At 37.9% G+C, this 60,948-nt stretch overlaps 4 protein-coding genes across 7 annotated transcripts; all 4 read right to left on the minus strand.

The window, feature by feature from the left end:
• Nucleotides 1–2,922: 2,922 nt before the first annotated feature.
• On the minus strand, nt 2,923–5,256 carry LOC137015275 (uncharacterized). The gene is made up of 3 exons (XM_067380125.1): nt 5,038–5,256; nt 4,866–4,952; nt 2,923–4,515 (listed from the first exon to the last, which is right to left on the minus strand). The coding sequence occupies exons 2-3, from the start codon at nt 4,942–4,944 to the stop codon at nt 3,122–3,124; spliced, it is 1,473 nt and encodes a 490-aa protein (XP_067236226.1). The 5' UTR covers nt 4,945–4,952; nt 5,038–5,256; the 3' UTR covers nt 2,923–3,121.
• Nucleotides 5,257–7,576: 2,320 nt separating this feature from the next.
• LOC137015081 (GTPase IMAP family member 9-like) lies at nt 7,577–12,562 on the minus strand. Of its 4 annotated transcripts, none has more exons than XM_067379761.1 (3): nt 9,452–9,576; nt 9,283–9,369; nt 7,577–9,063 (listed from the first exon to the last, which is right to left on the minus strand). In XM_067379761.1, the coding sequence occupies exons 2-3, from the start codon at nt 9,359–9,361 to the stop codon at nt 7,577–7,579; spliced, it is 1,566 nt and encodes a 521-aa protein (XP_067235862.1). In that variant the 5' UTR covers nt 9,362–9,369; nt 9,452–9,576. The 4 variants fall into 4 exon arrangements, with proteins under 4 accessions (XP_067235862.1, XP_067235864.1, XP_067235865.1 ...); XM_067379764.1 differs by lacking the exons at nt 9,283–9,369; nt 9,452–9,576 and adding exons at nt 11,413–12,038; nt 12,414–12,562 and having other exon boundaries at nt 8,960–9,063; XM_067379763.1 differs by lacking the exon at nt 9,283–9,369 and having other exon boundaries at nt 9,452–9,556.
• Nucleotides 12,563–32,949: 20,387 nt separating this feature from the next.
• LOC137015191 (uncharacterized) lies at nt 32,950–35,468 on the minus strand. Its single transcript, XM_067379975.1, has 3 exons — nt 34,818–35,468; nt 34,649–34,735; nt 32,950–34,429 (listed from the first exon to the last, which is right to left on the minus strand). The coding sequence occupies exons 2-3, from the start codon at nt 34,725–34,727 to the stop codon at nt 33,123–33,125; spliced, it is 1,386 nt and encodes a 461-aa protein (XP_067236076.1). The 5' UTR covers nt 34,728–34,735; nt 34,818–35,468; the 3' UTR covers nt 32,950–33,122.
• A 1,240-nt stretch (nt 35,469–36,708) lies between these two features.
• On the minus strand, nt 36,709–37,927 carry LOC137015192 (GTPase IMAP family member 9-like). The gene is made up of 2 exons (XM_067379976.1): nt 37,779–37,927; nt 36,709–37,403 (listed from the first exon to the last, which is right to left on the minus strand). The coding sequence occupies exons 1-2, from the start codon at nt 37,849–37,851 to the stop codon at nt 36,850–36,852; spliced, it is 627 nt and encodes a 208-aa protein (XP_067236077.1). The 5' UTR covers nt 37,852–37,927; the 3' UTR covers nt 36,709–36,849.
• Between the last annotated feature and the right edge of the window lie 23,021 nt (nt 37,928–60,948).

Below are 60,948 nucleotides of genomic sequence, written 5' to 3' on the forward strand. Positions count from 1 at the left end.
TGTTCCTTAACAAAAGAATTTCCAACTTCTAGGCAACTCATGAAAAAGAACTTTTCCATAAGTATATCAGGGCATCGAATCACGTTCAGTTTCTTGTGCGTTATGAGTGTGAGCATGAGCAATAAGTTTCTGGCTGCAGTTCACTTAACGGCCACCGGTGTCGCTCACAACAAGGTTTTCTCAATTCTACATATAGCCGTTTTAAGGTTCGTATAACCAAGAAATTTAATTTTTTTTAAACTGGACATGCACAGAAATACCATTTTCATAACTTGACAGGAGCAAAATGTTCTTAAGAAAAGTTATCATTTCATAAAATATACCTTAAAATTCACTGTATTTGTATTCCATATACAATAATAATAATAAGAACAAGAACATGAAAGGAGATATTTGTTTTAACAACTTTATGTACTTAGCTTTATAACTCCAATCTGTTTTGCTGCACTGTTGCTCTGGGCTCCGAATGTTACTTTAATGAGTCATTATAAACATCTCTAATATCTTAAATCTCCAATATTAAAAACGCCTGAAGCACTCGAGACAAAGGAAGAGATATTCTCAATGTTCTCGGATCACAGGGTGAAAATACTTTGCAGCTCACCTCTGAACATTGATTTTTGCACCGTCTCTACTTCCTCGATAATATTGTGGTTTGACAGTTTTTGCTTTCTTTCAAAGCGACCTCTCGACCTCAGCGTCTCTACAGGAAACGGCCCCTGTATGTGAGAAGAAGTGGGGAGGCCAGTTGTCTGTTTTACGTGTCTCTCGGGAGCTGCTGTGAATGAGTGTTTTATAAAAGCCATCAATCTTATATGTCCTCCGTAAATCACAGCTTATATTTAGCGTTCAGCTCAGAGATCTGTGTCAAAACACAAGCACGTGTACAAAGCAAACAGGTCGTAAAAGATGATTGTGCAACAGTTTCCAACTTCCTATTTGGACAAGGTTAATTGAGCTCTTGAGAAAAACAGATTAAACCAGACTAAAGTGCTTTGCTGGTCTGAAGTGCTAAACCTCTCTAAAACAACAAAACAGACTCGCTTAATCAGAATTACCAGGCAGGGAGACCAGCTAAACACTTTAGACTTTTTCTCTTTTTTTACCACAAAAGATCACTATGTGTTCATAAACAAGACTTTCTTCTACTTCAACTATGAAATTTTCCCTTAAAAAAAAAACTATGGTTTTAACTATAGCTCTGCTGTTTAAATGTTTGGGGTTGGTAATATTTATTTCTACTCACCAAGGCTGCATTTATTTGATCAGAAATACAGTAAAAATAGTAAAGATTTTGAAATATTATTGCAATTTAAAATAGCTGATTTCTATGTGAATATATAGTATAGTGTAATTTATATCCAGTGATCAAAGCTGAATTTTCAGCATCATTACTCCAGTCTTCAGTGTCACATGATCCTTCAGAAATCATTCTATAATTTGATGATATTTTTGTGAAAACCAAAAATTTATTTTTCTGTATTCTTTGATGGATAAAAAGTTCAAAAGAACTTTTAATCAATTTAATGTGGTCTTGCTGAATAAAAATATTTTTAAAAAAACATACTGACAGTGCAGTAAAGATGTCAAGCACCATAAAATCCCCTCTATAACCATCAAACACAACAACTAACCAGAGAGAAAAGGAGGTTATTAAAGTGACAAAGAAAATTGCCAAATGTAATGTATATTCATGAAATATAGTAAAATACTAAATATTAAAGTAATAGTTATGATTTCACTTTTGTAACTTTAGTTAGCATGTGTAACATCTGAAAAGTTACGACGCTCAAAGTTCAATGCGAAGGGAAATATTTTCTTTTAAAGAATTCTCTGTTTAAAAGGATAGTTCAACCAAAAATGAAATTTCTGTAATTAATTACTCACCCTCATGTCGTTCCAAACCCGCAAGACCTTTGTTCATCTGTCAGTCTCGTACACAGTTGGTGCAGTGAGCCGGCGTAAAACACGGGACACTGCGTTCACTGCGCCAACTGTAAATATCTTAATTTGTGTTCTGAAGATGAATGGAGGTATTACGGGTTTGGAACGACATAAGGGTGAGTAATAAATGACAGAAATTTCATTTTTTGGGTGAACTAACACTTTAATGATTAAAACGAGCTTCTTCCTTGGTTTGTGACATCACTAACCCTTAAATTTACATAAACCCCGCCCCCGAGAACACGCAACAAAGGGGGCGGGGCCATGTTGGGCTGTTTTAGAGAAGAGGAAGAGTTGTTGTAATAGAGTGTTGGTCATTTTACACCGGACTGCTTCACAAACGAGGGTCAATTCAACACAAAAGATGAACATGACGGCACATGCTAGTGGATGAGTTGAATCAACTCCACAGCAACTACATCAATTTATCCACTAACCATTCAGAAACGTCTAAAAGTTGTAACTTCTTCCTGAGTCTCTCCATCCAGCCTGGTCTCATTGTTAATAGTTATTAACTTTAAAACAGTCGGTGTTATGTTGAGATCTGCGTGTTTTCCGGAAGTCTCTTAAACAAATGAGATTTACATAAGAAAGAGAAAGCAATGGAGTTTGAAACTCAATGTATGTCTTTTCCATGTACTGAACTCTTATTATTCAACTATGCCAAGATAAATTCAAATTTTGAATCTAGGGCACCTTTAAGGTTGTATTTGTCAGTCGCTGCATAGCAGAAAATCGCACAGCAAACAAACTAAATATTACAAAATGGTTAAACAATATAGAAATTTTATTCATTTTAAGGTTTCAAAGTGTAGTCTCGTTTAACATTTTGTAATCCCCGAAACGAGTTTGCAGCACGAACAGAAATGTCACTTCATATTAAGTAGATGAGCAAACTGCTTTCAATAAATTTAACTAAAACTAAATATATTGATAAGACAATTGAATACAACAGATTTAAATCATTAAAGCCACGATTTTAATAGTAATACATGGGAATTCATATACATTCACACTTTACGTCAGATGATTTACATTTTTTTTTTTTTTTGCTGTTAATATGTAAGTATTTATACATTTGAGTGCTATAAATACGTCAATTTTGTGTGTATGAAAACGTAAGTAAATGTACGTGTGGTAGAACCACACTTAACGTAAAAATACACGCATATTCTCATCAGATCACGTTGGGATTTCCCATCAGCATTAAAGTGCCCAACAGTAATGCTGGATAAAACAAGTATGAACCCAGCAGGTATTCTATACATACTATAAGAAAACTCAACAACATCTCTAACAACAGAACAGATGAACCAATAAACACACAACCACATGGGAAAAACAATAAGGCTGAAAGTAACTCAATGACATTCTGCTTTCTTCTATCTAAACTGGAAAATGCAATTACACTCATGATTATTATCAAAATTATAGTGAGCGTCACTCCAAACAGAGCGGTGATCAAAATCACACACAACATGGTGAGTTCGGCACCAACTGCACAGAACATGAATAACAGGAATAACTCTCTGATGTTCATTTTTTTCAGATCAAATGATAACTTTAAATATGCAAAAGCACCGATTTTAACTCCTAAAGCAGCAAAGCATGCTACGAAAACATCAGAGAAAGTTCTTATGCTAGCGATTGATCCAAGGGTCACTCCTAAACCCACTGTAAATAAAAACTCTGTTATGATTTTATGGTTTTTTAACTTGCGCATTGGTAGATCCTTAATAAAGACAGCTGCGACTGTGGAGCTCAGAGCCAAATTTAGCACTAAAGCAACATGTGGACCCAAAGCATTTCTAATGGATGCCATAAACGTCACAAGTGCAGCTAAAGTTGCCTGAAAAATTAACATTTTGACCTTCCTTTCAGTAGCCAGAACAACTGCAATCAGTGAAATTATCAAACTCCATCCAACCACACCTAAAGTGTTAGATGAAACCTGATTTTCTTCAAATTTTCCACCTAATTCTTTTAGTCTTTTCAAAAGCTCCAGCTTTTCAGCTTCTAACTGTTGTTTCTCATTCACTGTGTGAAATTTTGCTCCATTGAGCCAAATCAACTTGTCTATTTCTGCTACAAGAGCTGCTGTTTGAGCAAGTTTGGATTCAGAGTCTCTTATCATGTGAAATCTGCCTCCACATGCGTCGATCATTTCTCCAGCGATCCCTCTGGACGCTCCTGTGAAACGTTCCTGGTGCAGAAGAACAATGCAGTACTGCAGAACTTCTGCTCCCAGCAGCTCCTGGGCTCGTTTCACAACATCACACTGTTCTGATTCTTCATCTTCCAGATTCAGGACCATTAAAACGGCGTGAGGTCCAGGAGACGAGAGGAACAGCGCTGTTGTGAAGCTCTGTCTCGCTGTGTCCTCCTCACAGAGGTTTGGTCCAGTGACCAGCATCATTCTACGACCCTCGTCTGTAATTACTGGAGTCTTTACAATCTCTCTGTCCTCCTGTCCACCGTCTGTCCTTCCTGACAGAATATCTGCAGCGCTGAATCTGGAGTCACCTCGGATTCCCACAATCAGGATTCTCACATCATCATCACCATGAGAAGCTGAAGAGGAAAGTAAATTATGAAAATATCAGAAAACATTAAAAGTGAACTGTTTCTAATATAATTGCTCATATAAAACCCTCTGATGCGTGGTAATTTATTACAATATGTTTATTTTTAAAAGGACATATTTGCTTACCTACAAATATCCATCATCACATTACAACCCTAAATGCGTGGTGTCCACTACAGTGGTCAGATTTATTTTTTAGAAAGTACAATAACAACAAATATGATTTTAAAAACATGCACAAGACTAATTACATTGTTGTTTTAAGTAAAAAGAGAGTATTGCATACATCAGAACAGTATAGAGAGCAGATACACATTTGCATGACATTATACATTACCTTCAACCTGTACAGATGTGATGTGAAATGCAAGAATCAGTGTGAAGAGCCATTTTGGTTCTGTCCAGTTTAGTTTCATTTTTCAAACTGGAGAGTAAAGCCACCGTGAATATCTGTTAATTTAAAATATCATCTTACGATATAACCAAAACTATGAAGCATATTTACTTACAGTACGATCGTTACAGTGAATTATCTTTCTTTGCTTTCACTTTGTAAAGTGAAAGTTTCACTTTTGATTCTGCTCGTGTGATTCTCCAGCTACAGCCATATTTATCAGGGATCGTGTGTCCACTCATAATGAATAATGAATGTAACTCAAAGGTCGAACAGCTTGAGAAAGCTTAAGTTTGAGCCAGCACTTTTCAGTCAGTTTAATATGCAACACATACCTGAACTAAAGGCACGGGCGGAATATACAAGTTTTCAATACTCAAAAACCAATCAGAACTTTCATTTCAGCCGCATTTCCTAACCAATCATATCTTCTGTTTAAGCTCAAGGGGCGGGACTTGAGTGTCGTTGTCAATCACTGGTTCAACTGAACTCTTGACGTTTGAGCGCCTCAGGAAAATACTGCTGTACCCTGGTAAAATATTTCGGAAATACCCTTGTTTGCCTATAAATATTATAGTATACGGATTGAGAAACACTGTCACTGACAACATTTTTAGCAGTCTTGTCGTGTGTCTCATATTTTTGACGCATGTTTATCATCAGAACTAGCGATAAAGATTAATGAATGAATCAATCTGAATCGGTTCTTGTTGAATAGCATAACGATTCAGTAATCGTTCGGATAGCTCACTCAGTCACGAACCGAATCGTTTGTAAGTTTCACATTCTGGACATCGCCACCTTAAAGAGAGTAAAAAACACATTTATTGTTTGTATTTCATGAAAGAATTTGTAAGCAGTGACTTCTTTTATATTAAAAGTAACAAAGCACAAAGATTGTGATTATGGTAGATAGATGAGCTACAAATTGCCAGAGATGGGCAGTAGTTTAATTAAATGTATTTAAAATACGTATTTAATTACTTTTGAGTATTTTGTAATATGTATTTTCCTTAACAAAGAAAAAAATCAAATGTAATTTGTAATTAAATACTTTGAGAGACAGTATTTTGTATTTAAAATACTTAAAATACATTAAAATATGTTATTTTATTGTCACATACAGTAACTTTCATCACCAAGCTTAAAGATAGGGTAGGTCATTTTCGGAGAGGCTAGCAATAGTGAGCTAGCTTTGAAAGCATACAATCCTACCCTCCATTCAGAATGTGTCCAAAACCATGCTTTCTCAAAAACACTTGAACAAACAGCAGGGAGCAAAAGCGCCACGAGAGACAACATTAAACTATCTCATATCTCAAAGCACATAAAACTACAATAATAATGAAAATAAACATCTTAAAGGTCACTGACCTGTACCACCTGACTGCTGCAGATTAATTTCGACATTGATAGTGTTGATAGCCATCTGATTGGCTGACGCTTGCGTTATAATAAACCTGCTGCTATTCCTAATAAACCTGCTGCTGTCTGTCATTAATGTTAATCAACAAAAGAAAAAGACAAAATCACTCAGTGCTCCTGACTGAATAACTTTAGTATCTTTTAAGGATCTTTAATCTTTATTTAATTCACACAGTGAGGACTGTGCAGTGTTTATACATTTGATTATTCATTTTCTGTATTATTTCCTACTTGAATGCTACTGTTAAATAGTTGTTAGTGCTTTTTGAATGCTTTGGCTATACATAGCAACTGAGAGCAACCCTTTATTACGTGAATCTAACTCCACTGTTACTCTCACACTTAATAATTGTGTGTAAATTTTGTTTGTATTTTTGTATTTTCAAATTACAAATTACTAGTATTTTAATTAAATACATTTTTTTAACAGCAGTATTTTGTATTTTATTTAAATACATTTGATAAGTATTTGTAATTTGTAACTAAATACTTTTTGATGTATTTGTGCCCATCTCTGCAAATTGCTAATGTTTAACTCTTTCCCTGCCCACATTTTTTTTTTTAGGAAAAAAAAAAAAAACGTTGCCAGCCACTGCTAGCGTTTTTGATAATTTTCGCAAAAATTGAACGGCTCCCAGATATTTTGTTGAATGAATATCTGAACATGCATCAATATATCAAAAGAAAGAACAGGACCTCTGCTTTTAAATTAAAACTCCATTTTATTGTAGATTCATGCTTTCTTTTTTTCTAAATACTTCGGTAAGATTCATAAAAAAGCAACATTTTTAACACTTAGCTGAGAAATAAGGCATTTTTTACTAAGACTACAACATGCATACGCAATGCTTTTATCACTTTTTTCGGCTCCTTTTTTGCCTGTTTTGATCCAGAGATTCAGTACTCATTCAAGAGATGCGTAATAGCGCCCCCTACCATGTAACAGTGAAACCGCAAAAGACAAAAAATTCCATCAATGGCGGAGAAAGAGTTAATGTTCATGCATCAACAGAAAACAGCATAGACTAATGCTACCTTGCTCTCTGAATTATCGTAAATACAAGTTTCCTATGTAAAAATTGCACATGGAACGCCTTCCCATTTCGAAACAATTAGCTCGTAATCACGACTTCAGAAGTGGGAATTATCAAATATCCGATAACACGTGAAGGTAGCATAAAATTTTGTGATTTAAAAAACCATCAATATTGATTCAAATTGCAGAAGCTCTATTTAAACTTCACTGTTTTGGTCGATGATTTTGGCCCTCCAAAACCATTTCGGCCCAAACCGAAAATTGCTGTTACGGCCAAAATTGTTTGGTTTCTGAAAATTTGGTGCATTACTGCTATTAACAGTAATCCTACATAAAATAAGTAAGAACTGACCAAGCTTTGTATTAGTACTTTGAGAAAACTCATCATCAGCCCAAAGATAAGAAAGACTGAACCAATGAGCACACAGCCACATGACAAAAACAGTGTAAGAACAGTTGAACTGATCACATCCTTTAGAGTTTCACTCTTTAAATGCCAACATACCATTGTAAATCCAAACATTAGCAGAATTATTGTCATCTTCACATCAAGCAGAGCAAACACAGTCACAAACCCCATTGAGAGTGTCGCCCCAATGGTACAACACAGAAATGACCCGAGCACAAAGACTGGAGAATCATGTCTAATAGTTTTTTTGGAAAATGAGAGTTTCAAAGCCCCATATGTGACTCCAGGAGCAGCGTGACACGCTATGAGCACATCTGACCATGACCTGACACTGATAATTGTCCCAAAGACCAGAGATGAACCCACCAGAAATGGGAAACAGATTGATTTGGGGTCTGTTGTAAGTACTGTTGCTAGTGATGTTATCAAAGCCAAATTCATCGGTACAGCAACATTTGGACTCAGAGCGTATCTTAAATAGACCACAAGCAATACAAGTACTGCAAATTTTGCCCCAAAATTCAAAGATTTGTTATTTCCTTCAGTGTAAATAACAAGAGCGGTAAGTGAAATGAGGAAAATCCATCCTACAAATCCAACTGCTCCTCCTAGAGTGTCATATATACATAAGAACAGATTTTCATAATTTACATTTTGATTGGCTTTTTCTTTAAGGATTTTTTCTATTTTTTGTAGTTTTTTCAAAAGGTCCAGCTTTTCTGACTGTAACTGTTGTTTCTCAATCAATGCTGAGTGACGTTTTGCTCCATTGAGCCAAACTAGCTTGTCTATTTCCTCTACGAGAGCTGCTGTTTTAGGTTTAGAGTCTCTTATCATGTGAAATCTGCCTCCACATGCGTCGATCATTTCTCCAGCGATCCCTCTGGACGCTCCTGTGAAACGTTCCTGGTGCAGAAGAACAATGCAGTACTGCAGAACTTCTGCTCCCAGCAGCTCCTGGGCTCGTTTCACAACATCACACTGTTCTGATTCTTCATCTTCCAGATTCAGGACCATTAAAACGGCGTGAGGTCCAGGAGACGAGAGGAACAGCGCTGTTGTGAAGCTCTGTCTCGCTGTGTCCTCCTCACAGAGGTTTGGTCCAGTGACCAGCATCATTCTACGACCCTCGTCTGTAATTACTGGAGTCTTTACAATCTCTCTGTCCTCCTGTCCACCGTCTGTCCTTCCTGACAGAATATCTGCAGCGCTGAATCTGGAGTCACCTCGGATTCCCACAATCAGGATTCTCACGTCATCACCATGAGAAGCTGGAGGAGAAAGTAAATTATGAAAATATCAGAAACATTTTTTGAATTAAATCTGTTAACTATACAGTGTTTTGATATAATTTCTAAAGTAAAACATTTTTGGTTTAACCTTCTGATGCATGGTAATTTATGACACTCGTCACCAAAAGTATAATAACACAAATATAATAATAATTTAAAAGTATAGAGAGCAGATATTTGCATGACATTATACATTACCTTCAACCTGTACAGATGTGATGTGAAATGCAAGAATCAGTGTGAAGAGCCATTTTGGTTCTGTCCTGGTTAGTTTCATTTTTCAAACTGGACAATAAAGCCACCGTTAATCTGTGAACTTACAATGTAATCTTACAATATAACCAAAACTATAAACATATTTACTTACAGTACGATCGTTTCATTTAACGGCACTGACGTGAATCCGCTTTCTTTGCTTTCACTTTGTAAAGTGAAAGTTTCACTTTTGATTCTGCTCGTGTGATTCTCCAGCTACAGCCATATTTAGCAGGGATCGTGTGTCCACTCATAATGAATAATGAATGTAGGCTAACTCAAAGGTCAAACAACTTGAGAGAGCTGAAGTTTGAGCCAACACTTTTCAGTCAGTTTAATATGCAGCACATACCAGAACTAAAGGCACGGGGCGGAATAGACAAGTTTAAATCCTCAAAAACCAATCAGAACTTTCATTTCAGCCGCATTACCTAACCAATCATATCTTCTGTTTCAGCTCAAGGGGCGGGGCTTGAAAGTGTAGCTGTCAGTCACTGGCGGCCGTCCTACTGAACTTTGGACCGTTGAGCGCCTCAGGAGAATACTGCTGTATCCCGGTAAAATATTACGGTAATATCCTTGTTTGACAATACCGTATACTGAATGAGAAACACTGTAACTTACAATATTTCACCAGGGTGTATTGCGTATTTTCTGACGTACGTGTATAATCAGAACCACAAACGAATCGCTATTTTGAATCGGTTCTTTTTGAATAGCAAAATGGTCTGATTCGGTTGGCGATTCAGTCTGAATCATTCGGATAGCAGCTCACTCACGAACTGAATCGTTTGTAAAAGGTTCACACTCGGTACATTAACTGGCTACTCTAGGACACAAATATCCCTGGATGAAGTGGAATATTTACTCAGAATCCATTACAATCAATGCCAGTGAAGAAGGTTTTTATTAAGTTCAACATCTGCATGTGTCTATGAATCCTGCAGGTAAAGACATTTTCAAACCAAATGGTTTCAGTACACGAAACAAGCATTTAAAATACCATGATATTACCATGTTTTGGACATGAACATACCATGCAACTGGATTCTGGTGATCAATTACCTAGATAGACCACAGTATTGTCACCTCTGTATGTAGACAGTATAGTAGTCACATCATCACTATTAGCCATTTTGTGGTCAATTGCTTTTTTACTGTTAAATTTATACAAATGTAAAATATATATGTATTTGTGTGTATATTATATAAACAGACACACACAGACTATATATGGTGTCATCTGGTGTTGTTGCCATTTCCTCTCCAAATTACTATTAATGATCCTAAAAATAGTGCTACATAAAATAAGTAAGAACTGACCAAGTTTTGTATAATTACTTTGAGAAAACTCATCACCAACCCTAAAATAAGAAAGACTGAACCAATGAGAACACAATCACATGGAAAAACCAGTGTAGTAACAATTAGGATCTTTACAGCCTGTAGCGTTTCGTTTTTTAAATAGAAATATGCCATTGTAAATCCTAATGTTAGCAGAATTATTGTCATCTTCACATCAAGCAGAGCAAACACAGTCACAAACCCCATTGAGAGTGTCGCCCCAATGATACAACACAGAAATGACCCGAGTGTAATGACTGGAGATTCATGATCAATATTCTTATTGCAAAATGAAGAGAACACAAAAGCCCCGACTGTGACTCCAGGAGCCACGTGACACGCTATGAGCACATCTGACCACGACCTGACGCTGATAATTGTCCCAAAGACCAGAGATGAACCCTGAAGAAATGGTAGACACATAATTGTTGCGCAAAGACGTATTAGATAAATGAAAATATGTATTATGGATTCTCCTATGATATCTCTGATGTTACCGCTGCTAAAATTAAAATCTTTGATTACTCTGTGATCTATTGTAAATATAGTTGCTAGTGATGATACCAAGGCCAAATTTAGCGGTACAGCAACATCTGGACTCAGAACATGTCTTAGATAGACCATAAACAATACAATTACAGCAAATTTTACCCCCAAAATCAAGATTTTGTCATTTTCTTTAGTGTAAATAACAAGTACGGAAAGTGAAATGAGTAAAATCCATCCTACAATTCCAGCTGCTCCTCCTGAAGCATCATATATTACAGACAAGAGCTGATTCTCTTCATGCACATCTTCACTCATCTCTTCTGTTTTTAACTCTTGTGTCAATACTGAGTAAAATCCATCACCATTGAGCCAAACTAGCTTGTCTATTTCCGCTACGAGAGCTGCTGTTTGATCAGGTTTAGAGTCTCTTATAATGTGAAATCTGCCTCCACATGCGTGGATCATTTCTCCAGCGATCCCTCTGGACGCTCCTGTGAAACGTTCCTGGTGCAGAAGAACAATGCAGTACTGCAGAACTTCTGCTCCCAGCAGCTCCTGGGCTCGTTTCACAACATCACACTGTTCTGATTCTTCATCTTCCAGATTCAGGACCATTAAAACGGCGTGAGGTCCAGGAGACGAGAGGAACAGCGCTGTTGTGAAGCTCTGTCTCGCTGTGTCCTCCTCACAGAGGTTTGGTCCAGTGACCAGCATCATTCTACGACCCTCGTCTGTAATTACTGGAGTCTTTACAATCTCTCTGTCCTCCTGTCCACCGTCTGTCCTTCCTGACAGAATATCTGCAGCGCTGAATCTGGAGTCACCTCGGATTCCCACAATCAGGATTCTCACATCATCATGAGAAGCTGGAGGAGAAAGTGAAACCATAATTTCCAATGGAGTAAGACAAAGAAAAATGATATTCTTTCTTAAGTAAATTGATGTTGTTTTAAGGATGTGTTACTGTAAAACAATAACAAAAAAAGTGAATCTGTGAATTATGGCTGTGCGAAATAGGTAATAATATCTTTCTATTTTTTTTTTTTACATACATTATCTCATTATTTATGTATGTGTTCTGAAATGGCCTTAAAGTTGTATTTTTAAATCAGAGGAACAATCTTGGTGCTAACAATGTGGGTTCAATTCCCATTCAGAAAGTAGTAACTATTAAGCCGCAATGTAAATAGTTTTTAGCCATTTTTGCAGGAACTTCAGTTTAGAGGAGAGCAGATACTGACCTTCTGAAGATGTCATGTGTAATACAAGAATCAGTATGAGGTTCCAGTTGGGTTTTGTCTTGGTAAATTTCATCTTGTAACCTGGTCTGTCCTACGAAGCAAGTTACAGAGTTGGTTTCAAGTTGACAAAATCAAACAAATCCAGCCAGAGTTTGTCTCGCAATAAACTTATTAACTCTGTGCACATGAAAATGTTGCATAAACAATAAAGTCGAGTCAGCGAGATTCACTTCCCTTTTGAAAGTCAAGAGTTCATTATGATTTAAATGGGTCATGACATGGAAAATCAAAATTCCTTGATCATTTGACACATAAGAGGTCTTTGTTCCATTAAAACATCTTGCAAATTTCATAGATTAAAAGGTCCTCCTCATTATAAACAAAGCATTTTATTTATCTTATCAAGAAGGGCTCCACAAAGGGCTTGTTTTGATATTGCGGGATCTGTGATGTCACACGGGCAGATACATTTGCATATGACTGCCTCCAGAGCAAGACATCGACCAATAGTTATATATCATTGTACCATAGGCCCCGCCCACTGGAGTTCATTCGCTTAAGGGCTGACACTTGCCTACACCGTATGCGACTGTCATGTCAAAAGCAAATAGAAACCATTATAATCACTGGCGCTGTCTACACTAATATAGTATACAGATGCATGTTCAGTTTCTGAAACTCCACGCACTTGAGTCTGTTGACAACAAGACAAATGGCAAGAGCGTTCACTTTGATGTGTCCAGTTTAAACAGTTTGTTTGCATCTCTGTACAGAGATATCATAAGGAACCTAGAGTCAAAAACAAGTGGATGGGTTGTTTTAATGGCATCCCAGATCACGTCGGAGGATTATATGTTTGTTCTGAGCATTTTGTTTTGTAAATGAGGCACAGTGTAATGGAGAGTTTGCAAAGAAACTTTTGTTGAAAGATGAAGCAGCCGACTCTATTGGATCAGACAGTAGCTGCATCACAAACTGTAAGTAAATTATTACATAATATATTGTCTGTAAATTGCGGTTTTATATGGATACTGTTTTCAAAACATGTACTCGCATGCAATAGCGAGTGAGCGTTGATACTGTGTCTTATGCAATGATGTTAACCAATCATAACAGTGGCCGTTTACTGACAAACCTTAAAGGAGCCACACCTTAAAAATAGATCATTTCAGACAGAGGGTCGGAATGAAGGTTGAAAATCTATATATATTAAATACAAGTGAATTAAAGGATTAGTTCACTTCAGAATGAAAATTTCCTGATGATTTGCTTATCATAATGTCATTCAAGATGTTCATGTCTTTCTTTCTTCAGTGGAAAAGAAATGAAGGTTTTTGATGAAAACATTCCAGGATTTTTCTCCATATAGTGGACTTCACTGGGGTTCAACGGGTTGAAGGTCCAAATGTTTCAGTGCAGCTTCAAAGAGCTTTACATGATCCCAGACGATAAATATTATACTGCACTACTCTAACATGAATGGTGAAGGTACAATTGTATTGCTCAAATATTAATACATACTGTAAATGTATATTGCATAATGCATGTAGTTCATGTAAGCTAGCTAATACATCCTGGTTAACAAATGTGTTACCTGTGAAATTTACTTAAATGTTTCTAGGTTATAGAGCTAAAGAAACACATTTGACCTGTAATACTTTAACGTTTAAATTATTTTCTGTAGAATTTGTTCTATAGAACTTTAATATATTTATATTTATAAATTGATTTCATTTTGCACATTTCATTTCAGCATTGTTTTACTTGGAATGATATGTTTGTTTTTTTCAGTATCCGTTCTAAAAACTATCAGTTGATTAATCGGTTATCGAAAAGTATGGCCATTATCGGTATCAGTAAAATCCACTATCAGTCGACCTCTAGTCTTTATTAAAGGGTTAGTTCACCCAAAAATGACAATTCTGTCATTTATTACACACCTTCATGTTGTCCCAATCTCATAAGATCTTCATTCATCTTCAGAACACAAATTAAGACATTTTTGTTGAAATCCGATGGCTCCGTAAGGCCTACATAGGGAGCAATGTCATTTCCTCTTTCAAGATCCATTAAGGTACTAAAAACATATTTAAATCAGTTCATGTGAGTACAGTGGTTCAATATTAATATTATAAAGCGCCAAGAATATGGCCGCTGCTTCACTGTACACTGCTTCAGGAAGCACCGGATCATAAATGAATCAACGTATCGAATCAGCTGTTCGGAGTGCCAAAGTCACATGATTTTAGCCATTTAGCGGTTTGACGCACGATCCAAATCATGATCCAATACACTGATTAATATACAAACCCGATTCTAAAAACGTTGGGACACTGTACAAATTGTGAATAAAAAAGGAATGCAATAATTTACAAATCTCATAAACTTATATTTTATTCACAATAGAATATACAGCTATGGAAAAAATTAAGAGACCACTCCAAGTTCAGAAACCAATGTTAAGTGGTCTCTTAATTTTTTCCATAGCTGTATATACGCGAGACATTTTGAAATGTCATGCCAAATATTGGCTCATTTTGGATTTCATGAGCACTACACAGTCCAAAAAAGTTGGGACGGGTAGCAATAAGAGGCCGGAAAAGTTAAATGTACATATAAGGAACAGCTGGAGGACCAATTTGCAACTTATTAGGTCAACTGGCAACATGATTGGGTTTAAAAAGAGCCTCTCAGAGTGGCAGTGTTCAGAGGATCACCAATTCCCCCAATGCTGCGGCCAAAAATAGTGGAGCAATATCAGAACAGAGTTTCTCAGAGAAAAATTGCAAAGAGTTTGAAGTTAACATCATCTACAGTGCATAATATCATCCAAAGATTCAGAGAATCTGGAACAATCTCTGTGCGTAAGGGTCAAGGCCGGAAAACCATACTGGATGCCCGTGATCTTCGGGCCCTTAGACGGCACTGCATCACATACAGGAATGCTACTGTAATGGAAATCACAACATGGGCTCAGGAATACTTCCAGAAAACATTGTCGTGAACACAATCCACCGTGCAATTCGCCGTTGCCGGCTAAAACTCTATAGATCAAAAAAGAAGCCATATCTAAACATGATCCAGAAGCGCAGGCGTTTTCTCTGGGTCAAGGCTCATTTAAAATGGACTGTGGCAAAGTGGAAAACTGTTCTGTGGTCAGACGAATCAAAATTTGAAGTTCTTTTTGGAAAACTGGGACGCCATGTCATCCGGACTAAAGAGGACAAGGACAACCCAAGTTGTTATCAGCGCTCAGTTCAGAAGCCTGCATCTCTGATGGTATGGGGTTGCATGAGTGCGTGTGGCATGGGCAGCTTACACATCTGGAAAGGCACCATCAATGCTGAAAGGTATATCCAAGTTCTAGAACAACATATGCTCCCATCCAGACGTCGTCTCTTTCAGGGAAGACCTTGCATTTTCCAACATGACAATGCCAGACCACATACTGCATCAATTACAACATCATGGCTGCGTAGAAGAAGGATCTGGGTACTGAAATGGCCAGCCTGCAGTCCAGATCTTTCACCCATAGAAAACATTCGGCGCATCATAAAGAGGAAGATGTGACAAAGAAGACCTAAGACAGTTGAGCAACTAGAAGCCTGTATTAGACAAGAATGGGACAACATTCCTATTCCTAAACTTGAGCAACTTGTCTCCTCAGTCCCCAGACGTTTGCAGACTGTTATAAAAAGAAGAGGGGATGCCACACAGTGGTAAACATGGCCTTGTCCCAACTTTTTTGAGATGTGTTGATGCCATGAAATTTAAAATCAACTTATTTTTCCCTTAAAATTATAAATTTTCTCAGTTTAAACATCTGATATGTCATCTATTTTGTATTCTGAATAAAATATTGAAATTTGAAACTTTTTATTTTTTATTAAAATTTGAAATCTGTTTTTATTCACAATTTGTACAGTGTTCCAACTTTTTTGGAATCAGGTTTGTATGATCCTATGCTTCCTGAAGCAGTGTTTTGAAATCGGCCATCACTAAATAAGTTGTTAAATGTCATTGCTCCCTATGCAGGCCTCACTGAGCCATCGGATTTCAACTAAAATATCTTAATTTGTGTTCTGAAGATGAATAAAGGTCTTACGGGTGTGGAACGACATGAGGATAAGTAATAAATGACAGAATTTTCATTTTTGGGTGAACTAACCCTTTAAGCTCAACATCTGCATGACCTGCAGGGCATCTGAATTTGTCTCTGGCCAGGGTACAATTATTACATATCTCCGTATCTGTTATTTCGCATTTAAAATATTCCCCTGACACATTAAAATGAATAACAAACATAACTAAAGGGCATTGATTCCATAAGGGATTGTTGTTGCAAGTTGCAGTGAATTATTGAAAGTGAATCTTCACTTCACATCTTCACTCATCTCTTCTGTTGTTAACTCTTGTCTCAATACTGAGTAAAATCCGTCTCCATTGAGCCAAACTAGCTTGTCTTTTTCTTCTACGAGAGCTGCTGTTTGATCATGTGAAGTCTGCCTCCACATGCGTCGATCATTTCTCCAGCGATCCCTCTGGACGCTCCTGTGAAACGTTCCTGGTGCAGAAGAACAATGCAGTACTGCAGAACTTCTGCTCCCAGCAGCTCCTGGGCTCGTTTCACAACATCACACTGTTCTGATTCTTCATCTTCCAGATTCAGGACCATTAAAACGGCTTGAGGTCCAGGAGACGAGAGGAACAGCGCTGTTGTGAAGCTCTGTCTCGCTGTGTCCTCCTCACAGAGGTTTGGTCCAGTGACCAGCATCATTCTACGTCTGTAATTACTGGAGTCTTCACAATCTCTCTGTCCTCCTGTCCACCGTCTGTCCTTCCTGACAGAATATCTGCAGCGCTGAATCTGGAGTCACCTCGGATTCCCACAATCAGGATTCTCACATCATCATCACGAGAAGCTGGAGGAGAAAGTTAAAGGGCATATTCCAGGTTAAAAAAATTTCAAACTGAATATATATAACCTTGTATGAAAACACGATATGAAAAGTTAATGCAGGATTTATAGCATATGAGGGCACAAATTTAGTAGATAAAGTGATCGTTTCTTTGACGGTCAACTTCTTTTTTTTCCAACATTGCATAATTTTATGTCACGAGAGGGAGTTTTTTGCCAGGTTCTCCATTGACTCAGTGCAGTATTCAGTAGGAGCGGTCGTGATTCAGTGTGTTTTCTGTATTTTTTGTCATCATGGTAAATTATTGTATTTGTGGACTGGATTGAGATCTCTTTTGAAACCTTAGAAAAGACAAGTGGGAGAGATCCAGTGTCTCTAGCTGAGGAGAAAAGTCTGAGTACAATGTGTGACGTTGTTTAGAGTTTTTGTCTCAGGAGACAAGTGTGAGAAGCACGAGACTCAAGCAAAAGTCTCCATTTGATGTTAAAGTAATAATGCAAGGGAGAGAGAGAGTTTATGGATAATATTTTAATGCACACTTACACTTTGTTTTATTGAGCTCTTACAGCAATTTTCTAGAGTTAAAATGGATGCTTCATCTCATCTGTAAAGTTTTGGCCATCATTCGGACGGGGTCCGGCACAAAAGGCTTGTACTAATAATGTATAAAAGCAAAATGACAACATAAGTTATAACTATAATTAAACTATACCTGTTATATCTCCATGCAGCATATATTTTCAGTTTCTGAAATTATAATTGCATCCTGACTCCTGGAACCAGAGAATAAGCTCTTGAAGCTTCGCCCTCTTAAGCTGGGAGCAGGAGCTCATTTGCATTTAAAGGGACACACACTAAAATGGCACATTTTTGCTCAACCCCTAAAAAAAGAGGCAATTTTAACATGCTATAAAAAATGATCTGTGGGGTATTTTGAGCTAAAATTTAACATACACACTCTGGGGACACCAGAGACTTATTTTAAATCTTGTAAAAAGGGGCATAATAGGTGCCGTTTAAATAAACTTCCATATGTGATGCTTCTTCACTGTTGTATTTGTTCATACAAATCAATTTTAACATTGATGAATACAAATGATGTATATTAACACAAAAGCATACAGTCTCACACTTTTAAAAACAGTTTAAAATGATGTGCTGGTAATGTAAATACTCATTCAACTAATTTCATTCATGCCATGTATGTACATTCAAGTTCACTCAACTAAATACTCATGGCATCATATACATCCTCACACTCTCAGTGAATCGGCACAGAATTAACTCACAACACAGCATTAATGAATAAAGGATAACATTAAATACATATAATAACACTATACTATCTGTGGTTAGGCTGCCGGTGGAAGACATGATAATCTGATCTCCACTGGTTTTCCTCACACCACAGCTCAATTTGTCTCCTCTGACCGTTGTTCTGTCTAATCCTGACCTGTCGCTGCTATCTTGACCACATAGCAAGCTAATTGTATGGCTGTGGTCCGTCACACAAATAGGCATAAACATTTACAATTTCCTCAGCGTCCGAACTGTCATTGCGATCCATTGTTTTCCAGTTGTTTTAATTGACCGCACCCCCTCCCGTTACATCACTTCTGGTTTGGCAATTTTTTGTGGAAGTAACATTTTCTCACAAATATGACTCAAGAAGCCTCAGTAGCCTATTTATAATTATATTTTAAAATCTAGTTCCTACATTATTTTTCTATATATTGACTCACTTTGGCTCCAACCTGCAATATGCCCTTTAAAAATGAAAATATCAGAAAATATTATTTAAAAAAAAAAAAGAAGAACTATCTGCTAACTATTCAGTGGTTGGTTTCTGATATGATTACTCATATAAAACAATTGTTATAAATTACAATGCATCAGATCATAGAGTTAAACCAATAATGTGAGGTTAAAAGGACATATTTACTTACCTACAAATTTTCATTGACTTACAAAACATTACAACCCTAAATGAGTGGTGTCCACTACAATAGTCAGATTTATTTTTAGTTATTGAAAGTATAACAACAACAAAAATGATTATTTACAAGACTAATTATATTGTTGTTTTAAGTGAAAGAGAGTAACATGCATTAGAATAGTATAATGATACAAAATTGAATGGCATTATACATTACCTTCAACCTGTACAGATGTGATGTGATATGCAAGAATCAGTGTGAAGAGTCATTTTGGTTCTGTCCAGTTTAGTTTCATTTTTTGAAACTGGAGAGTAAAGCCACCGTATATCTGTTAATTTAAAATGTAATCTTACTATATAACCAAAAATGTTAGGCTACGATCGTTTCATTTAGCATCACTTACAGTAAAGCTGCATCTTGCTTTTTTTGCTTTCACTTTGTGAAGTCAGTTTCATTTTTGATACTGCTCTTGTAATAGGTTTATGATCCCCCCTACCCCCTTTTAACTACTAAACAGTTTCCTCCATTTTTCCGTTTTTTTTTTCGATTAATAACAGCTTCAAATTTAATAATAGCTAATCACAAAAGTACTTTCTGTAATTCTGAAATTGAGTATAATTTGTTTTCTGACTTTAGTTAGTACAACTGTTTAATTAGACTGTTTAAAGACTTTTGGTCTAACATACAAATGGCTTAAAGTTACAATTAATTTGATTACTTCATTTTCTAAATATTACATAACTTTTGGTATAATAATGGAAGATGTACACATTCAGTTTCTACTGAACAATATTTTCATTTTGGGAAAATGTTATATTCATGTTATATTAGTTTACTGCAAGTTCCTTTAAACAAAGCCATTGTTTTCTGTTTTGCAGAAACAATTTTGATTTACTCTAAATCTTTAAGAATGGTAAAATTTAAAAGTGGAAGAAGACAACTTGGTTAATTGAAGAAATTTAAACCATTAGAAGACCTGGTTGCATGATTCTTTCCTTTTTTGTGGAAAGGAGCTGCATGTCATCTGCTCATGTGATTGTCAATGGCCATCCTGAGAAGTGATCAGATAAGGTGTGCAAAAGTCTTGGAAAACTGCTAAGAAAAAGGATGTGGATGAGGACATGAATGCTTTTTACAACTCGAAATCTTGTAATTATGGCAATTCTAGCATGGTGTGAGCACCTGAAGTGCTGATATTTTGACTTTGAGGGACAACTGTAAAAGGATAAGAGAACAAGAGAAATCTGGGGGAGCATTGCCCCTCCTAGCCTGGGCTCGAGATCATATGGTGAGGGAACTAAATATTTTTCTTGTGGCCACGACTTCATTATGTTGAGGGAACGACATCTATTTCTCATGGCCACGAGTTACATGTGTAAACAACCTGCGCTACCAGTTTCTCTTTCCATACACAACAGTGAGTCTGGAATAGAGCCAATGGTTGTCACTTTAGCATGTACTTGTGTTGCAAGCATCATTATTCTACTTTTTCCACAACTCCATATTGCAGTTCTGTTCGGAGCCATCATTTCGGTAATGCTGACGAAAAGAGGGCATTCTGATTCTTCTTATGTTCTTGGTGATTTAACCTCTACATGTGGTCCAGAGGCACTATGTGGCATTTTTGTGCAAACATAACAGTCACCTGTTTTTCCTTCAGATTTGGCAGTGTAGTTGGCTAATCTCCACCACATATTAGCTGCGAAGGTGTAGAAACATCTGGCCTGCAGGCAGTCGAAATCTGGATTCTGTCCAGGCAATCATGGTCGTCACTCTCAAATTCACCTTGTGTCATCAACCTGTGCAAATGTACAGTAGGGCCATGAATAACAGAAGTTGGTTTCAAAATCAAATTAGCAGTAGCTAATAATATAGCCTCATAGCCAGAGTGGCGTTGAGCAGTCATATGTTGAGTAGAAATATTACTCATAATGACTCCTACCTGATGAGAGGTGTGCACTATCAATTTATGTGATAACACAATTTTTTCAGCATCTTGCACCATGATCGCTGTGGCAGCCACTGCACGCAAACAAGCAGGAAGTCCCCTGGCTACTGAATCAAGAGTTTTAGACAAATAAGCTATGGGACGAAAAGTACCCCCATTCTCCTGGGCCAGGATTGCTGCGGCTGTGCCCCCACTTTCATGCACATGCAGGTGAAAGTCTTGAGTGTAACTTGGGAGGCCGAGTGCAGGAGGTTTCATAAGGGAGGATTTCAAATGTCTGAATGCTTGGTCCATCTCAGCTGTCCATGTAATGTCCTCTGTGTCCCCAGAGTAGCATTTCGTAGGATTTTATCATACATGGAACAGTTGGGCACCCATGATTGTCAATAATTAACCAATCCCAGGAAGCTTTGCATCTGCTTCCGTGTTGATGGGTGCTTGAAGGTAGCAATAGATTTCACTCTGTCAGCAGACAATTGCACTTTGCCCTGTGACAGTTCATGTCCAAGGTATTCGACCCTCCTCTGTACCCACTGTAGTTTCTCTCTTGAGGCTTTGAAACCAGCCTCTGCTAAAATGTTGCAGACAATTTTAGAGGCAGCAGCACACATGTCCTGTTACACCAGTGATGAGGATGTCATCTGCGTATTGAAGCAGACAGGTGTTTGGAGGAAGTTTGGCATTTTTCAGTGTAGCGTGCACTACAGCAGAGAAAACAGCCGGAGAATCTCTGAACCCTTGTGGGAGTCTTGTCCACGTTAATTGTGAATTTTCCAAGGTAAAAGCAAACAATGGCTGAGTTTGGCGATCAACAGGAATGCTGAAGAAGGCACTGGAAATAGTGTCTTGTCTGTTATTAGCTTAGCAACATAGGGATGGACATCAATGAATCCTGCGTCATCCTTATGGGCCGCCCACAATTTGGGGTTGATGCCCTCAATTTCCTGTTTGAGCTCAGTTGCAGAATCGTCCTCAAGGAGAGCATTTCCTGTATCAACAGTGAGAAGGCTGCAGGAAACATAAGTTGTAGAGAGTCAGCATTAAAATGAAGTTGAATACTTAATTTATGCATGAGATCCCTACCGAGAAGAGAAAATGGCGAATTAGGGATAATTGCAAAAGCATGCATTTTAAACAATGATGGGATATCATTAGAAGTAACCAGAAATGTTGGTGTCATTTCACATTTCACAGGCGCACCGTTGATTCCCACAGAGTTTACATGTTTTCCTGTAATCGAGCCCTCATAAACAAGAGAAGATAACGATGAGATCGTCGTCCCAGTATCTAAGAGAAAAACATAGGGTTTATGGTCAACATTTAATTTGATAAATGGCAAAACAGTTGACACATTCGGATAACTCAAAGAAATCAGTGAAAAATTACCAGAGGAAGGCTCAGTCGAACTCAGTCATTGTGGCCAGAAAATGGGATACACTGGATTTTGTCTGTCAGTCTTTGCAGAAGGGAGCGCAAGTGGGGGGTTTTGCTTAGAGCCACCACCAGAGCCCTTCTTCTTCTGCTTTTCTGACCTCTGCCTCAAATCCCAAGCCTTTTTCCTACAGTCACGTTCCTGATGTCCTGGCTTGCCACAATAAAAACAACATCTCACATTTCCAAATTGTTGCGGACGAGGATTCACAGCAGCATTAATTTGAAGCATTGCAGGAGTTTTGCCCCTGGAGACATCAAAGGCTCCAGCAGAGGAAAGCTCACCAAGCGTCGTCCCAATTCATCAACAGAAATGGTTGTAATATTTGGAGTAGTATTTAAGAACAATGGACAATTTTGATCAATAGGAATCGCAGACTCCTCAACCCATGCATGTTTAAATCTGTTAAAGAATGCAACAGGGCTTTCACCAGTTCTCTGTTTGGTATTGGCTGCATGCAAGATGTCTTGTTTAGCAGAAGACACTTTTAGCAAAAAAGCAGTCAATTGCTTGAAAAAAACTTTGTTTACCTGAGCTGGCCCAATCAGCTTCATCTTCCTCATCCTCAGAATCAGTAATTAGAAGCACTCGTGAAGGTTTAGACAAATCAAGGGGCTTCGAATCTCCAGCTTTCTGAGATACAACATGACGAACAGGCGGTGTATCGTACATGGGGTTTAAGTAATCAACTTCTTCAATCATTTCCTCCTCTGTGATTTCCGCAGGCAGTGTTTTAGTCAAAATAAAACGATAATCTCACCCTGTCAGTTGACTTTAGGCAGTTAACCATTGCAGCACTGCCACAAATTGATGTGACCTAGCCGGATCAGGCAAATCTTTGCAAATGGCAACTGCCTCCGTTACACTCAGAGGAGTAATTTTGTAACCATCTGGAAGCTGTACAAATGGAAAAACTTCAGTTGTGGACGGCAACTGCAGATACAATCGATTAGTCAAGGGCTTTGGAATTTCAGCAGAAACAACACATTCATATGGAGGAAGGGACGCATCAGGTTTCAGCTGAGACTGAGAGGGAGAGCTGTCTTGCTTTTTTAACTCTGGTCCCTTATCCCAATAAGTTTTCATCTTCATCCAAACTTTATATGCATCTTTCATATAATCAATGGACCATCCTGGGTCACCCCAAGAACCAAAGATCATATCTTTTGCAGCACGCATATCTTCATCTTTAAAAGAACCATCGCGGGGAAACGGATCTAATTGTATTTTCCCTTCTGACCATCCCGCGAGATTAGAGATATAGGGTTCTGTGAAAAACGCTTTATTATTGCGATTCATGAAATCCTTGGGGGTTTCCCCCATTAACGGTCGACTAATCGTTTCACCCATTTGAAACAGCCAACAAAGATCTCTCCTTTGCTTTAATGAAAGCCTTACAATTTCAGAGAATGGTCAAACAAAATACAAATTAAAGTCAGCGGCTTTATATTAACATTTTAGTATTTTTGGCAAAAAGAAAATTTTAAATTCAGTATTATTTATTCAATTGTCAACAAGGACCTGAGGATATCACCATGAAATAGACTTAGAGAGAGAGAGAAAATCTTCAACTCAAACTCATCTATTCCCTTCCCACGCATAAAATCCGTGAGGATAACACCAAATAATGAAAGGGTGATCAGTCCTCTTTCACTCTTCCTGCATTTATCAAAATACGAGGATATCCACTTTTAACAAATATGAAAAAAGTGCGGCATGAAAATACAAGTATCAATTTCTCAACAGACAGTAAGATGCACTTAAGCATTTTATTTCTTACCTGTCTGGGGGCTCATCCGGGATTTCTCCAAATTGTTAGGTTTTTGCTCCTAATTCGTGCCTCATCCCAGACCTCTTAATTGGCAATTGAATGAGCAATCACTCAGCGCTGAGGGAGAATATAGTCTCATTTTATTGATAAAAAAGAGAGAATATATAGAAAGAGTACAAAGGGTGTAGTATAGGTTCAGCCAATGAGAGAGAGTATACATCATATAGCTCATGGTATAGGAATGTGATACATATAGATAAACAAGTCTAAATATGGTCATCTCCTGGTCAGCTATCCAGGAGTTCCTTGCTATCCCAAAGACCTTCTCCTATGCTTTTAATACAAAAAGCAGGGACCATTCCCTGTCTCCCATTCTATCCTAGTAGAGCCTTGTTCCTTATATGGAAATGGTTCCGGTACATAAAGAAAACCATATGTTAAAACATAGGATACAGCTTCAACCAAGGACAAAGGACCCTCTGTCCACTTTCCTTCAATGCTGAGACCAACATAAAATCTATCAGTTGGCAATTCAATCTGAATCATTCGGATAGCAGCTCACTCACGAACTGAATCGTTTGTAAAAGGTTCACACTCGGTACATTAACTTGTTACTCTAGGACACAAATATCCCTGGATGAAGTGAATATTTACTTAGAATCCATTACAATCAATGCTAGTGAAGAAGGTCTTTATTTAGTTCATCGTCTGCATGACTCTTTGAATGAATCCTGCAGGTACAGACATTTTTAAACAAAACAGTTTCAGTATATGTAACAAGCTTTTAAAATACCATGATATTGCCATGTTTTGGACAAATACATACCATGCAACTGGATTCTGGTGATCAATTACCTAGATAAACCACCGTATTGCCATCTCGGTATGTAGACAGTAGTCACATCATCACTATTAGCCATTTCGTGGTCAATTGCTTTTTTTCCTGATAAATTTATACAAATGTAAAATACATATGTATTTGTGTGTATATTATATAAACACACAAACACAGACTATATATGCTGTCATCTGGTGTTGTTGCCATTTCCTCTCCAAATTATTATTAATGATCCTAAAAATAGTGCTACATAAAAAAAGTTAGAACAGACCAAGTTTTGTACAATTACTTTGAGAAAACTCATCACCAGCCCTAAAATAAGAAAGACTGAACCAATGAGAACACAACCACGTAAGTAAAACAGTTTAGGAACAATTAAACCAATCACATTATGTAGAGTTTCACTTTTTAAATGCCAATATGTCATTGTAAATCCTGATATTAGCAGCATTATTGTCATATTCATACCAAGCAGAGCAAACACAGTCACAAACCCCATTGAGAGTGTCGCCCCAATGATACAACACAGAAATGACCCGAGCACAAAGACTGGAGATTCATCACTAATCTTTTCATGTTGAAATATGAATGCATAAGCACCGACTGTGACTCCAGGAGCCGCGTGACACGCTATAAACACATCTGACCACGACCTGATGCTGATAAGTGTTCCCAAGACCAGAGATGAACCCAGAAAAAATGGTAAAGACAAAAATTCTACGTAAATAAGTATTAGATAAATGATAATCTTTACAATGAAATTCCCTATGATATCTCTGTTTGGACTGCTGCTGCTAAACTTAAATTCTTCGATTACTCTACGGTCCATTGTAAATATAGTTACTAGTGATGTTATCAAAGCCAAATTTAGTGGTATAGCAACATCTGGACTGAGAACATGTCTTAGATAGACCATAATCAATGCAAGTGCTGCAAATTTTGCCCCAAAAATCAAGATTTTGTCCCCTCCTTCAGTGTAAACAACAAGAGCTGTAAGTGAAACGAGGAAAATCCATGCTACAATTCCAGCTGCTCCTCCTGAAGCATCATATATCACAGACAAGAGCTGAATCTCTTCATGCACATCTTCACTCGTCTCTTCTGTTTTTAACTCTTGTCTCAATACTGAGTAAAATCCATCACCATTGAGCCAAACTAGCTTGTCTATTTCCTCTACGAGAGCTGCTGTTTGATCAGGTTCAGAGTCTCTTATCATGTGAAATCTGCCTCCACATGCGTCAATCATTTCTCCAGCGATCCCTCTGGACGCTCCTGTGAAACGTTCCTGGTGCAGAAGAACAATGCAGTACTGCAGAACTTCTGCTCCCAGCAGCTCCTGGGCTCGTTTCACAACATCACACTGTTCTGATTCTTCATCTTCCAGATTCAGGACCATTAAAACGGCGTGAGGTCCAGGAGACGAGAGGAACAGCGCTGTTGTGAAGCTCTGTCTCGCTGTGTCCTCCTCACAGAGGTTTGGTCCAGTGACCAGCATCATTCTACGACCCTCGTCTGTAATTACTGGAGTCTTTACAATCTCTCTGTCCTCCTGTCCACCGTCTGTCCTTCCTGACAGAATATCTGCAGCGCTGAATCTGGAGTCACCTCGGATTCCCACAATCAGGATTCTCACATCATCATCATCACGAGAAGCTGAAACCATCATGCAAAGAAAAAAATGGGATAAAGATTTGTTCTTTGAAAACTAGCCTTATGCAATTTTGATTCTCAAGTAAATTAATCTTGTGTAAGGATTAATACGAGACAAACATATTGATTCAGAAGAAGGAAGTCTTACAAGGAATGACATTAGATGAGGACAGTTGTGAGTTATTATAGGTACACTATGTATTGAAAATATTTAGTTTAACAGTAAAGAGAAGGTACATTACCTTCAGCTTGTACAGACATGAGGTGAAATGCCAGAATCAGTGTAAAAAGCAACTTGGGTTTTGTCTTGGTCAATTTCATCGTACAACCTAAAGAGTAGATGAAGCTTTAAATAACTATGACTCGGATTACCCAGATCAACAAAAGTAGGACAAAGTTTTACTTACAGTCTTTATAAACACTGTAAATGTAGTTCGGTCCCGTCTCCTGCTTTGCTAAGACAACTATGCTTGACAAGCTGGGTTAAGATGTTTCATTAGTTACTAAACCAGAATGACAGGTTTTTTTTTGTTGTTGTTGTTGTTGTTTTTTTAATTGTTCCAGATTGTGACTAAGGTTGTGTTCACATGTGCCAGGTGTTTAAAACAAACTCTACTGCGGTTGCTCTGTTAGTGTGGTTCATCTGAGTAAGTGTGAACGCTGGTGCCAACAAAACAAGTGGAACAAGACCCACATTTTCAGGGGATCTTGGTCTACTTCCAAACGAAATCTGGTACGGTTCAACTGAAACACAGCACGGATCGAAAACATCTAAATGAACCAAAAACAGGACAAGATGTCACCAGATGTGACCCTAAAAGGACAGAATGCTCAAGCGAACCTGGTTCTTCTCATCATAGGAGCTTCAGAGTGTTGACAGTACATTACAGTTCAGTACAGGTGTCTGAAACGCCGTCTCCTTGCAGCAGATCTTCATTTGTGTGCAACAGAGAAATTACTTTTGACTCCTTTACACATTTTATAAGCTGTTTGTGATTTCTCAGCTGGTAAAAATACCACCATATGTATACCCAGCATATAGCATTCTTTTGCATTTTCGGTAAGCAGTGTTGATGAAAGTTACTTTTAAAAGTAATGCATTACAATATTTCATTACTCCTTAAAGTTACTGAGTTAGTTACTTTTTCTAGAAAGTATTGTGTTACATTACTTTTGTGTTACTTTTTCTCACCCGGGCTGAGCTTGCTTGTTTGTGTTGTTGATAACAACAAAAAAAGTTTTATTTTTTGGCATATGTAAAGGCCCTTTCACCAAAAGTGAAATGAATAAGCTTCAGGCTGAAGGAAATACAAATTCACACCTGTACAGTAGAGGGCGCAGCTCAAACAAACCTTTCAGCTGTGCTGCCATTCTGGATTGGAGAAGAATAGGGCGACAATATGAGGACAAGTGAGATGTCAGTCAATAAATGGGAAAACAAAGTAACTTGTGTTACTTATTATTTGAAAATGTAACTGCATACTCGCTGATTAGGTACTTCAATAAATACTTACTTAACGAGCGCTAAACGAGTTGGTACTATAGCCTGATTGCCTTAGGTACGAATGCGATCTGGACATCAACCACCATGTTGATGTTATCATGTGACAACTTAATGTTATCACAACAACTTGAAAGATATGAGTGACAGGTTTAATTCATCTATCTGTAAATATCTTGATATTGATTAAACTGCTCATTTTGTGGTCATGTTGAAAAAACAGCTGCCCATTTATTTTATGATTGTGGTATAATAAATAAAGTTCTTATATTTTTAACCCTACTAATCTGTCACACAGTTTTATCTTTAAAGATTTTATTTTTTATTATGAAAACCCAAAATCGTGATCTCTTAAATATGTAATTTTTTTTTTATTTTATATGCAAAAATTTTCATCCACAAGCAAAAGTGGCTTAAATCTTCTTATGTTTTCCTCTTTTTCTTTTTTGATTTAACTCTCGTTTCATCCTTCAGGTTTATAAATAAAAAAATAAATTGGCTGGGCCTTTCAAGAACAGTCACAGAGTTGTTGTGAAGCCGCTCCTTCGTTATTTTAGCTGTGTGCTTAGGGTCATTGTCTTGTTGGAAGGTAAACCTTCGGCCCAGTCTGAGGTCCTGAGCACTCTGGAGAAGGTTTTCATTCAGGATATCCCTGTACTTGGCTGCATTCATCTTTCCCTCGATTGCAACCAGTCGTCCTGTCCCTGCAGCTGAAAAACACCCCCACAGCATGATGCTGCCACCACCATGCTTCACTGTTGGGACTGTATTGGACAAGTGATGAGCAGTGCCTGCTTTTCTCCACACATACCGCTTAGAATTAAGGCCAAAAAGATCTATCTTGGCCTCATCAGACCAGAGAATCTTATTTCTCACCATCTTGGCAAACTCCATGCGGGCTTTCATATGTCTTGCACTGAGGAGAGGCTTCCGTCGGGCCACTCTGCCATAAAGCCCCGACTGGTGGAGGGCTGCAGTGATGGTTGACTTTCTACAACTTTCTCCCATCTCCCGACTGCATCTCTGGAGCTCAGCCACAGTGATCTTTGGGTTCTTCTTTAGCTCTCTCACCAAGGCTCTTCTCCCCCGATAGCTCAGTTTGGCCGGACGGCCAGCTCTAGGAAGGGTTCTGGTCATCCCAAACATCTTCCATTTAAGGATTATGGAGGCCACTGTGCTCTTAGGAACCTTAAGTGCAGCAGAAATTGCTTGGCCAGATCTGTGCCTTGCCACAATTCTGTCTCTGAGCTCTTCAGGCAGTTCCTTTGACCTCATGATTCTCATTTGCTCTGACATGCACTGTGAGCTGTAAGGTCTTATATAGACAGGTGTGTGGCTTTCCTAATCAAGTCCAATCAGTATAATCAAACACAGCTGGACTCAAATGAAGGTGTGGAACCATCTCAAGGATGATCAGAAGAAATGGACAGCACCTGAGTTAAATATATGAGTGTCACAGCAAAGGGTCTGAATACTTAGGACCATGTGATTTTTCAGTTTTTCTTTTTTAATAAATCTGCAAAAATGTCAACAATTCTGTGTTTTTCTGTCAATATGGGGTGCTGTGTGTACATTAATGAGGAAATAAAATGAACTTAAATGATTTTAGCAAATGGCTGCAATATAACAAAGAGTGAAAAATTTAAGGTGGTCTGAATACTTTCCATACCCACTGTATGTACATTTCATACAATATCTATTTGGGGACATAAAGGATTAATTCACCCAAACATATAAATTCAGTCATTATTTACATGCTGTTCAATCCCTGTGTTTTTTGTTTTTTAATCATTCAGACAAATAACAATATCATGATAATAGTGTGAAGTCAATGTAAACAACAATCTGATTAGGCAAGTTAAAAACAAAAACTGAAAGAGAAAATGAAACTCTGTATGAATTTGGTCTGGGTAATATAAAGATAAATTACATATCTCAATATTTGTCATATCTTTTGTTGATTTACAATATCTCTGTTTACATATTTGCTCTAAATTACTTAAAGGCTGTATTTTTTGATCAGAGGAACAATCATGGCTTTATTGTGGGTTCAAATCCAAGAGAAACTGATAAAAATAAGTCTCATTAGATAAAAGTATCTGCCAAATGCATAAATGTCAATGCTTTGTGATGGATGTTTGTGCAGGAACTGAAAGGGTTAGTTCACCCAAAAATGAAAATGATGTCATTAATGACTCACCCTCACGTCGTTCCAAACCCGTAAGACCTCCGTTCATCTTCAGAACACAGTTTAAGATATTTTAGATTTAGTCCGAGAGCTTTCTGTCCCTCCATTGAAAGTGTATGTACGGTACACTGTCCATGTCCAGAAAGGTAATAAAATCATCATCAAAGTAGTCCATGTGACATCAGAGGGTTAGTTAGAAGTTTTTGAAGCATCGAAAATACATTTTGGTCCAAAAATAACAAAAACTACGACTTTATTCAGCATTGTATTCTCTTCCGGGTCTGTTGTATATCCGCTTTCACTCCACAGTGACGCTTCTTCTTCTTTCCTGTTTTACAGCGGTTGGCATCCAGCTTATTGATGCATTACCACCCCCTTCTGCTCCGGACAGTGACGCGATTAGGACATCCGTGACATGCACACCTACACACCATTTTAAAAAATATAGCAATACCAAAATACAAACAATGTAGAATAGCTTGAATACAGCGTGCGTCTCCCTCAGACTGTAAACGAAGCTCGGGCGCACCGGATAACACGTCAGCAGCGTCACTGCGGAGTCGTGAACCACACTCCGGAGCAGAAGGGGGCGGTAATGCACCAATAAGCTGGATGCCAAAAGCCGTAAAACAGGAAGAAGATGAAGCGGAGTCGTGTACGCGGATTGAAAACAGACCCGGAAGAGAATACAATGCTGAATAAAGTCGTAGTTTTTGTTATTTTTGGACCAAAATGTATTTTCGATGCTTCAACAAATTCTAACTAACCCTCTGATGTCACATGGACGACTTTGATGATGTTTTTATTACCTTTCTGGACATGGACAGTATACCGTACATACACTTTCAATGGAGGGAGAGAAAGCTCTCGGACTAAATCTAGAATATCTTAAATTGTGTTCTGAAGATGAACAAAGGTCTTAAGGGTTTGGAACGACATGAGGGTGAGTCATTAATGACATCATTTTCATTTTTGGGTGAACTAACCCTTGAAGTTTAAATTATAGTCAAATTAATAAAAACATCATTCATGGTCAAATAGTAGAATAGATCAGATAATAACCTTCAGAAAATGAGATGTGAAAGAATGAATTAATATGAGGAGTCAGTTTAATTTTCTTTTTTGGGCTCATTTCATCTTTTTGTCCTGTGTGTCTCATGAAACGAGTCACTGAGCTGGATTCGACTTGATAACACAAAAAAAATCCAAACTAGATTCTTCAGTTAGTTTAAGGGCTGATGTCATACTTTATTTATTTGTGTTATTTTCCCTGAGGGCCACTTATGTTTTGTTTTGTTTCGTTTTCGTGCACCAAAACAGCCATAATTCAACAATACATGACTATTTTCCACCCTGTTTTTGACCATCTGAATGAACAATTCAGTTTTAGTTGGTGCTTCCCCTTTAAGACTTCATAGTAAAAATCTTTACGTACAGAATTAAGTACCAACATGCCCAATCACAGCAGGAGACTGCAGAAAATCCAGTGAAAACAGGAGAATATGTTTGAGCAAATAATTTACAAAGACAACAAAAAGCATTTAATCCATAACTTATGTGAAGCACATCAGAAACCATTAAACTTGACTTGACTTGACTGAGAAAACACAGTTTGCACGCTAAAACTTTACAATGTGTTTATTCATTAAAGCTGACAGCAGTAAAATTCACCCAGATTTATTCTTGACTTCATTAGATCTTCATACGCTTTAAAAACAATAATTTGATGGATACTGCAGTATTAGATCAGATCTTAAGGATCTTGATGATGGAGGCGCATGTTGTTGTGGGTTCTGATGTGACACTGATGAACAAATTTATATGTTAATTAATATTTGCAAGGTTCATAACCTCAGTTTTACTTTTATTTACAGTTAAATCTCCAGATGAGAACATCAGTGGGAAATCACAACAGCATCATCTGAATTATTTCCAGGAAAACTTTGTTTTTCAGCAGATCTGAAGAAGAAGTAAGTGGTCATTTAACAGATTTAACATTATCCAGAGCGAGAGCCTTTGTTCATCTGTCCAACTGATGATTTAGTAGTGAGCAGCTGTTCCAAAGAAACACTTGAAGAATTTCAACACAAATGATTAAGAGTCATTTCTCATTATAGTGACTTTGAGACATTCGGACACAAGTAAATGAGATCTAAACAAAGAGTGAATATTACATTTTTCACAAATCCATATACATGCATAACAGGAGAATTCTGTAATTTGTTTTTATTTATGCATAATTAAGTAGCCAAAATGTCTAAACATTATTTTAATTGTGTGTATTTACACACACGCAGAATACATCATTTGAGATGATGTGTAAATGACATTGTGATATAAATGTTTAGGACGGTACAGAAATAAATTTCCTGTCTGATGTTATATGACTGTTAGTAGACAAATTAAACAAACTAGTGTGAAAGTGTGTGGTAAGAAAGAAATGTGAACATAAGACCAAAATCAATATCGCCGTAACTTGTTTTGATCCAAAGTCTGTCAGTGTGATTTAGTCACTATTGTCGGCTTCAAATTACTCTAAAAACGTATTGAAATAATACACTGCATAAAAATGAAATGAAAGAACCAATAAATACACAACAGCAGGGAAAAATCAGGAAAAAAATAACAAACATTACGAAATCTCTCTTTAAATGGGAATACGCTATTGTAAATCCTAATAATAGCAGCATTATTGTCATCTTCACTAAAAACAGAGTAAAAACAGTCGCAAACCCCACTGAGAGCGTAACTCCAACTAAACAAAACAGAAATAACTTGAGTGCAAACATTAGAGTTGTCCGAATCTGCATTTGATCTGGTGTAATGGAATAAACTGTGCATAAATGAGCCCCGAATGTGACTCCAGGAGCCGCGTGACACGCTATGAGCACATCTGACCACGACCTGATGCTCATAACTGCTCCTAGGGTCAGTCCCAGACCTGATATGAACACTATACTGGGAAATGCAAAGATCATGATGAAAAACATTATGATTTGATGTCCACGTCGAGAATTTGATAAGTCATGGTATGTCACTGCAATTGCAAAAGTTGAGGACACAATCAAATTTAGAGGAACAGCAACATTTGGATTCAGAATATTTCTTAAAGTGACTGTAAAACTAACAAGTGCAACCAGTATTTCTCCAAAATAAAAATGTTCAGAGAACATAAGTGCAGCATTCAGTAGAATGAGTAAAATCCATCCTACAATTTTAACTGAATTGTCATATTTTAATGAGAAGAGCTGATTCTCTTCATGCACATCTTCACTCATCTCTTCTGTTTTTAACTCTTGTGTCAATACTGAGTAAAATCCGTCACCATTGAGATGAACTAGCTTGTCTATTTCCGCTACGAGAGCTGCTGTTTGATCAGGTTCAGAGTCTCTTATCATGTGAAATCTGCCTCCACATGCGTGGATCATTTCTCCAGCGATCCCTCTGGACGCTCCTGTGAAACGTTCCTGGTGCAGAAGAACAATGCAGTACTGCAGAACTTCTGCTCCCAGCAGCTCCTGGGCTCGTTTCACAACATCACACTGTTCTGATTCTTCATCTTCCAGATTCAGGACCATTAAAACGGCGTGAGGTCCAGGAGACGAGAGGAACAGCGCTGTTGTGAAGCTCTGTCTCGCTGTGTCCTCCTCACAGAGGTTTGGTCCAGTGACCAGCATCATTCTACGACCCTCGTCTGTAATTACTGGAGTCTTTACAATCTTTCTGTCCTCCTGTCCACCGTCTGTCCTTCCTGACAGAATATCTGCAGCGCTGAATCTGGAGTCACCTCGGATTCCCACAATCAGGATTCTCACGTCATCACCATGAGAAGCTGAAGGAGAAAGTAAATTATGAAAATATCAGAAACATTTTTTGAATTAAATCTGTTAACTATACAGTGTTTTGATATAATTTCTAAAGTAAAACATTTTTGGTTTAACCTTCTGATGCATGGTAATTTATGACACTCGTCACCAAAAGTATAATAACACAAATATAATAATAATTTAAAAGTATAGAGAGCAGATATTTGCATGATATTATACATTACCTTCAACCTGTACAGATGTGATGTGAAATGCAAGAATCAGTGTGAAGAGCCATTTTGGTTCTGTCCTGGTTAGTTTCATTTTTCAAACTGGACAATAAAGCCACCGTTAATCTGTGAACTTACAATGTAATCTTACAATATAACCAAAACTATAAACATATTTACTTACAGTACGATCGTTTCATTTAACGGCACTGACGTGAATCCGCTTTTTTTGCTTTCACTTTGTAAAGTGAAAGTTTCACTTTTGATTCTGCTCGTGTGATTCTCCAGCTACAGCCATATTTAGCAGGGATCGTGTGTCCACTCATAATGAATAATGAATGTAGGCTAACTCAAAGGTCAAACAACTTGAGAGAGCTGAAGTTTGAGCCAACACTTTTCAGTCAGTTTAATATGCAGCACATACCAGAACTAAAGGCACGGGGCGGAATAGACAAGTTTAAATCCTCAAAAACCAATCAGAACTTTCATTTCAGCCGCATTTCCTAACCAATCATATCTTCTGTTTCAGCTCAAGGGGCGGGGCTTGAAAGTGTAGCTGTCAGTCACTGGCGGCCGTCCTACTGAACTTTGGACCGTTGAGCGCCTCAGGAGAATACTGCTGTATCCCGGTAAAATATTACGGTAATATCCTTGTTTGACAATACCGTATACTGAATGAGAAACACTGTAACTTACAATATTTCACCAGGGTGTATTGCGTATTTTCTGACGTACGTGTATAATCAGAACCACAAACGAATCGCTATTTTGAATCGGTTCTTTTTGAATAGCAAAATGGTCTGATTCGGTTGGCGATTCAGTCTGAATCATTCGGATAGCAGCTCGCTCACGAACTGAATCGTTTGTAAAAGGTTCACACTCGGTACATTAACTGGCTACTCTAGGACACAAATATCCCTGGATGAAGTGGAATATTTGCTTAGAATCCATTACAATCAATGCCAGTGAAGAAGGTTTTTATTAAGTTCAACATCTGCATGTGTCTATGAATCCTGCAGGTAAAGACATTTTCAAACCAAATGGTTTCAGTACACGAAACAAGCATTTAAAATACCATGATATTACCATGTTTTGGACATGAACATACCATGCAACTGGATTCTGGTGATCAATTACCTAGATAGACCACAGTATTGTCACCTCTGTATGTAGACAGTATAGTAGTCACATCATCACTATTAGCCATTTTGTGGTCAATTGCTTTTTTACTGTTAAATTTATACAAATGTAAAATATATATGTATTTGTGTGTATATTATATAAACAGACACACACAGACTATATATGGTGTCATCTGGTGTTGTTGCCATTTCCTCTCCAAATTACTATTAATGATCCTAAAAATAGTGCTACATAAAATAAGTAAGAACTGACCAAGTTTTGTATAATTACTTTGAGAAAACTCATCACCAACCCTAAAATAAGAAAGACTGAACCAATGAGAACACAACCACATGGAAAAACCAGTGTAGTAACAGTTAGGATCTTTACAACCTGTAGCGTTTCGTTTTTTAAATAGAAATATGCCATTGTAAATCCTAATGTTAGCAGAATTATTGTCATCTTCACATCAAGCAGAGCAAACACAGTCACAAACCCCATTGAGAGTGTCGCCCCAATGATACAACACAGAAATGACCCGAGTGTAAAGACTGGAGATTCATGATCAATATTCTTATTGCAAAATGAAGAGAACACAAAAGCCCCGACTGTGACTCCAGGAGCCGCGTGACACGCTATGAGCACATCTGACCACGACCTGACGCTGATAATTGTCCCAAAGACCAGAGATGAACCCTGAAGAAATGGTAGACACATAATTGTTGCGCAAAGACGTATTAGATAAATGAAAATATGTATTATGGATTCTCCTATGATATCTCTGATGTTACCGCTGCTAAAATTAAAATCTTTGATTACTCTGTGATCTATTGTAAATATAGTTGCTAGTGATGATACCAAGGCCAAATTTAGCGGTACAGCAACTTCTGGACTCAGAACATGTCTTAGATAGACCATAAACAATACAATTACAGCAAATTTTACCCCCAAAATCAAGATTTTGTCATTTTCTTTAGTGTAAATAACAAGTACGGAAAGTGAAATGAGGAAAATCCATCCTACAATTCCAGCTGCTCCTCCTGAAGCATCATATATTACAGACAAGAGCTGATTCTCTTCATGCACATCTTCACTCATCTCTTTGTTTTTAACTCTTGTGTCAATACTGAGTAAAATCCATCACCATTGAGCCAAACTAGCTTGTCTATTTCCGCTACGAGAGCTGCTGTTTGATCAGGTTTAGAGTCTCTTATCATGTGAAATCTGCCTCCACATGCGTGGATCATTTCTCCAGCGATCCCTCTGGACGCTCCTGTGAAACGTTCCTGGTGCAGAAGAACAATGCAGTACTGCAGAACTTCTGCTCCCAGCAGCTCCTGGGCTCGTTTCACAACATCACACTGTTCTGATTCTTCATCTTCCAGATTCAGGACCATTAAAACGGCGTGAGGTCCAGGAGACGAGAGGAACAGCGCTGTTGTGAAGCTCTGTCTCGCTGTGTCCTCCTCACAGAGGTTTGGTCCAGTGACCAGCATCATTCTACGACCCTCGTCTGTAATTACTGGAGTCTTTACAATCTCTCTGTCCTCCTGTCCACCGTCTGTCCTTCCTGACAGAATATCTGCAGCGCTGAATCTGGAGTCACCTCGGATTCCCACAATCAGGATTCTCACATCATCATGAGAAGCTGGCGGAGAAAGTGAAACCATAATTTCCAATGGAGTAAGACAAAGAAAAATGATATTCTTTCTTAAGTAAATTGATGTTGTTTTAAGGATGTGTTACTGTAAAACAATAACAAAAAAAGTGAATCTGTGTGAATTATGGCTGTGCGAAATAGGTAATAATATCTTTCTATTTTTTTTTTACATACGTTATCTCATTATTTATGTATGTGTTCTGAAATGGCCTTAAAGTTGTATTTTTAAATCAGAGGAACAATCTTGGTGCTAACAATGTGGGTTTAATTCCCATTCAGAAAGTAGTAACTATTAAGCCGCAATGTAAATAGTTTTTAGCCATTTTTGCAGGAACTTCAGTTTAGAGGAGAGCAGATACTGACCTTCTGAAGATGTCATGTGTAATACAAGAATCAGTATGAGGTTCCAGTTGGGTTTTGTCTTGGTAAATTTCATCTTGTAACCTGGTCTGTCCTACGAAGCAAGTTACAGAGTTGGTTTCAAGTTGACAAAATCAAACAAATCCAGCCAGAGTTTGTCTCGCAATAAACTTATTAACTCTGTGCACATGAAAATGTTGCATAAACAATAAAGTCGAGTCAGCGAGATTCACTTCCCTTTTGAAAGTCAAGAGTTCATTATGATTTAAATGGGTCATGACATGGAAAATCAAAATTCCTTGATCATTTGACACATAAGAGGTCTTTGTTCCATTAAAACATCTTGCAAATTTCATAGATTAAAAGGTCCTCCTCATTATAAACAAAGCATTTTATTTATCTTATCAAGAAGGGCTCCACAAAGGGCTTGTTTTGATATTGCGGGATCTGTGATGTCACACGGGCAGATACATTTGCATATGACTGCCTCCAGAGCAAGACATCGACCAATAGTTATATATCATTGTACCATAGGCCCCGCCCACTGGAGTTCATTCGCTTAAGGGCTGACAATTGCCTACACCGTATGCGACTGTCATGTCAAAAGCAAATAGAAACCATTATAATCACTGGCGCTGTCTACACTAATATAGTATACAGATGCATGTTCAGTTTCTGAAACTCCACGCACTTGAGTCTGTTGACAACAAGACAAATGGCAAGAGCGTTCACTTTGATGTGTCCAGTTTAAACAGTTTGTTTGCATCTCTGTACAGAGATATCATAAGGAACCTAGAGTCAAAAACAAGTGGATGGGTTGTTTTAATGGCATCCCAGATCACGTCGGAGGATTATATGTTTGTTCTGAGCATTTTGTTTTGTAAATGAGGCACAGTGTAATGGAGAGTTTGCAAAGAAACTTTTGTTGAAAGATGAAGCAGCCGACTCTATTGGATCAGACAGTAGCTGCATCACAAACTGTAAGTAAATTATTACATAATATATTGTCTGTAAATTGCGGTTTTATATGGATACTGTTTTCAAAACATGTACTCGCATGCAATAGCGAGTGAGCGTTGATACTGTGTCTTATGCAATGATGTTAACCAATCATAACAGTGGCCGTTTACTGACAAACCTTAAAGGAGCCACACCTTAAAAATAGATCATTTCAGACAGAGGGTCGGAATGAAGGTTGAAAATCTATATATATTAAATACAAGTGAATTAAAGGATTAGTTCACTTCAGAATGAAAATTTCCTGATGATTTGCTTATCATAATGTCATTCAAGATGTTCATGTCTTTCTTTCTTCAGTGGAAAAGAAATGAAGGTTTTTGATGAAAACATTCCAGGATTTTTCTCCATATAGTGGACTTCACTGGGGTTCAACGGGTTGAAGGTCCAAATGTTTCAGTGCAGCTTCAAAGAGCTTTACATGATCCCAGACGATAAATATTATACTGCACTACTCTAACATGAATGGTGAAGGTACAATTGTATTGCTCAAATATTAATACATACTGTAAATGTATATTGCATAATGCATGTAGTTCATGTAAGCTAGCTAATACATCCTGGTTAACAAATGTGTTACCTGTGAAATTTACTTAAATGTTTCTAGGTTATAGAGCTAAAGAAACACATTTGACCTGTAATACTTTAACGTTTAAATTATTTTCTGTAGAATTTGTTCTATAGAACTTTAATATATTTATATTTATATATTGATTTCATTTTGCACATTTCATTTCAGCATTGTTTTACTTGGAATGATATGTTTGTTTTTTTCAGTATCCGTTCTAAAAACTATCAGTTGATTAATCGGTTATCGAAAAGTATGGCCATTATCGGTATCAGTAAAATCCACTATAAGTCGACCTCTAGTCTTTATTAAAGGGTTAGTTCACCCAAAAATGACAATTCTGTCATTTATTACACACCTACATGTTGTCCCAATCTCATAAGATCTTCATTCATCTTCAGAACACAAATTAAGACATTTTTGTTGAAATCCGATGGCTCCGTAAGGCCTACATAGGGAGCAATGTCATTTCCTCTTTCAAGATCCATTAAGGTACTAAAAACATATTTAAATCAGTTCATGTGAGTACAGTGGTTCAATATTAATATTATAAAGCGCCAAGAATATGGCCGCTGCTTCACTGTACACTGCTTCAGGAAGCACCGGATCATAAATGAATCAACGTATCGAATCAGCTGTTCGGAGTGCCAAAGTCACATGATTTTAGCCATTTAGCGGTTTGACGCACGATCCAAATCATGATCCAATACACTGATTAATATACAAACCCGATTCTAAAAACGTTGGGACACTGTACAAATTGTGAATAAAAAAGGAATGCAATAATTTACAAATCTCATAAACTTATATTTTATTCACAATAGAATATACAGCTATGGAAAAAATTAAGAGACCACTCCAAGTTCAGAAACCAATGTTAAGTGGTCTCTTAATTTTTTCCATAGCTGTATATACGCGAGACATTTTGAAATGTCATGCCAAATATTGGCTCATTTTGGATTTCATGAGCACTACACAGTCCAAAAAAGTTGGGACGGGTAGCAATAAGAGGCCGGAAAAGTTAAATGTACATATAAGGAACAGCTGGAGGACCAATTTGCAACTTATTAGGTCAACTGGCAACATGATTGGGTTTAAAAAGAGCCTCTCAGAGTGGCAGTGTTCAGAGGATCACCAATTCCCCCAATGCTGCGGCCAAAAATAGTGGAGCAATATCAGAACGGAGTTTCTCAGAGAAAAATTGCAAAGAGTTTGAAGTTAACATCATCTACAGTGCATAATATCATCCAAAGATTCAGAGAATCTGGAACAATCTCTGTGCGTAAGGGTCAAGGCCGGAAAACCATACTGGATGCCCGTGATCTTCGGGCCCTTAGACGGCACTGCATCACATACAGGAATGCTGCTGTAATGGAAATCACAACTTGGGCTCAGGAATACTTCCAGAAAACATTGTCGTGAACACAATCCACCGTGCAATTCGCCGTTGCCGGCTAAAACTCTATAGATCAAAAAAGAAGCCATATCTAAACATGATCCAGAAGCGCAGGCGTTTTCTCTGGGTCAAGGCTCATTTAAAATGGACTGTGGCAAAGTGGAAAACTGTTCTGTGGTCAGACGAATCAAAATTTGAAGTTCTTTTTGGAAAACTGGGACGCCATGTCATCCGGACTAAAGAGGACAAGGACAACCCAAGTTGTTATCAGCGCTCAGTTCAGAAGCCTGCATCTCTGATGGTATGGGGTTGCATGAGTGCGTGTGGCATGGGCAGCTTACACATCTGGAAAGGCACCATCAATGCTGAAAGGTATATCCAAGTTCTAGAACAACATATGCTCCCATCCAGACGTCGTCTCTTTCAGGGAAGACCTTGCATTTTCCAACATGACAATGCCAGACCACATACTGCATCAATTACAACATCATGGCTACGTAGAAGAAGGATCTGGGTACTGAAATGGCCAGCCTGCAGTCCAGATCTTTCACCCATAGAAAACATTTGGCGCATCATAAAGAGGAAGATGTGACAAAGAAGACCTAAGACAGTTGAGCAACTAGAAGCCTGTATTAGACAAGAATGGGACAACATTCCTATTCCTAAACTTGAGCAACTTGTCTCCTCAGTCCCCAGACGTTTGCTGACTGTTATAAAAAGAAGAGGGGATGCCACACAGTGGTAAACATGGCCTTGTCCCAACTTTTTTGAGATGTGTTGATATCATGAAATTTAAAATCAACTTATTTTTCCCTTAAAATGATATATTTTCTCAGTTTAAACATCTGATATGTCATCTGTGTTGTATTCTGAATAAAGTATTGAAATTTGAAACTTCCACATCATTGCATTCTGTTTTTATTCACAATTTGTACAGTGTCCCAACCTTTTTGGAATCAGGTTTGTATGATCCTATGCTTCCTGAAGCAGTGTTTTGAAATCGGCCATCACTAAATAAGTTGTTAAATGTCATTGCTCCCTATGCAGGCCTCACTGAGCAATCGGATTTCAACTAAAATATCTTAATTTGTGTTCTGAAGATGAATAAAGGTCTTACGGGTGTGGAACGACATGAGGATAAGTAATAAATGACAGAATTTTCATTTTTGGGTGAACTAACCCTTTAAGCTCAACATCTGCATGACCTGCAGGGCATCTGAATTTGTCTCTGGCCAGGGTACAATTATTACATATCTCCGTATCTGTTATTTCGCATTTAAAATATTCCCCTGACACATTAAAATGAATAACAAACATAACTAAAGTGCATTGATTCCATAAGGGATTGTTGTTGCAAGTTGCAGTGAATTATTGAAAGTGAATGTAATCAAGGAATCATGCAGTTCTGACTTTATATCTCACAATTGCGACTTGATATCATACATAAACATAAAACAAGAACTGACCAAGTTTTGTATAATTTAAGAAAACTCATCATCAGCTATAAATCCAGCGTTAGCGTCAGTTCTGGCAGGTCACGTCAGTCGAGCTCTCATCAGCTGACTCCCAGGTGACTCATGTCTACATGTAGGAATACGACACCTATCACAGCATCTACATATAAGATACTCAGTATTATCAACAGCTATTGCATTCTCAGGAGCAAATTACTCTTCTCCATCCCCAGCTCCTCCTCTCTTCAGTCAGGATTGGCCTTATGATTCCCCTGAATCAGAATAATTCTTGAAATATGTGTACATGTTAAATTATGACATTTAATGATATCTGCATATGTTGGTTCTGTTCTGTTTACCCTAAGGGGGTTATTGGTGCTCTCCCTGCTCTTATCCATGCTAGGCTGCATGGATATGCAGGGAGTTCTTGCCCAGAACAGAACCATACCACCAATACATGCAATTATCAATCATATTTGACGATTGTGGTCCTGACATAAAAAAAGAAAGACTGAACCAATGAGCACACAGCCACATGATAAAACAATAAAAAGTGTAAGAACAGTTGAACCGATCACAATCATTACAAGAGTTTCTCTCTTTAAATGCAAATATGCTATTGTAAGTCCTGATATTAGCAGCATTATTGTCATCTTCATACCAAGCAGAGCAAACACTGTCACAAACCCCATTGTGTCACGATCATGAGTTGGAGTGCCAAGTTTAGCCACCAGAGGGCACTCCAACAAGGACTTTTGTCACCTGTCTACTACATTACCCATAAGACACTTCCTTGGACTCATTATCTCATTGTCATTGCACCCAGCTGTTTTGTGTTTCATCATTAGTGTCTGTCTTTTTATACTTAGTTGTTTCTGTCCTTGGTTGTGGTTTGTTGTATTGTCTTGCACATTTTGTATTGCTGGCTTTTTGTTTTGTGGACTGATATTCTGGATTTTGACTCTTGCCTGTTCTCTGGACTACGATTTGGATTGCCCAATAAACCCTTATGCTGCACTTGGATCTATCATCTTGTTCTTGTGTGCACCCGTGACACATTGAGAGTGTCGCCCCAATGATACAACACAGAAACGACCAGAGCACAAAGACTGGAAAATCACGACTAATCTTTTCATTGTGAAATATGAATGCAGAAGTCCCAGCTGTGACTCCAGGAGCCGCGTGACACGCTATGAGCACATCTGACCACGACCTGATGCTGATAAGTGTTCCCAAGACCAGAGCTGAACCCAGAAGAAATGGTCCAATTTGTGCAATTAATAGATCACATAAACCAGCTAATATGGCATGCCTGAAGGCTTCTCCGAGGCTGCTAAAAGTTCCAGAGTTTTTCTGAGATAATTGGTTTCTCCATATGTTGTCTATTGTAAATACAGTTGCTAGTGATGTCATCAGGACCAAATTTATCGGTACAGCAACATCTGGACTCAGAAAATGTCTTAGATAGATCATAAACAATACAAGTGCTGCAAATTTTGCCCCAAAATTCAAGATTTTTTCTCTTCCTTCAGTGTAAACACCAACAGCTGTAAGAGAAATTAGGAAACCCCATGCTACAATTCCAGCTGCTCCTCCTGAAGCATCATATATTACAGACAAGAGCCGATTCTCTTCATGCACATCTTCACTCATCTCTTCTGTTGTTAACTCTTGTCTCAATACTGAGTAAAATCCGTCTCCATTGAGCCAAACTAGCTTGTCTATTTCCTCTACGAGAGCTGCTGTTTGATCATGTGAAGTCTGCCTCCACATGCGTCGATCATTTCTCCAGCGATCCCTCTGGACGCTCCTGTGAAACGTTCCTGGTGCAGAAGAACAATGCAGTACTGCAGAACTTCTGCTCCCAGCAGCTCCTGGGCTCGTTTCACAACATCACACTGTTCTGATTCTTCATCTTCCAGATTCAGGACCATTAAAACGGCTTGAGGTCCAGGAGACGAGAGGAACAGCGCTGTTGTGAAGCTCTGTCTCGCTGTGTCCTCCTCACAGAGGTTTGGTCCAGTGACCAGCATCATTCTACGACCCTCGTCTGTAATTACTGGAGTCTTTACAATCTGTCTGTCCTCCTGTCCACCGTCTGTCCTTCCTGACAGAATATCTGCAGCGCTGAATCTGGAGTCACCTCGGATTCCCACAATCAGGATTCTCACGTCATCATCACGAGAAGCTGGAGGAGAAAGTTAAAGGGCATATTCCAGGTTAAAAAAATTTCAAACTGAATATATATAACCTTGTATGAAAACACGATATGAAAAGTTAATGCAGGATTTATAGCACATGAGGGCACAAATTTAGTAGATAAAGTGATCGTTTCTTTGACGGTCAACTTCTTTTTTTTTCAACATTGCATAATTTTATGTCACGAGAGGGAGTTTTTTTGCCAGGTTCTCCATTGACTCAGTGCAGTATTCAGTAGGAGCAGTCGTGATTCAGTGTGTTTTCTGTATTTTTTGTCATCATGGTAAATTATTGTATTTGTGGACTGGATTGAGATCTCTTTTGAAACCTTAGAAAAGACAAGTGGGAGAGATCCAGTGTCTCTAGCTGAGGAGAAAAGTCTGAGTACAATGTGTGACGTTGTTGAGATCTCTTCTAAATCTTTAAAGGAGACCATTGTGAGAGTGTTAGAGTTTTTGTCTCAGGAGACAAGTGTGAGAAGCAGGAGACTCAAGCAAAAGTCTCCATTTGATGTTAAAGTAATAATGCAAGGGACAGAGAGAGTTTATGGATAATATTTTAATGCACACTTACACTTTGTTTTATTGAGCTCTTACAGCAATTTTCTAGAGTTAAAATGGATGCTTCATCTCATCTGTAAAGTTTTGGCCATCATTCGGACGGGGTCCGGCACAAAAGGCTTGTACTAATAATGTTGTCATTTTGCTTTTATACATAAGTTATAACTATAATTAAACTATACCTGTTATATCTCCATGCAGCATATATTTTCAGTTTCTGAAATTATAATTGCATCCTGACTCCTGGAACCAGAGAATAAGCTCTTGAAGCTTCGCCCTCTTAAGCTGGGAGCAGGAGCTCATTTGCATTTAAAGGGACACACACTAAAATGGCGCAGTTTTGCTCAACCCCTAAAAAAAGAGGCAATTTTAACATGCTATAAAAAATGATCTGTGGGGTATTTTGAGCTAAAATTTAACATACACACTCTGGGGACACCAGAGACTTATTTTAAATCTTGTAAAAAGGGGCATAATAGGTGCCGTTTAAATAAACTTCCATATGTGATGCTTCTTCACTGTTGTTTTTGTTCATACAAATCAATTTCAACATTGATGAATACAAATGATGTATATTAACACAAAAGCATACAGTCTCACACTTTTAAGAACAGTTTAAAATGATGTGCTGGTAATGTAAATACTCATTCAACTAATTTCATTCATGCCATGTATGTACATTCAAGTTCACTCAACTAAATACTCATGGCATCATATACATCCTCACACTCTCAGTGAATCGGCACAGAATAAACTCACAACACAGCATTAATGAATAAAGGATAACATTAAATACATATAACAACACTATACTATCTGTGGTTAGGCTGCCGGTGGAAGACATGATAATCTGATCTCCACTGGTTTTCCTCACACCACAGCTCAATTTGTCTCCCCTGACCGTTGTTCTGTCTAATCCTGACCTGTCGCTGCTATCTTGACCACATAGCAAGCTAATTGTATGGCTGTGGTCCGTCACACAAATAGGCATAAACATTTACAATTTCCTCAGCGTCCGAACTGTCATTGTGATCCATTGTTTTCCAGTTGTTTTAATTGACCGCACCCCCTCCCGTTACATCACTTCTGGTTTGGCAATTCTTTGTGGAAGTAACATTTTCTCACAAATATGACTCAAGAAGCCTCAGTAGCCTATTTATAATTATATTTTAAAATCTAGTTCCTACATTATTTTTCTATATATTGACTCACTTTGGCTCCAACCTGCAATATGCCCTTTAAAAGTGAAAATATCAGAAAATATTATAAAAAAAAAAAAAAGAAGAACTATCTGCTAACTATTCAGTGTTTGGTTTCTGATATGATTACTCATATAAAACAATTGGTTTAACTCTATGATCTGATGCATTGTAATTTATAACAATAATGTGAGGTTAAAAGGACATATTTACTTACCTACAAATTTTCATTGACTTACATCACATTACAACCCTAAATGAGTGGTGTCCACTACAATAGTCAGATTTATTTTTAGTTATTGAAAGTATAACAACAACAAAAATGATTATTTACAAGACTAATTATATTGTTGTTTTAAGTGAAAGAGAGTAACATGCATTAGAATAGTATAATGATACAAAATTGAATGGCATTATACATTACCTTCAACCTGTACAGATGTGATGTGATATGCAAGAATCAGTGTGAAGAGTCATTTTGGTTCTGTCCAGTTTAGTTTCATTTTTTGAAACTGGAGAGTAAAGCCACCGTATATCTGTTAATTTAAAATGTAATCTTACTATATAACCAAAAATGTTAGGCTACGATCGTTTCATTTAGCATCACTTACAGTAAAGCTGCATCTTGCTTTTTTTGCTTTCACTTTGTGAAGTCAGTTTCATTTTTGATACTGCTCTTCTAATAGGTTTATGATCCCCCCTACCCCCTTTTAACTACTAAACAGTTTCCTCCATTTTTCCGTTTTTTTTCCGATTAATAACAGCTTCAAATTTAATAATAGCTAATCACAAAAGTACTTTCTGTAATTCTGAAATTGAGTATAATTTGTTTTCTGACTTTAGTTAGTACAACTGTTTAATTAGACTGTTTAAAGACTTTTGGTCTAACATACAAATGGCTTAAAGTTACAATTAATTTGATTACTTCATTTTCTAAATATTACATAACTTTTGGTATAATAATGGAAGATGTACACATTCAGTTTCTACTGAACAATATTTTCATTTTGGGAAAATGTTATATTCATGTTATATTAGTTTACTGCAAGTTCCTTTAAACAAAGCCATTGTTTTCTGTTTTGCAGAAACAATTTTGATTTACTCTAAATCTTTAAGAATGGTAAAATTTAAAAGTGGAAGAAGACAACTTGGTTAATTGAAGAAATTTAAACCATTAGAAGACCTGGTTGCATGATTCTTTCCTTTTTTGTGGAAAGGAGCTGCATGTCATCTGCTCATGTGATTGTCAATGGCCATCCTGAGAAGTGATCAGATAAGGTGTGCAAAAGTCTTGGAAAACTGCTAAGAAAAAGGATGTGGATGAGGACATGAATGCTTTTTACAACTCGAAATCTTGTAATTATGGCAATTCTAGCATGGTGTGAGCACCTGAAGTGCTGATATTTTGACTTTGAGGGACAACTGTAAAAGGATAAGAGAACAAGAGAAATCTGGGGGAGCATTGCCCCTCCTAGCCTGGGCTCGAGATCATATGGTGAGGGAACTAAATATTTTTCTTGTGGCCACGACTTCATTATGTTGAGGGAACGACATCTATTTCTCATGGCCACGAGTTACATGTGTAAACAACCTGCGCTACCAGTTTCTCTTTCCATACACAACAGTGAGTCTGGAATAGAGCCAATGGTTGTCACTTTAGCATGTACTTGTGTTGCAAGCATCATTATTCTACTTTTTCCACAACTCCATATTGCAGTTCTGTTCGGAGCCATCATTCCGGTAATGCTGACGAAAAGAGGGCATTCTGATTCTTCTTCTGTTCTTGGTGATTTAACCTCTACATGTGGTCCAGAGGCACTATGTGGCATTTTTGTGCAAACATAACAGTCACCTGTTTTTCCTTCAGATTTGGCAGTGTAGTTGGCTAATCTCCACCACATATTAGCTGCGAAGGTGTAGAAACATCTGGCCTGCAGGCAGTCGAAATCTGGATTCTGTCCAGGCAATCATGGTCGTCACTCTCAAATTCACCTTGTGTCATCAACCTGTGCAAATGTACAGTAGGGCCATGAATAACAGAAGTTGGTTTCAAAATCAAATTAGCAGTAGCTAATAATATAGCCTCATAGCCAGAGTGGCGTTGAGCAGTCATATGTTGAGTAGAAATATTACTCATAATGACTCCTACCTGATGAGAGGTGTGCACTATCAATTTATGTGATAACACAATTTTTTCAGCATCTTGCACCATGATCGCTGTGGCAGCCACTGCACGCAAACAAGCAGGAAGTCCCCTGGCTACTGAATCAAGAGTTTTAGACAAATAAGCTATGGGACGAAAAGTACCCCCATTCTCCTGGGCCAGGATTGCTGCGGCTGTGCCCCCACTTTCATGCACATGCAGGTGAGAGTCTTGAGTGTAACTTGGGAGGCCGAGTGCAGGAGGTTTCATAAGGGAGGATTTCAAATGTCTGAATGCTTGGTCCATCTCAGCTGTCCATGTAATGTCCTCTGTGTCCCCAGAGTAGCATTTCGTAGGATTTTATCATACATGGAACAGTTGGGCACCCATGATTGGCAATAATTAACCAATCCCAGGAAGCTTTGCATCTGCTTCCGTGTTGATGGGTGCTTGAAGGTAGCAATAGATTTCACTCTGTCAGCAGACAATTGCACTTTGCCCTGTGACAGTTCATGTCCAAGGTATTCGACCCTCCTCTGTACCCACTGTAGTTTCTCTCTTGTGGCTTTGAAACCAGCGTCTGCTAAAATGTTGCAGACAATTTTAGAGGCAGCAGCACACATGTCCTGTTACACCAGTGATGAGGATGTCATCTGCGTATTGAAGCAGACAGGTGTTTGGAGGAAGTTTGGCATTTTTCAGTGTAGCGTGCACTACAGCAGAGAAAACAGCCGGAGAATCTCTGAACCCTTGTGGGAGTCTTGTCCACGTTAATTGTGAATTTTCCAAGGTAAAAGCAAACAATGGCTGAGTTTGGCGATCAACAGGAATGCTGAAGAAGGCACTGGAAATATCTAGAACTGTAAAAAATGAATGTTCAGAAGGAATAGAATAAATTATAGTTTGCACATCAGGTACAATAGGAGACAATGGTGTTACCAACTCATTAACTTTTCTCAAATCTTGAGTTAAACGCCAAGATCCATTTGCTTTCTTAATTGGATTAATTGGTGTATTATAAGGTGAATGAGTGTGCACCAGGATGCCTTGAGCCAGTAATTTATCGATAACAGGAAGAAAACCCTCCACCTTTTCTTTTGAGAGGGGGTATTGTTTCTGATACACAGGCTTGTCTGTTATTAGCTTAGCAACATAGGGATAGACATCAATGAATCCTGCGTCATCCTTATGGGCCGCCCACAATTTGGGGTTGATGCCCTCAATTTCCTGTTTGAGCTCAGTTGCAGAATCGTCCTCAAGGAGAGCATTTCCTGTATCAACAGTGAGAAGGCTGCAGGAAACATAAGTTGTAGAGAGTCAGCATTAAAATGAAGTTGAATACTTAATTTATGCATGAGATCCCTACCGAGAAGAGAAAATGGCGAATTAGGGATAATTGCAAAAGCATGCATTTTAAACAATGATGGGATATCATTAGAAGTAACCAGAAATGTTGGTGTCATTTCACATTTCACAGGCGCACCGTTGATTCCCACAGAGTTTACATGTTTTCCTGTAATCGAGCCCTCATAAACAAGAGAAGATAACGATGAGATCGTCGTCCCAGTATCTAAGAGAAAAACATAGGGTTTATGGTCAACATTTAATTTGATAAATGGCAAAACAGTTGACACATTCGGATAACTCAAAGAAATCAGTGAAAAATTACCAGAGGAAGGCTCAGTCGAACTCAGTCATTGTGGCCAGAAAATGGGATACACTGGATTTTGTCTGTCAGTCTTTGCAGAAGGGAGCGCAAGTGGGGGGTTTTGCTTAGAGCCACCACCAGAGCCCTTCTTCTTCTGCTTTTCTGACCTCTGCCTCAAATCCCAAGCCTTTTTCCTACAGTCACGTTCCTGATGTCCTGGCTTGCCACAATAAAAACAACGTCTCACATTTCCAAATTGTTGCGGACGAGGATTCACAGCAGCATTAATTTGAAGCATTGCAGGAGTTTTGCCCCTGGAGACATCAAAGGCTCCAGCAGAGGAAAGCTCACCAAGCGTCGTCCCAATTCATCAACAGAAATGGTTGTAATATTTGGAGTAGTATTTAAGAACAATGGACAATTTTGATCAATAGGAATCGCAGACTCCTCAACCCATGCATGTTTAAATCTGTTAAAGAATGCAACAGGGCTTTCACCAGTTCTCTGTTTGGTATTGGCTGCATGCAAGATGTCTTGTTTAGCAGAAGACACTTTTAGCAAAAAAGCAGTCAATTGCTTGAAAAAAACTTTGTTTACCTGAGCTGGCCCAATCAGCTTCATCTTCCTCATCCTCAGAATCAGTAATTAGAAGCACTCGTGAAGGTTTAGACAAATCAAGGGGCTTCGAATCTCCAGCTTTCTGAGATACAACATGACGAACAGGCGGTGTATCGTACATGGGGTTTAAGTAATCAACTTCTTCAATCATTTCCTCCTCTGTGATTTCCGCAGGCAGTGTTTTAGTCAAAATAAAACGATAATCTCACCCTGTCAGTTGACTTTAGGCAGTTAACCATTGCAGCACTGCCACAAATTGATGTGACCTAGCCGGATCAGGCAAATCTTTGCAAATGGCAACTGCCTCCGTTACACTCAGAGGAGTAATTTTGTAACCATCTGGAAGCTGTACAAATGGAAAAACTTCAGTTGTGGACGGCAACTGCAGATACAATCGATTAGTCAAGGGCTTTGGAATTTCAGCAGAAACAACACATTCATATGGAGGAAGGGACGCATCAGGTTTCAGCTGAGACTGAGAGGGAGAGCTGTCTTGCTTTTTTAACTCTGGTCCCTTATCCCAATAAGTTTTCATCTTCATCCAAACTTTATATGCATCTTTCATATAATCAATGGACCATCCTGGGTCACCCCAAGAACCAAAGATCATATCTTTTGCAGCACGCATATCTTCATCTTTAAAAGAACCATCGCGGGGAAACGGATCTAATTGTATTTTCCCTTCTGACCATCCCGCGAGATTAGAGATATAGGGTTCTGTGAAAAACGCTTTATTATTGCGATTCATGAAATCCTTGGGGGTTTCCCCCATTAACGGTCGACTAATCGTTTCACCCATTTGAAACAGCCAACAAAGATCTCTCCTTTGCTTTAATGAAAGCCTTACAATTTCAGAGAATGGTCAAACAAAATACAAATTAAAGTCAGCGGCTTTATATTAACATTTTAGTATTTTTGGCAAAAAGAAAATTTTAAATTCAGTATTATTTATTCAATTGTCAACAAGGACCTGAGGATATCACCATGAAATAGACTTAGAGAGAGAGAGAAAATCTTCAACTCAAACTCATCTATTCCCTTCCCACGCATAAAATCCGTGAGGATAACACCAAATAATGAAAGGGTGATCAGTCCTCTTTCACTCTTCCTGCATTTATCAAAATACGAGGATATCCACTTTTAACAAATATGAAAAAAGTGCAGCATGAAAATACAAGTATCAATTTCTCAACAGACAGTAAGATGCACTTAAGCATTTTATTTCTTACCTGTCTGGGGGCTCATCCGGGATTTCTCCAAATTGTTAGGTTTTTGCTCCTAATTCGTGCCTCATCCCAGACCTCTTAATTGGCAATTGAATGAGCAATCACTCAGCGCTGAGGGAGAATATAGTCTCATTTTATTGATAAAAAAGAGAGAATATATAGAAAGAGTACAAAGGGTGTAGTATAGGTTCAGCCAATGAGAGAGAGTATACATCATATAGCTCATGGTATAGGAATGTGATACATATAGATAAACAAGTCTAAATATGGTCATCTCCCGGTCAGCTATCCAGGAGTTCCTTGCTATCCCAAAGACCTTCTCCTATGCTTTTAATACAAAAAGCAGGGACCATTCCCTGTCTCCCATTCTATCCTAGTAGAGCCTTGTTCCTTATATGGAAATGGTTCCGGTACATAAAGAAAACCATATGTTAAAACATAGGATACAGCTTCAACCAAGGACAAAGGACCCTCTGTCCACTTTCCTTCAATGCTGAGACCAACATAAAATCTATCAGTTGGCAATTCAATCTGAATCATTCGGATAGCAGCTCACTCACGAACTGAATCGTTTGTAAAAGGTTCACACTCGGTACATTAACTTGTTACTCTAGGACACAAATATCCCTGGATGAAGTGAATATTTACTTAGAATCCATTACAATCAATGCTAGTGAAGAAGGTCTTTATTTAGTTCATCGTCTGCATGACTCTTTGAATGAATCCTGCAGGTACAGACATTTTTAAACAAAACAGTTTCAGTATATGTAACAAGCTTTTAAAATACCATGATATTGCCATGTTTTGGACAAATACATACCATGCAACTGGATTCTGGTGATCAATTACCTAGATAAACCACCGTATTGCCATCTCGGTATGTAGACAGTAGTCACATCATCACTATTAGCCATTTCGTGGTCAATTGCTTTTTTTCCTGATAAATTTATACAAATGTAAAATACATATGTATTTGTGTGTATATTATATAAACACACAAACACAGACTATATATGCTGTCATCTGGTGTTGTTGCCATTTCCTCTCCAAATTATTATTAATGATCCTAAAAATAGTGCTACATAAAAAAAGTTAGAACAGACCAAGTTTTGTACAATTACTTTGAGAAAACTCATCACCAACCCTAAAATAAGAAAGACTGAACCAATGAGAACACAACCACGTAAGTAAAACAGTTTAGGAACAATTAAACCAATCACATTATGTAGAGTTTCACTCTTTAAATGCCAATATGTCATTGTAAATCCTGATATTAGCAGCATTATTGTCATATTCATACCAAGCAGAGCAAACACAGTCACAAACCCCATTGAGAGTGTCGCCCCAATGATACAACACAGAAATGACCCGAGCACAAAGACTGGAGATTCATCACTAATCTTTTCATGTTGAAATATGAATGCATAAGCACCGACTGTGACTCCAGGAGCCGCGTGACACGCTATAAACACATCTGACCACGACCTGATGCTGATAAGTGTTCCCAAGACCAGAGATGAACCCAGAAAAAATGGTAAAGACAAAAATTCTACGTAAATAAGTATTAGATAAATGATAATCTTTACAATGAAATTCCCTATGATATCTCTGTTTGGACTGCTGCTGCTAAACTTAAATTCTTCGATTACTCTACGGTCCATTGTAAATATAGTTACTAGTGATGTTATCAAAGCCAAATTTAGTGGTATAGCAACATCTGGACTGAGAACATGTCTTAGATAGACCATAATCAATGCAAGTGCTGCAAATTTTGCCCCAAAAATCAAGATTTTGTCCCCTCCTTCAGTGTAAACAACAAGAGCTGTAAGTGAAACGAGGAAAATCCATGCTACAATTCCAGCTGCTCCTCCTGAAGCATCATATATCACAGACAAGAGCTGAATCTCTTCATGCACATCTTCACTCGTCTCTTCTGTTTTTAACTCTTGTCTCAATACTGAGTAAAATCCATCACCATTGAGCCAAACTAGCTTGTCTATTTCCTCTACGAGAGCTGCTGTTTGATCAGGTTCAGAGTCTCTTATCATGTGAAATCTGCCTCCACATGCGTCAATCATTTCTCCAGCGATCCCTCTGGACGCTCCTGTGAAACGTTCCTGGTGCAGAAGAACAATGCAGTACTGCAGAACTTCTGCTCCCAGCAGCTCCTGGGCTCGTTTCACAACATCACACTGTTCTGATTCTTCATCTTCCAGATTCAGGACCATTAAAACGGCGTGAGGTCCAGGAGACGAGAGGAACAGCGCTGTTGTGAAGCTCTGTCTCGCTGTGTCCTCCTCACAGAGGTTTGGTCCAGTGACCAGCATCATTCTACGACCCTCGTCTGTAATTACTGGAGTCTTTACAATCTTTCTGTCCTCCTGTCCACCGTCTGTCCTTCCTGACAGAATATCTGCAGCGCTGAATCTGGAGTCACCTCGGATTCCCACAATCAGGATTCTCACATCATCATCATCACGAGAAGCTGAAACCATCATGCAAAGAAAAAAATGGGATAAAGATTTGTTCTTTGAAAACTAGCCTTATGCAATTTTGATTCTCAAGTAAATTAATCTTGTGTAAGGATTAATACGAGACAAACATATTGATTCAGAAGAAGGAAGTCTTACAAGGAATGACATTAGATGAGGACAGTTGTGAGTTATTATAGGTACACTATGTATTGAAAATATTTAGTTTAACAGTAAAGAGAAGGTACATTACCTTCAGCTTGTACAGACATGAGGTGAAATGCCAGAATCAGTGTAAAAAGCAACTTGGGTTTTGTCTTGGTCAATTTCATCGTACAACCTAAAGAGTAGATGAAGCTTTAAACTATGACTCGGATTACCCAGATCAACAAAAGTAGGACAAAGTTTTACTTACAGTCTTTATAAACACTGTAAATGTAGTTCGGTCCCGTCTCCTGCTTTGCTAAGACAACTATGCTTGACAAGCTGGGTTAAGATGTTTCATTAGTTACTAAACCAGAATGACAGGTTTTTTGTTGTTGTTGTTGTTGTTTTTTTAATTGTTCCAGATTGTGACTAAGGTTGTGTTCACATGTGCCAGGTGTTTAAAACAAACTCTACTGCGGTTGCTCTGTTAGTGTGGTTCATCTGAGTAAGTGTGAACGCTGGTGCCAACAAAACAAGTGGAACAAGACCCACATTTTCAGGGGATCTTGGTCTACTTCCAAACGAAATCTGGTACGGTTCAACTGAAACACAGCACGGATCGAAAACATCTAAATGAACCAAAAACAGGACAAGATGTCACCAGATGTGACCCTAAAAGGACAGAATGCTCAAGCGAACCTGGTTCTTCTCATCATAGGAGCTTCAGAGTGTTGACAGTACATTACAGTTCAGTACAGGTGTCTGAAACGCCGTCTCCTTGCAGCAGATCTTCATTTGTGTGCAACAGAGAAATTACTTTTGACTCCTTTACACATTTTATAAGCTGTTTGTGATTTCTCAGCTGGTAAAAATACCACCATATGTATACCCAGCATATAGCATTCTTTTGCATTTTCGGTAAGCAGTGTTGATGAAAGTTACTTTTAAAAGTAATGCATTACAATATTTCATTACTCCTTAAAGTTACTGAGTTAGTTACTTTTTCTAGAAAGTATTGTGTTACATTACTTTTGTGTTACTTTTTCTCACCCGGGCTGAGCTTGCTTGTTTGTGTTGTTGATAACAACAAAAAAAGTTTTATTTTTTGGCATATGTAAAGGCCCTTTCACCAAAAGTGAAATGAATAAGCTTCAGGCTGAAGGAAATACAAATTCACACCTGTACAGTAGCTCAAACAAACCTTTCAGCTGTGCTGCCATTCTGGATTGGAGAAGAATAGGGCGACAATATGAGGACAAGTGAGATGTCAGTCAATAAATGGGAAAACAAAGTAACTTGTGTTACTTATTATTTGAAAATGTAACTGCATACTCGCTGATTAGGTACTTCAATAAATACTTACTTAACGAGCGCTAAACGAGTTGGTACTATAGCCTGATTGCCTTAGGTACGAATGCGATCTGGACATCAACCACCATGTTGATGTTATCATGTGACAACTTAATGTTATCACAACAACTTGAAAGATATGAGTGACAGGTTTAATTCATCTATCTGTAAATATCTTGATATTGATTAAACTGCTCATTTTGTGGTCATGTTGAAAAAACAGCTGCCCATTTATTTTATGATTGTGGTATAATAAATAAAGTTCTTATATTTTTAACCCTACTAATCTGTCACACAGTTTTATCTTTAAAGATTTTATTTTTTATTTTGAAAACCCAAAATCGTGATCTCTTAAATATGTAATTTTTTTTTTATTTTATATGCAAAAATTTTCATCCACAAGCAAAAGTGGCTTAAATCTCCTTATGTTTTCCTCTTTTTCTTTTTTGATTTAACTCTCGTTTCATCCTTCAGGTTTATAAATAAAAAAATAAATTGGCTGGGCCTTTCAAGAACAGTCACAGAGTTGTTGTGAAGCCACTCCTTCGTTATTTTAGCTGTGTGCTTAGGGTCATTGTCTTGTTGGAAGGTAAACCTTCGGCCCAGTCTGAGGTCCTGAGCACTCTGGAGAAGGTTTTCATTCAGGATATCCCTGTACTTGGCTGCATTCATCTTTCCCTCGATTGCAACCAGGCGTCCTGTCCCTGCAGCTGAAAAACACCCCCACAGCATGATGCTGCCACCACCATGCTTCACTGTTGGGACTGTATTGGACAGGTGATGAGCAGTGCCTGCTTTTCTCCACACATACCGCTTAGAATTAAGGCCAAAAAGATCTATCTTGGTCTCATCAGACCAGAGAATCTTATTTCTCACCATCTTGGCAAACTCCATGCGGGCTTTCATGTGTCTTGCACTGAGGAGAGGTTTCCGTCGGGCCACTCTGCCATAAAGCCCCGACTGGTGGAGGGCTGCAGTGATGGTTGACTTTCTACAACTTTCTCCCATCTCCCGACTGCATCTCTGGAGCTCAGCCACAGTGATCTTTGGGTTCTTCTTTACCTCTCTCACCAAGGCTCTTCTCCCCTGATAGCTCAGTTTGGCCGGACGGCCAGCTCTAGGAAGGGTTCTGGTCATCCCAAACATCTTCCATTTAAGGATTATGGAGGCCACTGTGCTCTTAGGAACCTTAAGTGCAGCAGAAATTGCTTGGCCAGATCTGTGCCTTGCCACAATTCTGTCTCTGAGCTCTTCAGGCAGTTCCTTTGACCTCATGATTCTCATTTGCTCTGACATGCACTGTGAGCTGTAAGGTCTTATATAGACAGGTGTGTGGCTTTCCTAATCAAGTCCAATCAGTATAATCAAACACAGCTGGACTCAAATGAAGTTGTAGAACCATCTCAAGGATGATCAGAAGAAATGGACAGCACCTGAGTTAAATATATGAGTGTCACAGCAAAGGATCTGAATACTTAGGACCATGTGATTTTTCAGTTTTTCTTTTTTAATAAATCTGCAAAAATGTCAACAATTCTGTGTTTTTCTGTCAATATGGGGTGCTGTGTGTACATTAATGAGGAAATAAAATGAACTTAAATGATTTTAGCAAATGGCTGCAATATAACAAAGAGTGAAAAATTTAAGGTGGTCTGAATACTTTCCGTACCCACTGTATGTACATTTCATACAATTTCTATTTGGGGACATAAAGGATTAATTCACCCAAACATATAAATTCAGTCATTATTTACATGCTGTTCAATCCCTGTGTTTTTTGTTTTTAATCATTCAGATAAATAACAATATCATGATAATAGTGTGAAGTCAATGTAAACAACAATCTGATTAGGCAAGTTAAAAACAAAAACTGAAAGAGAAAATGAAACTCTGTATGAATTTGGTCTGGGTAATATAAAGATAAATTACATATCTCAATATTTGTCATATCTTTTGTTGATTTACAATATCTCTGTTTACATATTTGCTCTAAATTACTTAAAGGCTGTATTTTTTGATCAGAGGAACAATCATGGCTTTATTGTGAGTTCAAATCCAAGAGAAACTGATAAAAATAAGTCTCATTAGATAAAAGTATCTGCCAAATGCATAAATGTCAATGCTTTGTGATGGATGTTTGTGCAGGAACTGAAAGGGTTAGTTCACCCAAAAATGAAAATGATGTCATTAATGACTCACCCTCACGTCGTTCCAAACCCGTAAGACCTCCGTTCATCTTCAGAACACAGTTTAAGATATTTTAGATTTAGTCCGAGAGCTTTCTGTCCCTCCATTGAAAGTGTATGTACGGTAAACTGTCCATGTCCAGAAAGGTAATAAAATCATCATCAAAGTAGTCCATGTGACATCAGAGGGTTAGTTAGAAGTTTTTGAAGCATCGAAAATACATTTTGGTCCAAAAATAACAAAAACTACGACTTTATTCAGCATTGTATTCTCTTCCGGGTCTGTTGTATATCCGCTTTCACTCCACAGTGACGCTTCTTCTTCTTTCCTGTTTTACAGCGGTTGGCATCCAACTTATTGATGCATTACCACCCCCTTCTGCTCCGGACAGTGACGCGATTAGGACATCCGTGACATGCACACCTACACACCATTTTTAAAAATATAGCAATACCAAAATACAAACAATGTAGAATAGCTTGAATACAGCGTGCGTCTCCCTCAGACTGTAAACGAAGCTCGGGCGCACCGGATAACACGTCAGCAGCGTCACTGCGGAGTCGTGAACCACACTCCGGAGCAGAAGGGGGCGGTAATGCACCAATAAGCTGGATGCCAAAAGCCGTAAAACAGGAAGAAGATGAAGCGGAGTCGTGTACGCGGATTGAAAACAGACCCGGAAGAGAATACAATGCTGAATAAAGTCGTAGTTTTTGTTATTTTTGGACCAAAATGTATTTTCGATGCTTCAACAAATTCTAACTAACCCTCTGATGTCACATGGACTACTTTGATGATGATTTTATTACCTTTCTGGACATGGACAGTATACCGTACATACACTTTCAATGGAGGGACAGAAAGCTCTCGGACTAAATCTAAAATATCTTAAATTGTGTTCTGAAGATGAACAAAGGTCTTACGGGTTTGGAACGACATGAGGGTGAGTCATTAATGACATCATTTTCATTTTTGGGTGAACTAACCCTTGAAGTTTAAATTATAGTCAAATTAATAAAAACATCATTCATGGTCAAATAGTAGAATAGATCAGATAATAACCTTCAGAAAATGAGATGTGAAAGAATGAATTAATATGAGGAGTCAGTTTAATTTTCTTTTTTGGGCTCATTTCATCTTTTTGTCCTGTGTGTCTCATGAAACGAGTCACTGAGCTGGATTCGACATGATAACACAAAAAAAATCCAAACTAGATTCTTCAGTTAGTTTAAGGGCTGATGCCATACTTTATTTATTTGTGTTATTTTCCCTGAGGGCCACTTATGTTTTGTTTTGTTTCGTTTTTGTGCACCAAAACAGCCATAATTCAACAATACATGACCATTTTCCACTATGTTTTTGACCATCTGAATGAACAATTCAGTTTTAGTTGGTGCTTCCCCTTTAAGACTTCATAGTAAAAATCTTTACGTACAGAATTAAGTACCAACATGCCCAATCACAGCAGGAGACTGCAGAAAATCCAGTGAAAACAGGAGAATATGTTTGAGCAAATAATTTACAAAGACAACAAAAAGCATTTAATCCATAACTTATGTGAAGCACATCAGAAACCATTAAACTTGACTTGACTTGACTGAGAAAACACAGTTTGCACGCTAAAACTTTACAATGTGTTTATTCATTAAAGCTGACAGCAGTAAAATTCACCCAGATTTATTCTTGACTTCATTAGATCTTCATACGCTTTAAAAACAATAATTTGATGGATACTGCAGTATTAGATCAGATCTTAAGGATCTTGATGATGGAGGCGCATGTTGTTGTGGGTTCTGATGTGACACTGATGAACAAATTTATATGTTAATTAATATTTGCAAGGTTCATAACCTCAGTTTTACTTTTATTTACAGTTAAATCTCCAGATGAGAACATCAGTGGGAAATCACAACAGCATCATCTGAATTATTTCCAGGAAAACTTTGTTTTTCAGCAGATCTGAAGAAGAAGTAAGTGGTCATTTAACAGATTTAACATTATCCAGAGCGAGAGCCTTTGTTCATCTGTCCAACTGATGATTTAGTAGTGAGCAGCTGTTCCAAAGAAACACTTGAAGAATTTCAAACACAAATGATTAATGATTAAGAGTCATTTCTCATTATAGTGACTTTGAGACATTCGGACACAAGTAAATGAGATCTAAACAAAGAGTGAATATTACATTTTTCACAAATCCATATACATGCATAACAGGAGAATTCTGTAATTTGTTTTTATTTATGCATAATTAAGTAGCCAAAATGTCTAAACATTATTTTAATTGTGTGTATTTACACACACGCAGAATACATCATTTGAGATGATGTGTAAATGACATTGTGATATAAATGTTTAGGACGGTACAGAAATAAATTTCCTGTCTGATGTTATATGATTGTTAGTAGACAAATTAAACAAACTAGTGTGAAAGTGTGTGGTAAGAAAGAAATGTGAACATAAGACCAAAATCAATATCGCCGTAACTTGTTTTGATCCAAAGTCTGTCAGTGTGATTTAGTCACTATTATCGGCTTCAAATTACTCTAAAAACGTATTGAAATAATACACTGCATAAAAATGAAATGAAAGAACCAATAAATACACAACAGCAGGGAAAAATCAGGAAAAAAATAACAAACATTACGAAATCTCTCTTTAAATGGGAATACGCTATTGTAAATCCTAATAATAGCAGCATTATTGTCATCTTCACTAAAAACAGAGTAAAAACAGTCGCAAACCCCACTGAGAGCGTAACTCCAACTAAACAAAACAGAAATAACTTGAGTGCAAACATTAGAGTTGTCCGAATCTGCATTTGATCTGGTGTAATGGAATAAACTGTGCATAAATGAGCCCCGAATGTGACTCCAGGAGCCGCGTGACACGCTATGAGCACATCTGACCACGACCTGATGCTCATAACTGCTCCTAGGGTCAGTCCCAGACCTGATATGAACACTATACTGGGAAATGCAAAGATCATGATG

Source organism: Chanodichthys erythropterus, chromosome 24, assembly GCF_024489055.1.
Source record: "Chanodichthys erythropterus isolate Z2021 chromosome 24, ASM2448905v1, whole genome shotgun sequence".
NCBI lineage: Eukaryota > Metazoa > Chordata > Actinopteri > Cypriniformes > Xenocyprididae > Chanodichthys > Chanodichthys erythropterus.

Coding starts and splice junctions, on each gene's coding strand:
- LOC137015275 (XM_067380125.1), bottom strand. CDS start 4,944: ATGAAACTAAACTGGACAGAACCAAAATGGCTCTTCACACTGATTCTT. Junction 4,516..4,865: donor CACATCTGTACAGGTTGAAG/GTAATGTATAAT, acceptor TTTCCTCTTCAG/CTTCTCATGGTGATGATGAT.
- LOC137015081 (XM_067379761.1), bottom strand. CDS start 9,361: ATGAAACTAACCAGGACAGAACCAAAATGGCTCTTCACACTGATTCTT. Junction 9,064..9,282: donor CACATCTGTACAGGTTGAAG/GTAATGTATAAT, acceptor TTTCTCCTCCAG/CTTCTCATGGTGATGACGTG.
- LOC137015191 (XM_067379975.1), bottom strand. CDS start 34,727: ATGAAACTAACCAGGACAGAACCAAAATGGCTCTTCACACTGATTCTT. Junction 34,430..34,648: donor CACATCTGTACAGGTTGAAG/GTAATGTATAAT, acceptor TTTCTCCTTCAG/CTTCTCATGGTGATGACGTG.
- LOC137015192 (XM_067379976.1), bottom strand. CDS start 37,851: ATGAAATTTACCAAGACAAAACCCAACTGGAACCTCATACTGATTCTT. Junction 37,404..37,778: donor ACACATGACATCTTCAGAAG/GTCAGTATCTGC, acceptor TTTCTCCGCCAG/CTTCTCATGATGATGTGAGA.